This window comes from Polyodon spathula, chromosome 17, assembly GCF_017654505.1.
Source record: "Polyodon spathula isolate WHYD16114869_AA chromosome 17, ASM1765450v1, whole genome shotgun sequence".
Lineage (NCBI taxonomy): Eukaryota > Metazoa > Chordata > Actinopteri > Acipenseriformes > Polyodontidae > Polyodon > Polyodon spathula.
Window position 1 is genome coordinate 36,999,793 of NC_054550.1, and position 71,304 is coordinate 37,071,096.

Consider the following 71,304-nt stretch of genomic DNA (forward strand, 5'->3'; position numbering starts at 1 on the left):
TCAAAAAGTGCTAGGGTTAGGATTAGGGTTATATCATGCAAAAAGATATATATACAGTAATTAGAGACTCTTAATGTAAAGTGGTCCCCAGAATTGTATATGATTCGGAGAACATAAGCATGGGAACCAGACAACAGGAAATGAATGAGCGGTAAAGGTTGGATATCGCTGCCCTCGGGGCCAGTTTCCAGGACTTGGGATTGGCTTAGCTGTTCAACAGCGTGTTGTAAATTATAACAGATACTTTCAGCTGCACAGTTTTCTTCGTTTGAGCCAAGTTTCAACAAATTTATCAAGTTGTATCCATTCAATTTCATTCCCGCAGCTGATAAATGACACAATGTACGTGAATAATAAATATCAAAGCCATCGCATTGCTGTTGAAAAAGATTTCACGGGGGACAAGCACAGCACAGGAAACATTAAGATAAGTAATGTGTTTGTTCTAAACACCGCGCGGCGCTCGGTAACACTTTAACATCAATTTACAGAAGGACGCAAGATTGCAGTTATAAGCTGGTCATAAAAGAAAACATATTTAATATCCTTGTCAGAACTATCCTGTCCCCAGCCAATTTAAGGTTGTCTCTGAAAGCCAAGATTGAAAACATGGCCTGTCACTTCTGGATGAAATCCTGCACTTAACCACGAATGGCTAAATCATAAAAACGGCTTCTAAACTTCTAGAGATTTCTCTATGCCATACAATACTTACTAAGAAGAAAAAATATGGTATAAAATCTCAGCATTATCTTAAGTAATTTTGCTTAGTTGTAGCATTGTCTCCCATAGCTATTACACACTCAGTAGCCTTGAATTTAGAAATCTGTTCAGCCGAAACGTTTGTCATTCTGTTAATTACGAAGGTGTATTGTTTCTGGTTCAGTCCTCTCTTCCTGGTGGAATGCTCCTGCATTTTAAATGAATTGATTGAGTGATTGATTCATTAAACAGTGATATTTCTTTCAGATATTCAAGGGCCTCCAGATCTATTACGAGTCATAATAACAATAAAGTCACGAATCAGGTACAAGATGGAAAAAAAGGGATTGAAAAGAAAAGCAGTCGGGAGAGAAAGCACAGCAGAGTGAAGAGACTAAACAGAACTTGATTCAATTATACAGTCAGATGTGCGTAGTGCACTAACCAAGACCTGTCTATCACTCAGCAGCTATGGAGAAACCAGTCTGGTATTCAAGAGCGGGAAATGCCATAAACAAGTTAATTTCATTATCCACATTCTGATCCATATTATCATCATAGCGCAGGTGTTAACGCCTTCTTATCTTATCCTCAAAGTTACCCTGAGCCTATAATCTTCATATCCCCATTACTCTTGTCAGGTTTGCATTGAGTTTTAGTAGATGCCACTTACACAAAATATCTGTTCTTGTGAAATGGATTTGAAGGGTAGCTGGCATGTTTTAGACATTAGAAATATCATTGTTGGGACTGGATGGAATAAGCAGGTCCCACGTTGGCGGGAGGGGCCAGTTGTATGTGACAGCATTATTTTTAATAAATATTATGTTCATTCATGAAATATCTTGAAATACTTATTTTTACACAGTGAAATGCCATAAAATAAGCCCTTTTTCTACCATGAAATCCAATGAAGACTGACAGGCAGGCTGTTAAAAAAACCAGCAAGTTACTTGAGGAACTCCATTATGTTTCAGCTTCCCGTCTTCCTCTCTGAGAACTTCCTATCAGATATAGAAACAAACGATTATTTAACGTGCCAGCATCACGCACTTCCTTTGAAATACAGCCAGGCTGAGCCAATGGCATCACCCGAAAGACAAAACACTCTGCAGCGCAACGTGTTCAGATTTCAGAAATGACTTGCACAAGGCAGTTAGAATTCTTAATCCTTACGCTAGCTAATCATCACTAGCTAATTACCAACATACACCCGAAATGGCTAGTTGTACTAATTTGCAAGTTTCGCAGGTAAGCAAGCAGTGTGTGGGCGCATTCATTCTTCTACCATAAGATTACAGTTTCTAAATGAAAAGCCCACAGAATGTAATCAGTACTCAGGGGATGATAAATTCACACACTGTATCAAATTAAATAATTAACAGAGGAGGCTGCTGGTTCAGCGTGCTGGCAGTGTGAATAATGAATTGTTCTCTTGTTGGTTTTGTTTAGATTCTACGGTTAAAACCCTCCCCTCTCCTCGCCTCGAAGATCCCAAGGTGACAGGATTAAAAAGGCAAATAGGTTTGAAATACTCAACGGATTGAATAGAGCTACTTAGCATACCTGAACAGTGTGTTAAGTTTACAATGTGTGGTTAGGAAACATAAATACAAATTTAGAAGCGCAATTTAGGACACGCGATTTTTTTTTTTTAAATAGGTTGAATCTGAACAGTAATAAGGAGTTATGCAGATTTTACAAGCACGGTCATAACCCGTCTTTCTGGTACCATGTCACTTCCTGTGGTAAACGTCAATTTCCATGGCATGGTTAAGGTCTGGTGGACCAGGGACATGAGTCTGACACAGGAAGCAATACTCTACCAGGAAGAGCTGAGAGTTTTCTATATTTACGGAGGGAAACTTTGAAAAATAAAAGTACAAAAGTATCTATATTTAGATCTTAGGTTAAAGATCTTAGGTTTATGTGATAAACAGTGGGGAAAGCCAAGAGACTGTTTTCAAGGTCAGGTGTGCAACCTTTAATTACAGAGGTCCATACATCACCTGTCAGGAGCCCCTGCCCTTCCTCTGGCCCCCTGAGACAGCTTGCGGGTTCTAAAAGTAGCACAAAGCAACGAGTAGAGTGGTTACAAGCATTCAAGCAGAATCAGAATGCAATGGGGATTCATTCACAGAACCTTATGGAGACGGAGTTCTCTAAACAGCTTGTCTACCAGTGTACTGGAAATGCATTCCCAGCAATGGCACAAACAGGGAGTGGTCCTGATGCAGCAGACATTCAGTCAGCAAGTTTCAACAGGGTTGTTGACCATAATTGTTTTATGGACTCTTGTGGTGTAACAATGACTGGTTGTATTGCAAGTCCATGCTCTGAAACTCCATGGTTTGGATGTGGTGCCATATACTGTACCAAGCTTATACTGTACTAAGTGTGATCTGGTATAGTTAACTGTAGTTAACAGATGGGAAAACCAGACTGACCATGGTTTATCAGTTTGTACATGAGACAAACATTTCTAGATTGTAAACATAGACAAGGGACTTCAGAAAAAAACCTTTGTTAAACCTTTCAAGTGGAAAGGTAAACATTAATTCCCTTGAGCTGACGGAAAAAACAGGGTGATCTCCCATTCCAGCATCAAGCAAGTCAGAACTGAGGAATTGTAGAAGACACTAAGAGCAGAGGTTCCATTCACTAGGGATCACATTGGCCTGCGCACCTCAGGACTGCAGGTTTCATTCATGCCTAGGGACAATACCAACATTTCTCATCTATCTACAAACAGGGACTTTGAGAAGCTATCCAATTTCTGCCACTTTGCAGAGCTGGCTAGATATCTTTTTTGAAAGTAATCCTGCATGCTGAGAGAGCAATCCCAGTATTAAGTTCTCCAGATGAATAAATGAAGGGCATATCTGAGGAAGAGACTATTAACTATTCAGGGCCACCAAGATATAGTTAGCAAGGGATCTGACTGGGAGACAACAGGCAACAAATGCCCTAGGTTGGAAGTCTCTGAGGTCCCATTACTGTGACAAATTTAGAATAAAACATTTCCGAGAATGTAGCAAATTATCTGAAATGTTGCTATAAGCAATCTCTAGTGTTTATTAGCAGTGATTTCTAATTTAGTGTAATCTAAAAAAAAAAATTATTTAATACATAATTGCCTCATTTTATTAATATTGTCAACTCGGAGGGGGCTCAGGGGTTGGGAATAATGAGCCACAGCCCTTCGCCTCCACACTTTGAAAATTAGGAAAATGATATATTTCAGTGGAACCAATAACCTGATATTTTTGTATTCTCTGGCATTGTGCTGTCCTAGGAAGGCTGTGTTGTCTTGAGAGGCCAGTTTGCAATGGTTTCGTTCTAATCTGCCGTTCTGTGTCTAATCAGATTTTCCCATACTCACATTCTCGACTCGCAGTGCTGCTGATAGGCCTTCTCTCATTATAACGAAGTCCTGTGGAGAATCCCCCTGAGGACCTGGAACACTTACAAGCAAATCTCTCCTGATGTCTTTCCATCACGGCACTTCCAGTAAAACCGCTTTGTCTTGGATTGAAGATGGGGTGGTTAATTTCCCTGGTCATGTGTGTGTCACTTTCCTTTCTTTCTGTGGAAGCTACCTGACATGATCTCGTAGTCCCCGATCTATAACTATAATTCAGCTCCACTGTGCATCACCTCTCGTTACTGGGTCAATTCACAAAGTTTTAGATCACAGCACTTTTGAGGTGCTTTCTCGGATGTTTGTGAAGTGGGTTTGGAGTTTCAGAGCACCCTCTTTGTGGCTGTGCCTCCTGATTTCAGAAAGGTGCAAATTTCCAAAAACTGGTTTATTAGACTCGTGAGAGTTACCCTTTAAACAAGGGTAAAATACTTTCAAGTATACCAATCAAACCACAATATCATTTTCCATAAATCATGTTCTGAGAATGTTTCAACAAATGTTGTTGCATTGACTAGAGAGGTATGTCTAGACCGATATCGACCTTGACCGACAGATATCAACCTTGACCGACAGATATCAACCTTGACAGACAGATATTGACCTTGGTTATAAATCACAGTAGCCCTCTACTGTAAAGTAGTTTGATCATCCTGTTAAGTAATTAGTACCAGTAATTAATTGCTACACTTTAATTTCCATGTCTTGATAATGGCTAGACTGTTAGATAATGTTCTTATTGTCAACATAAAAGGAGGTGGATCAATGTGCGTCAGAGGAATCCATCACTAGATTCTAACCCTAGACTCTAAAGAATAGTGACTTCTTAATCAGTTCAACTAGAAGGAGATCTGATTTGACACCGCAAAAGAAGCACGGCAGAGGACACTGTAATACTGTATCACAGAGACCTGAGGAAATGAAGTAAAACCATTTTTCGGCAGGCAGTTTGTCATCTGTTTGCAACTGTAGCTGCTAAGACTAGTGAAACATACTGGTAGCGCTTTTAATTCGAGTGCACAAATAGACCTGCAATTACATGTAATAACACAGTAATTACCAAGGATTCCTGTTCTATACAGTAACTACTGTGTAATTGCATGGGAATGGCCTATATGATGTAATTACATGCAAACACCATGACTCAGGCCATTCCCAATGTAACTACACCTACAGTATATCCCATTAGTAGTTACCATGCAAGAGCAGGAAACGTTGGTAATTACAAAGTTTAACATGGTAATGTATTCCACAACATCTAAAGTGCTAAAGACATGCTGCAGTATTCCTCAGATCCCTTGGGGATGTGTTCTCCGGAGCAGCATGTTAACAGCAGAGCAAAGTGTAGTAAAGCAGTCTATTAGCACTGGTTAAGCTTTGCCACTATTCTAATTCACACACGCACACACATTGCACATATCATACAGTGATTAGGGAAAGTCCTATGTGCATGTTAAAAATGAACACCTTGACATAATTCAACCCAACAAGGAGATAACAGTTGTTCTCCTGGATACAATCGGATGCAGGGTGGAGGTTTTTTATACCAACAGGCCTCTATTTAGAGCTGTTCTATGTTAAGTGCTTAGCTATTTTCTTCTTTTAAGGGCCTGGATGCCCAATTCATTATGTGAATTTTCTGCTCCAAGTCTGAATTTAACCAGATTCAGTGTGCTGTGCTGTCAATGGGAGCCTCTGTGATGTTCCTCTATAGTATTTTAAATCCTTATCAAAGTCAAGGGTAGAGAGATGCCACATACTGTGATACAGAATGCAAACATAAACTCATCTGTCATTTGAGATACAGCGCTTTTACACAAAAGAAAGTGTGCAGCAAAAAATAGGGATTTTTCTAATCTGTTGTCTGACCCCTGTGTAAACGGGTAATAGAAATCCAAAGCCATATGCTTGAAAACACGTAGCCCAATCCTTCATCATCCTGACAGCCCTTGACATTAAGTGACTCGAGCTCGTTGTTTAAGTCTTCAAATGAATGGATGTTTGTGTTTTAAATTCCCTGCATAATTAAAACATCATGGATGCTATCTATATGTTAAAAAGCACTCACATCAACTCTGCAGCAGGCTAAAGTCTAATACCATATTTAGCCTGCAGAAGTTGTCATTCCCTGTGTGATCCCAACAGCACTGATGCAATCTGTATGTTAAAAAGAACACACAGCAAAGGTAGGCAAAACTGGGATATATACTGTAGGTTAATTGGGAGAGCGACATATTGTAGAGCTGAAGAATCTATTACTAACTGCTACTAATAATAATAATAATAATAATAATAATAATAATAATAATAATAATAATAGCAACATTGGTTATACCTAGCAATCTCAATTATGGTAAAATAAAACTAATACAGAGCAGTAAAATGCATGAGTGCAGCATCAATATCACAAAAGGGGAGATTGAATCCTGGTTAGATTGCTTGTCAAGTTCCAAGGGAGCCACCAACCCAAGCGACGGGCATCCCCTCTGAACATGCTTCTTCTTTCATAGAGAAAGCCTCTGTGCTCTGCTCTTTGAGAATAGTGTGGCTCTTGTCTTCTTGGGGGCTCTATGCTGCTGAGTGAAATGGGAAATCTCAGTGCCAGGAGCAAGCTGACTTTCTTGGGGATGGATACAGTACAGCACATTTTCAACTTGCACAGAGAGAGCTATCATTAATACATTTCTAATAAACTCAGCTGGTGGCTGGATGGCATGATGCAGAGTGCTCATGAATATTAATGATGATGCAGAGTGCTCATGAATATTAATGATGATGCAGCGTGCTCATGAATATTAATACCAAGGCACTTTCTTTATGGCTTTAAAGGAGCAGCTGGGCTTTTGGTCTTCAGTAGCAACAGGCCCTGGTGACCCAGCCCTGTTTGCTAGGTAACCACACTTCCTGGAGCATGTGCTGAAGGGAGGAAATGGAACGATGAAGGCGCAGCTGGTAGTGCCGGCACATGGATCGGGTCAAAGCAACAAAGTGAACCATAAAGCCACGGTGCTGAGGTTTTACTTAACTCCAATAGAAGCTGACCAAGAGTCATTTAACAGTTTTCCATTCTGTCATCATGTTTCCCTTTGCTCCTCTATGATTTTGTCATGGTTTAGTTTGCTGCATTACTATGCTGTTTTATAATTTATGACACTATGCTTTTACCATTGAATATCACATTATTATAGACACTGATCTTGCAATAAGAAGCTCTTATACCAAAAGGGAGAGACTGGGTCGGCTGTACATATTCATTTGTAAATTAGAAACTTGTTCTATCAGTGCTTCACGATTTCTAAGATTCAAGATGGGTGAGATCCACAACAATGTGGTCAGTATGTCTGGATTTGAGCTTGAAAGAACTCGAATATTGTCTGGAGGCAAATGGGAACATCAAAAACAAGTCCTTTCAAAACCTTCACTCGCCATCACAGTTTCTGATGAGAAACCTTTGAAAGCTTTTTACTGTTCCAAATGTCAACAGGAAATCAGTTGTAGATTGTCATATGTTTACAGACCTGCATTACACATTGATTTGATTTGCACACATGGTTGATTTGCAGTCAAACTCTGACAAGATGAGTCCTCTGATACCTTCATACTGAACAGAACAGAAAAAAAACTTTAAAAAAAAACAACAGTGCAAATGATGCGCTTCCTAGTAAGTGGCTAGTATAATTATAACATGTTTTCCAGCAATGGGGTCAATTAAGTTTTGTCTGCCAGGTCTCGTTATCTGGGTTGCATGTCCTACCATATCATATATCATTTTGATGCCAGATCGCTGCCATTGGATATTGGCATTCAGCTTTGTGGGTGTTTATAAGTGATTACTGTGTGGATTATTTATTGAGCTCCATGTTGTAATTCAGATATTTACAGGAGAGCCTTCTGTGTAAGACCTGCAAACACAACCTCTCTAGAGTGCTAGTCATCTGTACTGTATCATGTCTGCAATTAAACATAGTTTTTAAATCTCAAGTGTGGTCCTGACTGAGAAAGTAAAATAAATAAATAAATAAGCTCTCTTGCTAGCTAGCAGCCTGCTCATTGCTAGTGTATCGGTGCTTTGTGAAACTGACCCCTGGAGTTCAACTCACCCTACCGATTAAACAGTACCTGCTGCATAGTTCATCCCCCTGTGCTGCATAGTTCATCCCCTGTGCTGCATAGTTCATCCCCCTGTGCTGCATAGGTCATCCCCCTGTGCTGCATAGTTCATCCCCCTGTGCTGCATAGTTCATCCCCCCGTGCTGCACTTCATCCCCCTGTGCTGCATCATCCCCCTGTGCTGCATAGTTCATCCCCCTGTGCTGCATAGTTCATCCCCCTGTGCTGCATAGTTCATCCCCCTGTGCTGCATAGTTCATCCCCCTGTGCTGCATAGTTCATCCCCCGTGCTGCATAGTTCATCCCCCTGTGCTGCATAGTTCATTCCCCTGTGCTGCATAGTTTGCACCCCTGTGCTGCATAGTTCATTCCCCTGTGCTGCATAGTTCATCCCCCTGTGCTGCCTAGTTCATCCCCCTGTGCTGCATAGTTCATCCCCCTTGCTGCATAGTTCATCCCCCTGTGCTGCATAGTTCATCCCCCTGTGCTGCATAGTTCATCCCCTGTGTACTTTGCTCCATTCATTTTCCCTTCTATTGCATAGTGCCCCCCTGTGCTGCATAGTTCATTCCCCCTGTGCTGCATAGTTCATCCCCCTGTGCTTCATAGTTCATCCCCCTGTGCTGCATAGTTCATCCCCCTGTGCTGCATAGTTCATCCCCCTTGCTGCATAGTTCATCCCCCTGTGCTGCATAGTTCATTCCCCTGTGCTGCATAGTTCATCCCCCTGTGCTGCATAGTTCATCCCCCTGTGCTGCATAGTTCATCCCCCTGTGCTGCATAGTTCATCCCCCTGTGCTGCATAGTTCATTCCCCTGTGCTGCATAGTTCATCCCCCTGTGCTGCATAGTTCATCCCCCTGTGCTGCATAGTTCATCCCCCTGTGCTGCATAGTGCCATCCCCCTCGTGCTGCATAGTTCATCCCCCGTGCTGCATAGTTCATGCCCCCTGTGCTGCATAGTTCATTCCCCTGTGCTGCATAGTTCATCCCCCTGTGCTGCATAGTTCATCCCCCTGTGCTGCATAGTTCATCCCCCTGTGCTGCATAGTTCATCCCCCCTGTGCTGCATAGTTCATCCCCCTGTGCTGCATAGTTCATCCCCCTGTGCTGCATAGTTCATCCCCCTTGCTGCATAGTTCATCCCCCCTGTGCTGCATAGTTCATCCCCCTGTGCTGCATAGTTCAGTGCTGCATAGTTCATCCCCCTCTGCTGCATAGTTCATACCCCCTGTGCTGCATAGTTCATCCCCCTGTGCTGCATAGTTCATCCCCCTGTGCTGCATAGTCCATTCCCCTGTGCTGCATAGTTCATCCCCCTGTGCTGCATAGTTCATCCCCCTGTGCTGCATAGTTCATCCCCTGTGCTGCATAGTTCATTCCCCTGTGCTGCATAGTTCATCCCCCTGTGCTGCATAGTTCATTCCCCTGTGCTGCAGATATTTACATTCTTCCCTGTGCTGCAAACACATTCTCCTGTGCTGCATAGTATCATTCCCCTGTGCTGCATAGTTCATCCCCCTGTGCTGCATAGTTCATCCCCCTGTGCTGCATAGTTCATTCCCCTGTGCTGCATAGTTCATCCCCCTGTGCTGCATAGTTCATCCCCCTGTGCTGCATAGTTCATCCCCCTGTGCTGCATAGTTCATCCCCCTGTGCTGCATAGTTCATCCCCCTGTGCTGCATAGTTCATCCCCCTGTGCTGCATAGTTCATCCCCCTGTGCTGCATAGTTCATCCCCCTTGCTGCATAGTTCATCCCCCTGTGCTGCATAGTTCATCCCCCTGTGCTGCATAGTTCATCCCCCTGTGCTGCATAGTTCATCCCCCTGTGCTGCATAGTTCATCCCCCTGTGCTGCATAGTTCATCCCCCTGTGCTGCATAGTTCATTCCCCTGTGCTGCATAGTTCATTCCCCTGTGCTGCATAGTTCATTCCCCTGTGCTGCATAGTTCATTCCCCTGTGCTGCATAGTTCATTCCCCTGTGCTGCATAGTTCATCCCCCTGTGCTGCATAGTTCATCCCCCTGTGCTGCATAGTTCATTCCCCTGTGCTGCATAGTTCATTCCCCTGTGCTGCATAGTTCATTCCCCTGTGCTGCATAGTTCATTCCCCTGTGCTGCATAGTTCATTCCCCTGTGCTGCATAGTTCATCCCCCTTGCTGCATAGTTCATCCCCCTGTGCTGCATAGTTCATCCCCCTGTGCTGCATAGTTCATCCCCCTGTGCTGCATAGTTCATCCCCCTGTGCTGCATAGTTCATTCCCCTGTGCTGCATAGTTCATCCCCCTGTGCTGCATAGTTCATCCCCCTGTGCTGCATAGTTCATCCCCCTGTGCTGCATAGTTCATTCCCCTTTGCTGCATAGTTCATCCCCCTGTGCTGCATAGTTCATCCCCCTGTGCTGCATAGTTCATCCCCCTTGCTGCATAGTTCATCCCCCTGTGCTGCATAGTTCATCCCCCTTGCTGCATAGTTCATCCCCCTGTGCTGCATAGTTCATCCCCCTTGCTGCATAGTTCATCCCCCTGTGCTGCATAGTTCATCCCCCTTGCTGCATAGTTCATCCCCCTGTGCTGCATAGTTCATCCCCCTGTGCTGCATAGTTCATCCCCCTGTGCTGCATAGTTCATCCCCCTGTGCTGCATAGTTCATCCCCCTGTGCTGCATAGTTCATCCCCCTGTGCTGCATAGTTCATCCCCCTGTGCTGCATAGTTCATCCCCCTGTGCTGCATAGTTCATTCCCCTGTGCTGCATAGTTCATCCCCCTGTGCTGCATAGTTCATCCCCCTGTGCTGCATAGTTCATCCCCCTTGCTGCATAGTTCATCCCCCTGTGCTGCATAGTTCATCCCCCTGTACTGCATAGTTCATCCCCTGTTTTAGTTCTTACATGCATTTCCCTGCAATATGATTACTAAAGTATAACTTTGTATAAACAGGAAGCTTTCAAATGCTTTCTGTGCCATTGATGACACGGCTGATGCTTCGGGTCACAACCGTTAATGTCCCTCCGAAGGTCTGGGTGACCACGGACATCTTAATATAACTGAGGTTCATGTGGAGCCATTTACATGTACATGAGGCAGATAATCTACTATTTAGATTCCAATTGCAGCTTTAAAATCCACGAGACAAAGCTCTTCTCTTCACATATGATGCATAGGATCTCACCTGGAAGAAATGGCTTACCCAGCAAGGGGCAAGTATTTAAAAATGTATTCAAAAGAGTTCTAAGGACAATATGCCTTCTTTCATTGATAAGTGCCCTGAAAACCTTACATAAAAGAACACAAGAAGGAGACCCATCTGAGCTCATTCGGTTCCTAGAAGCTGACTGACTGAAACTTTGTCAAGTCGGGTCTTAAGGGATCCGAGTGATTCTTACTCAACTAGACTAGTTGTGCTGTAATGATCTTATGTAATTTCATGAGGACAGCAGACAATGCTACAGAATAATCACACTTTTAGTAATTACACAGTCTCCTAGTTTTATTTTACTGGGATATTTAACTTAAATGAGGGTCATTTTTCAGCACAGCTTAATAAAAGGATGTGGAAATAAATTCAGTCCAATATGCTGTAAAATAATTTTTACTGTTGCATTTGGAATATATGATTGTGCCTAGATAAGCTTCATACAGTTTTTTTTTCTTTTTTTTTTACAAACACGTTTATCCGTGGAAAACACAATGTGATATTCTAAGGAGCAACAAAAAACAGGACCCCAAGCAGCTGTATAATTTAATTAACACAAGTATTGTACAGTACAGTGTGTTCTATATTTACAACCACACAGAGATTAAACAAAATGCAGTTTAATGAATTTTAATGAGCACAGACATCTGACTTTCAAAGTATTCAGACTGGTATCTGATTTTACAGAGGAGGAAAGTTTGTTCCAGCAGCTATGACCTTGGTATCCTAATACAGCTTAGTGCTAAACTAAATACTACCAGAGCTGTATCTCAGCAAAATGCATTTTCAACAGGTACAGAGATGGAGCATTGCCAGAAAAACACTTCAAATAAAAATATTGACAGAAGAAATTAACATTAGCAGCATGGGTGAAGTCGTACTTAAGTGGGTGAAGTATCTTGGCCTGTGCTTTCTGCATTGAAGAACAATACAAGTGCACTCAAGGATTTCTGACAAGAACAAAGATACTATACTGTGTCACCAGCTCAAAGATACTATACTGTGTCACCAGCTCAAAGATACTATACTGTGTCACCAGCTCAAAGATACTATACTGTGTCACCAGCTCAAAGATACTATACTGTGTCACCAGCTCAAAGATACTCTTCTGTGTCACCAGCTCAAAGATACTATACTGTGTCACCAGCTCAAAGATACTATACTGTGTCACCAGCTCAAAGATACTATACTGTGTCACCAGCTCAAAGATACTCTTCTGTGTCAAAGTTCAAAGATACTATACTGTGTCACCAGCTCAAAGATACTCTTCTGTGTCACCAGCTCTAAGATACTCTTCTGTGTCACCAGCTCAAAGGCTCACATTTAACTAAAAATTTAAGTTACTGTACACCTATTTCAAAATGTTTCTTTTTCAGTCACACTTCAGTTTTAAGGATATGCTTATAAAAATCTATGTATATGACATGTTTTAATGATCATTAACAAGTGATAGGTTCATGATAATACTTTACATTGTGTCTCTAATTACTGTGTACAATCATAATAGTTACTTAGTAAATACATGTGTACTTACACATCATTACAATGTTACTATGCATAGTTATAATGCATTTAATGTGTACATCTTTTTGCATGATATATGTAAGTTCACAATTGTGTCAGAAAAAGGGTTTAGGGTTACATCGTGCAAAAAAATTTACACATTAAATACATTGTAACGATGTATAATAGCAAACTAAATAAATTCAGTGACCTGCCAATAAAAACATGCAAAATGGAATTGCTTGGAATGCCCGAGTACCTGTGCAGCATTAGCTTTAACCACAACAGAAAAGTCTGAACACAGAGCCCCAGTTCAGCTCACGTTTCAGAAGAGGGGAAGGGACTCTCCTTGGAAACTTTACACAGTTATAGAAAGACGGGAGCAGAGCATTACTATCAGTGTTGAAAAAACATTCAATATGATTCATCACACAGGCGGCAGCACGCCAGAGTGAAAGAAGCAAACACAACATTTGACGAGACCACTGAACAGGATAATTAAGAGTGCCCCATTACACAGAGGGAAGGAGCTTTGGATGTTGAAAGATAGAGATGGATTTAAAAAGGTTACAAAAAAGGTCAATTCATCCGCATTAAAGGATGTTAAAAAACACTTTTTTGGGCAACTGGTTGACTTTTATTCCTTTGTAAATTAACTATATTTTGCCTGCAGTGGGTTGAGGTCTGCCCCCATATTTGATATGAAATAAGATTCAAGAGGTAGGAAGTGTAGCATATAATGTTTCCAGCAGAGCAGAAGCACCTATTGAGAACAAACCTACACGTTTAACAGCCCTATATAACACAAGGATTGAAGAATCCCACGGAAGTGTCCATTAGAGAGTATTGAGGGTTATTACACGCTCATTGTGTGGCGCCTCGCTCTTGGAAGGTCAGTTTGGTAACACATTACAATGAAATGTCTCAAACTGCATTAATTACATGTGTGCTTAAACAGTAACAGCATTGTAAGCACACACCACGTGTGCAAATACAGTGAAACCACGAGGTGCAACTACTGTGGAGCTCAGTGATCTCCATAAGTAACGTGACCAAACAAGTGGAGTCTGTACCATTCAGTTATAGAAACACTTTGATCCAAACGCATTGCAGACATAGAGAAAGAAGTGTTTGTTATTGAATTTAATGCACTTCTTTTTAGTATTTTCTACATTTTTGGAGATTTAAACTTTCTAACAAACACGATTCAAGCTGATTGGAATGCCAGTCAACCCTCCCTGGAGTCTACCAAGCTCCTTCCTCGAACTCATTAAAGCCACACTGACCTTTCGCTGTTGTTTATTTTCTTCTATTTACCGCAATGATAGCCAGCCAGCCAGTGGCAGTGTCCATAAATCTTGCCAGAATGAATGCAAATGTAAAGCGCAGTCATTGAAGTCCCCGCGCTCCACTGAAGAATGGCTGGCCACAGTGTTATCACAGAGTGGCAATTTATCCTGATTGCCTGAAAAGACGAAGCGTCTGGAAAGTGAGTAATAATAAGCAACAGCAGAGGAGATGCATTGTGTTGACGCAGCCCACACGACTGCTGCTGGCTGTGTGACTGGCAGGCCCAGATTCAGTCACTGCTGCAGAAAGGGGAAAAAAAGGTTCATTTGCTTTTTGATTCAGATCACGGATTTTCAAACAGCCAAGGAACCCTAGAGAGCCGGGGAACTGATTACTCACACGTTGTAATTTCCGATGTTCACGCAGCGCTCCTGTGCACTTCAGGCGTGACAGTAAGAATGAAATCGTATTGCTTATCTTGTAACTGCCGTGCCGGTACAGTTAGTATCTTAATGTGCATCTGTTGATACGTGTATCTATCATATGTTATGTTTGTCATTTTATAACAACCTGTTTTTGGATACCAGTATTTGTTGTTACAGAAAACAATCTATAAAATCTGTTTCGCAAGAGAGTCCAAACAATAATGGTTGGGTAAAGAAGTGACAAAACGTGTTTTTTTAAGTATATTCTTGAAATTATGCGAAATGTAACAAGGACTCAGCAGCACTTGAACCCTGAGCCGTTCCCTCAAGACGCTCCTGCTTCCTGCTCCTCCACTGCTCATTTATACATTAGCCTCGTGATTTATGAACACTTTCCACATTTGCTTCTGACACACACAACTTTTTTTTCTGAAATAAAGGGCTCTTGACTTCTGTTTCTGAAAAATAATAATAATCTTTATTTTTATGGAGCGCCTTTCATCGTGGACCACCATCACAAAGTGCTTTACAAGATACAAGACTAGGGTGTGTGAACTACAGCTGTAGATCACTGCAGTGGGATTGGTTACAAGTACAGCTCCTTATGGTCCAACAGAGCCAGGACTCACTGCTAGGATGCCAATAATCAGAATGAGGGAATGGGTTTGGTTTGGGTTCAGATTAGGGCTAGGGTTATGCAGTGCCCAGCATTGTCAATAAAGCTATCCCAGATTGCAGTGAACCCTGCTGAGGTGCCACCAGAGATATAAATCACAAATGACAGGTTTAATGTTTTGTTGCGGCTGCTGTCCTCAGCAAAATCACTGATGACAGCAAAAAAATTAAGAAAAAAAGAATAATAATAATTTAAAATGATTAAAAAAACACGTACACACACACTCACACACACACACACACACAATTTATTTGGTCATAATATCAAGCAAATTCTCAAAAAAAATTTCTACCTTTTTTTTTTTGTCTCTGTGTTTTGTTCTGACAATGTAATGATATCCCTTGAGCTGCTCCTAACACTATCAGTACAGGTCTAGGAAAGAGAACTCAACTCAAACAACTAGCCTAGACATTGCAGAGTAACTCAACTCAAACAACTAGCCTAGACATTGCAGAGTAACTCAACTCAAACAACTAGGCTAGGCATTGCAGAGTAACTCAACTCAAACAACTAGCCTAGACATTGCAGAGTAACTCAACTCAAACAACTAGCCTAGACATTGCAGAGTAACTCAACTCAAAACAACTAGCCTAGACATTGCAGAGTAACTCCACTCAAACAACTAGCCTAGACATTGCAGAGTAACTCAACTCAAAACAACTAGCCTAGACATTGCAGAGTAACTCAACTCAAACAACTAGGCTAGGCATTGCAGAGTAACTCAACTCAAACAACTAGCCTAGACATTGCAGAGTAACTCAACTCAAACAACTAGCCTAGACATTGCAGAGTAACTCAACTCAAACAACTAGGCTAGGCATTGCAGAGTAACTCAACTCAAACAACTAGCCTAGACATTGCAGAGTAACTCAACTCAAACAACTAGCCTAGACATTGCAGAGTAACTCAACTCAAACAACTAGCCTAGACATTGTAGAGTAACTCCACTCGAAACAACACACCACTAAGCTAATCTAATAATTTAAAATGCATATCAATGCCTGTTTATGGTTACTTTTCAGTATGAACCTATTTAATTAGTTATCCTTGGGCAGTCGTTATGTAAAGTTACTTGGGGGATGAGTTGATAACCCCTGCAATCCACCAGGATGAGTCACGGCTAGAGCATATTACAGCACTGGGGAATCACCCTCGACCAGCCACCTAACAGGTTATCTGGGATCACTGCTAAAAATAAATCCACAGCGATTCCCCAGTGCTGTAAAATGCTCTTAAAAAGCAGTTGTGGCTCCTCCCGGAGGGCTGTGGGGTCATCAAATCAACACCTTTTATTTATGAAGGTATAAAGAAATTAACTCGGCAAGTTATTCCTTTTTCATACCAGAGTCAAGGAGAGTGTGTGAGCTTCCCGGCACTGGTGAGTCTCTGCGGACCCCAGAACCTGCTTTCATTTCTTCTAAAGTCATTTCTTTATATGCAGCATACAAAGACGTGACAGATATATCATAAGACAGCTGTGTGTGTGCATCTGTGTGTCACAATGTGACCCCCAGGCTACTCCTTTAATTGGGGTACAAGCCATTCTCGCCTGGCTATTACTGTTGTTAGATTTGTGGTTATAACTCTTTAACTATAAAGGTCACAGGTACATGTTATACATGAAATGCATGTGCACACACTGGGCTTCCATAAGCAAATGGTCTGAAACTCACCCTGTTCAATACAGATAGCAAAAACTACAGAAAAAGAGGCACGCTTTTTAGAACAAAACATGATTTATTGTTTGTAAAAATATATCTGTCAGCATGCCAGCTCAGATCTGACACAATGAAACTTCAACATGCAGGGAACTTTTCTTTTTCTTTTTCTTTTTTTTTTTTTTAACAAATTGGATAAAAAATAAATAAAGGCATTATGGCTTGAATGGCCAGCAAGGTGGCGACCAGGGCAACACAACACAACAGGGGTGTGCAATCCTGGAGGGCCGCTGTCCTCCTGGGGTTTGTTCTAACTGCCCTAAATTAATTAATTGGACCAATTAAGCTTCAAATAAGCACTTAATTGGTCCAAGTAATTTAGGGTACAGTTGGAACAAAAACCAGGAGGGACCCCAAAAATAGGTACTTGTCGCCATTTGTCTTAATTTGTAAAGAGTTTGTGTGAAAATGTTTGTTTACTGCACCGAGGTAGATCTTCAACCCAGCAGCAACTTTCCAAAACCGTCGCATTCAAGGCGATCTCCTAATACAGCACGCAAGCAGGGCTGTCCCTCACAGTGCCCGAGTAAAAAGATTTAAAGGGCCAGGTCGCTGGCAGGCTGTTTAACATTGGGCGGACCCTAAAAAGTTAAAGTAAAATAAGAATTCTAAACTATAATACTACTGTGAATAACAAGATCCTGTACTGTCACCATTATTTGAGGTACTATTACTTGAGGACTGAAAGAGCTCAGAGCTTAACAATCCTACCTAAATAGCGACACTATTGGATCAGTACCGGATAGTGGGTGTGTGCGCTCAGTCCACTACAGATCAGTCAACACTAATACATTCTATTGCAAGGTGGTGTATTCAGTACCTGTGCATGTAGTCCCTGTTGACCACACTGACAGTAATAACACACGGTATTCTACACGGTTTCATTGTTATATGAATATGTGTGATGTATTCTTTCAAAGCCACTCTGGAGTCCTGATCCTTCGGCTCCTAAACCCTTTTGAAAAGCGGTATTTAGGGTGGAGACGGACGTTGAGTAAAGCACTGGTTCCCAGCCACGGGAGATTAATCTTCACCTGAGCCCGTTGTCACGGCTTGCTTAAACGTCTCGTCTTTACCGATCTGTCCCGGACTGGGGAACATTGCATCTCATTAAACACAGAAGCTGTCTGCTTTTAGGGAAGAGTAATGGTACCGACAGTTTGTAATTACATAAACTCTAAAAAAAAAAAAAAAAAAAAAAAAAAAAAAAAAAAAAAAAAACAAACCTGACCATAAAAAACCTGACTATCCCTGCTTCCCATTAAATGCATTACGAGGCATGTTATACTGCAACCATAAATGAAATGTGTAACAGAAACATACAGTGAACTCGAAGTAGCGTTAACAAAAATATTCCTCTTCTGCTTATGAAGGTCTGCTGTTAACTCTTCAGTGTGTTGTATAAATGGGCTTTTCTTTTTTTTAAAGGAGTTAATTAAAACTCTTTTGAAGCTGTGTTCCGAAGCCCCTTCGTGTCTCGCTTCTGCATTAGCAGTATACAATGAAGGTGCAGTAAAGGTGATCAGGTCTGGGTATGAAACATCACAGGCATCTTATCGCATGTATTCTCGCTGTTGATCAGACTCCTGGGTTCTGACATCACATCCTGGTGACCTTTCTTTGTAAGTTCAATAGAGCTCTGAATAATGGCTAACTTGTCAATGCATCAGAAACACCAGAGTGCAGCTATGACCCTGTCCACCCTGGCAGCACTGCCCCCTAGTGGACATAATAAACACCTCCCATGCTCTAGACTTAGACACAGAGCATTACAGACCCTGGCCATGCACTGGCACACCGCTTTGAGTTTCACAGCACCTACCTGCAATTCCTCTCGCAGTATGCTCATGCACAATGCAGTCAATTGTTAGTGTTTTGTGTTTTTTTCTCAGATGGGAAAAATAAGTAGATCTCTTTTTTCTTTTACAAACTTCGAAGAGCCAGAGTAAGGTATCTCTGTATCTATACTGCCTGCTGTGCTCTGCAGGGGATTGTGGTTTGGTGCTTTCACGCGCTGCTTGTTTTTCATTACAGTAATGTGAGAGACAGTGTTCAACGCTTCAGCTGCCTTCTGTTTCAAAGAATGTTTAATTAGAAGGAAACATCTGTCATCCTGTTTGTCTTTTTTTAATTTCTCTGTTTAATTTTCTTTTTTCTTTCTTTCTTTCTTTCTTGAGTTCAAACTCCAGAGCCTTACACACACACACACACTAACACACTCTCTCACATTCACACACTCTCACACTCACATATACACACACATACACACTCACACACTCACACATACACATACACACTCACACTCACACACATCCTCTCTCTCTCTCTTTCTCACACACACACACACACACACACACACACACACACACACACACACACACACACACACACACACACACACACACACACACACACACACACACACACACACACACACACACACACACACACACACAGATATGAGGAGCCCTTCTTTGGAACGTTGATATGTAGCCAGTAATTAATTCATTGTTAGATGGATGATTGGTGGCGTTGGTGGTGACTGATGGAGTTCAGATATTGTTTTGTTTTACCTGGTGTTGATTCCCAAGTGCCAGGCAGGGATCTGTAGCGAGTGCATCCTCGGAATTCAAATGAAACTCAATATGACTGAATGACTGAGTACAGCAGCTGCATGCAGGGTGTATGACTAATGAAAAAGTCCAGACTGTCACTTCAGGATGTATCCTATAATACTGTGGTATTCAATGGTAAAAGCACAGTAAAAGCAGGAGGAAAGCGGGAGGAGAACATGGCGTTGGACTCAATATGTTACCCAGTCAGCTTGTAAATCCCAGGAAACGTCAGAGAGCTGATGAAAAGCACTTCTCTGGATTTCTTACTGGGGGTCTGCAGCTGGAACCTGAGCACAGATAACACTCAACTCATTCAATTTCAGGCTAAATGTTTTTTGATTTTTTTCTTGAGCTAGTATAAGCAGTTCCGGTCTCTTCGCTGCTGTGGTTTTACCTCTTGTTTGAGGTACTGCTGTCTGTAGGGCTGTCACCTTTTCCACAGTCCAAACCCGGACACATTGCTCAGTCAGCCGAGGTCTATCAAAAACTGTGCAGTATACTGCAATACAGTTTCACACAATACCACCAGATCTGGGTACAAATCAATAATCATGCAGCATATACAGTATTGTGCTCTTGATCTCTCTAGCAATCGAACTTGCAACCCATAGTGGATACAGTAAAGTAACACATGCCCGCGCAATTCACCAGTTCATTATCATGTCAATTTACAGAGGAACACCACACAACCACAGTCGCTATATCGTGGTACGTTAGAGTCTAATCTTACCTGAGTAGCTGTGGTGAGGAGTAATGCCGTGAAAAGGCAATGCAATTGCTGAAGCAACAATGCTGTCTACCTCAAAAATTATTTCATAAAGAATTTTTCCAGACAGTCACTGGATTTCTAAGCCTGAAAAGCCTGTTTATGACAGTGAGAATTTTTACAGCCATTATGTCATGGCAAGTTTTGCCCCCCACCCCCCCTATATTAATAAGCATGTCGGTAAAAATGAGACAAAATGAGTCAAAATGTACTCAGATTTGGTTCGGGTTTTTCAATGTTACAAATAACTGAGCTATGCAAAATATGTAAAGCATACTATACATACACACACACACGCATATATATATGGTTTAATTACCATTATATGTGGTAATTAAATCATGTTCAATGTATTTTTGTATTTACTGTAAAGGCTATGTGTCTAGTCACACAGATCAAAGTAATGTAAATCATCCAGAGATGAGAAATAACAAAACCAATAAAAAATGCAAAAATCGGTGTTGGGTTTTGTTCTGTTGACTCTTAATCCTGAATTGTTCACGTTACTCGTTTATGACTACAGTGCGGGGAGGAAAGTGGCACCACCATATTCACTTGGGTTTTCAAGTTCAGGGTGAAGGATCCACCTGCGTAGCTTTGACTCTCACAGCAGCTCAGCACTGAATCGCACTGCTCACATCGCGTGCATAGGGCTGTTATAGAATGTACAGATCAGTACTAAACAGTACATTTCTAATAGTGGAAATCCTTCAAGCAGCTAATGTTCTCATGTCAAAGAAAATATTAAAGGAAGGTTGGTGTTTCTTATGCATTTCACTTAGACTCGGACATTAGGGCATCCAGGCTTGTTAATTCCTGCTACCTGGAGAGATGCCACTTATCGTATTGTCTGGGTCAAACCCGAGCAGGTGGCAACCCCAGGTGTCTGGCTTTCTCAGAATATTAGAGGATACACTGTAGGAAATGAAGTGGAGACAAACTCAAGACAGAAGCTAGGAGAAACTTCTTCACAAAAATAAAGGTGAGGGGATGGGATTGGTTACCTAACCACTAGGAAGCAGATGAGCATTGGAGGGCCACGTGGTCTCATTTGCACACTTTCACACTTCCTTATGTTCTTTTGTTCTTATGAATCTTCGTGCAGACACTGGACATACACATGGAACATGGAGACCTTGGTTCATTTAATACATTGAAGGGGTTTCTTATCATTGTTATTGAAAGTACCCTCAGTAACGATCCATTATTGATTTCAGCATGCTTTATATCATGTGTAGAGATCTTTTGAACCATCAATGTGAGATTAAAGGTAGGAAAGTGAGACTAACTTGATTATTACTCTCACCTTTCACACCTGTGGAAAACAAAAACATCAGGCTAATTGCATCTAGTTACAGCAGGAATGAACTCAACCTGTCCATCACAAAACAATTAGCAGGTAAGCGCACACAGATAAATGCCACCAAATACTTGTGCATATAGATATTAGAATCTGCCTTTTCCTTTAACTAAGGATGAGGAATATCATTAACACTTGTTAATAAATATTACAAAAAATCTAAATATGCAGTAGCTGTGGACTCTCTAAATATGGAAATTGTAGAATATTAGAGTGTGCTGCAACAAGATAGAAACAGCAGCCTTCTTGAAGCTCCCTTTCGATACATATTAAAATAACATCTTTCATTGTCATAACATTTTATTTATTTATTCTTTGAGTTAAAAACTGCTGTAGGCTGCTACTTTTGGAGCGTACTTTAATATAGTATAAATTAATGTGTGTTTTTTATTTATTTTTTGCTTGTAAAATCCAATAATGCATTTTATTACAAAACCAAAAAAAAAAAAATAATAAAAAAAACTGTACTGAAGGAAGGGAGTTTTGTAGTTTCCCAAGTGGAATAGAAGTCTCCTGATACTCAAAATCAATCATAAACATCAGACTATAATTCTGTGTTGTGAGGCACAGTGTGCTTGCCATGATCTTGCTCCTGAGCTTTGCAGGAGCGTTTCAGTACACTGCTCACATCATGATCTTGCTCCTGAGCTTTGCGGGAGCGTTTCAGTACACTGCTCACATCATGATCTTGCTCCTGAGCTTTGCAGGAGCATTTCAGTGCACCGCACACATCATGATCTTGCTCCTGAGCTTTGCAGGAGCGTTTCAGTACAGTCTCACATCGTGATCTTGCTCATGAGCTTTGCGGGAGCGTTTCAGTGCACCGCACACATCATGATCTTGCTCCTGAGCTTTGCAGGAGCATTTCAGTACACCGCACACATCATGATCTTGCTCCTGAGCTTTGCAGGAGCGTTTCAGTACACTGCTCACATCATGATCTTGCTCCTGAGCTTTGCGGGAGCGTTTCAGTACACTGCTCACATCATGATCTTGCTCCTGAGCTTCGCGGGAGCGTTTCAGTGCACCGCACACATCATGATCTTGCTCCTGAGCTTTGCAGGAGCGTTTCAGTACACCTCTCACATCGTGATCTTGCTCATGAGCTTTGCGGGAGCGTTTCAGTGCACCGCACACATCATGATCTTGCTCCTGAGCTTTGCAGGAGCGTTTCAGTACACCGCACACGTCATGATCTTGCTCCTGAGCGGAGCTTTGCAGGAGCGTTTCAGTACACCGCACACGTCATGATCTTGCTCCTGAGCGGAGCTTTGCAGGAGCGTTTCAGTACACCGCACACATCATATCAGAGAAACTGTGGGTTTGACCACAAGCCAGATGGGCTATCTCTGTGTGACTAGCAGTGTGCATTCAGAACGGGCTGTCTGTGTGAGTGATTGGCAGTGTGCATTCAGACCAGACTGTCTCTGTATGAGTGATTGGCAGTGTGCATTCAGGGTAGACTGTCTCTGTATGAGTGATTGGCAGTGTGCATTCAGGGTAGACTGTCTCTGTATGAGTGATTGGCAATGTACAGTCAGACCAGGCTGTCTCTGTGTGAGTGACTGGCAGTGTGCATTCAGACCGGGCTGTCTCTGTGTGACTGGCAGTGTGCATTCAGACCGGGCTGTCTCTGTGTGACTGTTGGCAGTGTGCATTCAGACCAGGCTGTCTCTGTGTGACTGTTGGCAGTGTGCATTCAGGGCAGGATTGAGGTGCTCTCCTGGTTCCTATAGGAATACAGGCTGACTGTACTGTAGCGACATTGTCCTCTCCTTTCATAAGCACTTCATTAAGTCATTTATTGTACCAAACACGGTAAAAATGTAAAATAAAAAGAAGTACATGACGGGGACTGCAGTGACCCCCCCCCCCCCATGTTTTCATTTTATTATGCATTCATTACACTTTGTCTGTTTAATATATTTCTTTATTATTACAGTCATGTAGTTCACCTTGATGACCTTTGCCTTGTCTGTGATTTCTCAACTTTACTCTGCTTCACCTTTTTGTGCTCTGCTGTGCTTCGCAACATTAGGACAGTGCCAGAGAAGAGACTAAAAGCCAGCGTCAGAAAATAGACACTTAAACTACTGTGGCGCTGTGGAAATATTGTGATGAGGTGTATTTGAACAGTGCATTCGTTTCTGTTTTTTTTATTTTTAGTAATGGAATTGTTAGAAATCTGCATTTCTCTGTTTCAAGATTCCCCAGACCACATCCTCAGGATAAACATGCAATGAATTAGTCTTAATTAGATCCCCTACACATCATTAAGATCACAACAGAGACAGATCAGGAGGGCAAGTTTGGGAAGGGAGTCTGAAGACTAGCTAGAAGCATCTGCTTTGTATTTTAATGATCCCAGATGCAGTTCTGTACTTCTTAAAATAATTTTAAAATAGATCAGAGGAAACGGGAAGCAAAAGGTATAGGATAATCTTAATTCCTTTTGCAATACCTTTAGTGGCAGCATTAGAATAATTGAAAGGAGAAGGCACAGTATTCAGCACAGCCTTGGGTCCTTTGCCTATGCAAGTAGAGCTCAATACACTTGGATGTGTCGCCCTATCGAGTAGTTAGGAGGAGTCTCCCGTCCCGTGTCAGTGTGAAGGAGTCTCCCGTCCCGTGTCAGTGTGAAGGAGTCTCCCGTCCCATGTCAGTGTGAAGGAGTCTCCCGTCCCGTGTCAGTGTGAAGGAGTCTCCCGTCCCGTGTCAGTGTGAAGGAGTCTCCCGTCCCGTGTCAGTGTGAAGGAGTCTCCCGTCCCGTGTCAGTGTGAAGGAGTCTCCCGTCCCGTGTCAGTGTGAAGGGGTCTCCCGTCCCGTGTCAGTGTGAAGGAGTCTCCCGTCCCGTGTCAGTGTGAAGGAGTCTCCCGTCCCGTGTCAGTGTGAAGGAGTCTCCCGTCCCGTGTCAGTGTGAAGGAGTCTCCCGTCCCGTGTCAGTGTGAAGGAGTCTCCCGTCCCGTGTCAGTGTGAAGGAGTCTCCCGTCCCGTGTCAGTGTGAAGGAGTCTCCCGTCCCGTGTCAGTGTGAAGGAGTCTCCCGTCCCGTGTCAGTGTGAAGGAGTCTCCCGTCCCGTGTCAGTGTGAAGGAGTCTCCCGTCCCGTGTCAGTGTGAAGGAGTCTCCCGTCCCGTGTCAGTGTGAAGGAGTCTCCCGTCCCGTGTCAGTGTGAAGGAGTCTCCCGTCCCGTGTCAGTGTGAAGGAGTCTCCCGTCCCGTGTCAGTGTGAGTGGAGTCTCCCGTCCCGTGTCAGTGTGAAGGAGTCTCCCGTCCCGTGTCAGTGTGAAGGAGTCTCCCGTCCCGTGTCAGTGTGAAGGAGTCTCCCGTCCCGTGTCAGTGTGAAGGAGTCTCCTGTCCCGTGTCAGTGTGAAGGAGTCTGCTGTTCTGAACGGGGAATGCTGGAGTGATTGTAATTAATACAATACAAGGCGATTACCCGGTGCAATGCTGAATTCTGCTGGTGTTTTCCCCCAGAGGTTATTAATTATATTTGTAATATATTCATAAATACAAGACAAAATGCACCAGAGGTCCATGTGCAGCAACTTAATGATGCATGTATTTAATATTTAGGACAAGTTCAGATCAATAAAACAGACCCACCTGTGATGATGTTTTAGAACATTTTCCAGCACGATGGTTATAAGTGGTTGATGTGAATTCCATGGATCTGTAAAATCCTCTTAATAAAATCCAGCTGTGGCTTATCCAGGCGGGTGGATCAAATCAGCCTACATTTATCAGCCTACTACATCTGAGCCTGCTTATCGTTTCCTTTCCATCTGAGCCTGCTTATCGTTTCCTTTCCATCTGAATCTGCTTATCGTTTCCTTTCCATCTGAATCTGCTTATCGTTTCCTTTCCATCTGAATCTGCTTATCGTTTCCTTTCTGTCTGAGCCTGCTTATCGTTTCCTTTCCATCTGAACCTGCTTATCGTTTCCTTTCCATCTGAATCTGCTTATCGTTTCCTTTCTGTCTGAGCCTGCTTATCGTTTCCTTTCTGTCTGAGCCTGCTTATCGTTTCCTTTCCATCTGAATCTGCTTATCGTTTCCTTTCCATCTGAGCCTGCTTATCGTTTCCTTTCCATCTGAGCCTGCTTATCGTTTCCTTTCCATCTGAGCCTGCTTATCGTTTCCTTTCCATCTGAATCTGCTTATCGTTTCCTTTCTGTTTGAGCCTGCTTATCGTTTCCTTTCTGTCTGAGCCTGCTTATCGTTTCCTTTCTGTCTGAGCCTGCTTATCGTTTCCTTTCTGTCTGAGCCTGCTTATCGTTTCCTTTCCATTTGAATCTGCTTATCGTTTCCTTTCTGTTTGAGCCTGCTTATCGTTTCCTTTCCGTCTGAGCCTGCTTATCGTTTCCTTTCTGTCTGAGCCTGCTTATCGTTTCCTTTCCATTTGAATCTGCTTATCGTTTCCTTTCTGTCTGAGCCTGCTTATCGTTTCCTTTCCATTTGAATCTGCTTATCGTTTCCTTTCCATCTGAATCTGCTTATCGTTTCCTTTCTGTTTGAGCCTGCTTATCGTTTCCTTTCCATTTGAATCTGCTTATCGTTTCCTTTCTGTTTGAGCCTGCTTATCGTTTCCTTTCTGTCTGAGCCTGCTTATCGTTTCTTTTCCATTTGAATCTGCTTATCGTTTCCTTTCTGTCTGAGCCTGCTTATCGTTTCCTTTCCATTTGAAGCTTTTCCATGAGTGTCACGATTTGTGCATAGTGGCCTATTTACAAACAGATTGCCTGTAATAAATATCCTAAAGAGATTGTATTAGCATGGTTTGATGCTTTGGACTGATCCTGCATAAACTGAAATGGTAAAAAAGTGGAAGTGATGCACCAATGCTTTGAGTTTTCCTCCCTTTTTTGTTCTTGCTTGCTCCCTCGCTTCTTAGCAATAATCCTAACAAACAACCTTTGTCTGAAGAAGACGGGCTTCTGTGGTTTAGATGCGATACAAAAACCTGCCAAGCATTTGATGCTAATGGGCGAGGACTAACAGGTCAGTGCGGAGAGCAGGAATATGACATTGTTTCTGCTGGATGTCTGCTGCCGAAGTCGAGGACATAAATCAGTAATTGCCAATGTCACTCCACGAGATTAAAATATTCTCCTTTCATGAGCCAATGGCATTTCATTTACTGTTCTGCTCCGCTGGGTATAATCGGCTCTAGATATGTGGCAGAGGATTTTGTAACCCTCTTGACAAGAAGCAGGCAGTGATTATGATTGCATTGTTATTATTTTGTTTCTTTAAGATACATTATCATATTTCATACCTCTAATACCAGGAATTTATTTTCTGTCAGCAGAAAATATTCTTATCAGAGTGTCCAGTTGTTGATTTTTTTTGTATATATATATATATGTGATACGTTTTAAAGATGAAAAGCTCACAGTGCTGAGGAACACTTTAGACACAATGAAACCTACTCGAAGCTTTCTGTCTAACAAGAGACCACAGGGGATTGCAGGAGGCTGAGAAGGATATCAGGTCTGAAAGGCCACTTTGAAAGCCAGCCTCAGTGCCGTTTCATGTGTGCTGTGTTAGAATGCCCTGATCCCCAGGCTTTCAGGAAACACAATGAGAGGCTTTGAGGCGGCAGTGTGGCTCAGAACTCCAGATCCGGTTTCAGCACTGGGGCTGCAGAGTGACCCATACAACAAGCCTGGGTCACACTTTACATCAAGTGTCTCTAACTGCTGTGTATTTACATAGCTTAGTAACAAGTTACTTAGCAAATACGTGTGCACTTACACATCATTACAGTTCTAGTGTGCACAGTTACAATGCACTTCATGTGTAAATCTTTTTGCACAATTGTATGGGGTTAGGGGTATGTCAAAATGGTCACATGCATCCAGTAAGACATGCTGGATTGTCAAAACTATTTACTCCAAATTGTCAGTTGTGCATTTTTGGTCAAAAAGGACACTATTTGCATTTCTAAAGTGAATAACAAACAGCTTTAGACGACTCCCAAGCCTTCAGATTAAATGCCTGAGTTGTTTATTTCTGATAACTTTACTGGGTGCATTTTTGCTACCTGAAACAAGCACACACATCACTCACGGTGATTTGGAGGAAATACCTCTGAGAATGCAGCCCTCTCTCCTGTATTTATCACACCAGTGAAACCTGACCAGCACAGAACGTCTGACCTTGAGCTGCTTCCACTGACAAAGAGCTCGCTCGCGGATGTAGCCAAGTGTAAACTTGGAGTTACTCAAGGAAAGAAGAGCCTTTAGGGGCTTGCAGATCTGTATAGCTGGAATCCAGATTAGCTGTCTCAATCTATTAGGAAGTCTGGATAAAAACCCACAGCATCTCTAATAATGCATTCTAGGGGTTGGATTGTCAAAGCTAATTACTTCAAACCAGCACTAGCATAAGAATAAGAAACAAACATTACACTTCATTCTAAGCCCTGTAATTAAAAAAACACCTCCTACCTGGGGAAGCACCAGAAAGCAAGAAGTTTAAATGTTGAGCTCAGTTTTTGAATTCTCTCGTCTTTCTGCACCTATGCCTACACATCCCAGTGTACCTGTATGGGCTGCCCATACCACAGTGTATACATACACTCTAATAAGTCCTCCAGAGTGTGTGTGTGCTGTGTACTGTACAGGGGTCTGGACACAACAATAGAGGAACGCCTGTTACAAGGGCAATGGGCTGCCAGCGACAGCACTGACTGCTCATGACAAATCTTTAAGGAGTTGAGTTTCTCTGGAGGGATGTGTAACCAATCCTCAATGATTACCACCTCACACCCATGCAGGAAAATGGGGGAGGAAATCAACAGCAACTGCTCCAGAGGTTTCCACAGTGCAAAGTCCTGATCTCTGAAAGCAGCAGCCCTCTGTCTTTGAGACTGTCCACCTCTGCAGCAGAGACATGCACATTCTCTATACCTTTCAGGGCTCCCCTTTGCATTAATCCTGTTATTATAGTCAGTGCATATTAGGGGAGGTTTACACTTCTTTGTCCAGCCCCTGTATTTCTGGCTATTGCTGCTAGCTTTCAGGGAACACAACGAATGCCGTCATACGCCAACGACGTATCATCAGCACACAGGTATCAAGAGGGCTCCAGTACTGCGGGGCAAGGCTTACTAGTTCCAAAGGGATCACAGTTATTATCATGTTAAGGGTGTTATTATAATGTTAAGGCAACTAAAACCTTATAAGTTATGCAGACACAGCACCTGCGAGCGCCCAGGAGTGACTCTGCACTAAACAGACTGCGGGGAACCTTAAGGATTACGTCAAATCCCATCCAGAAGTGCACCCCATCACAACTTTGGCACTTCAGCTAATCTTAGCCTCAACAGAGATGCTCCGGCAAATTGTTCTCTCAGCCCAGGGCTCGGCCGTGCCAATGAAAAGGAGAGTCGACCTGCCCTTTCCATTAGAGTGGCTTAGATGAGATGAAATTGGAAAAATGTTTCTCCGGCAAGGAGGTAAAGTGGTCCTGTCTCCTTTCCTCGTCAGCACCTGTGCGTAATGAGTGATTAGTATGAGGCAGAAACTGGAAATGCAGCAGGTCCTCTTGTCAAAGCCCTTCTCGTTGACCCAAAGTCTTTTCAGATTTATTTGTCACATTGATCCTTCTTTACGTGTAATTCTTCTCAATGTCATTCCTAAAGGCTTCTGGGACACTGACAAGAGCAGACACTGCTTTGTATTTACACACACACACACACACACACACACACACACACACATATATATATATATATATATATAATATATATATATATATATATATATATATATATATATTATATATATATATATATATATATATATATACACACACACACCCAGCTGTGACCAGACAGCAGACACCGCTTCGTATCCACAATCACACGGCAAAACCCCTAATACTGAAACAGTGCTGCAGCACTGCAATGCATTCCCGATTTGCATTGGTTCATACTGTTGTGATACTGTTGGCAAGGCAGCTTATGAACTTCCTGCTACAGTGTCTGCCCTTGTGCTATCATTGCCCTTAGGGAAACTGCACTGCTGTTGAAGACAAGGTGAATGCCAGCCATTCCTGCGCTCTGAAGGCCCGAGGCGTGACAGCCCATCTGCTGTGAACTGGGAAACATCTCAGAAGTTATGTCTGTCAGGAATGGAGAAGAGGTTGCTCTCTGTAGAATCCCCATCCAGCTGCACACACGGTACCAGCATGGACTGCTTTTTGAGTGTCTCGCCTTGTGCTGTTCACTAAGCAATCACCAGACGCCTGTGCATTTTCTTACATTTCAAAACGGGTTCTGATTTATTCTGTATCTCATTTCAGCCGATTATGAATACAATGCTAAAAGCCAAGCGCAACCTCAAGTTGAAAGAGTCTCAGTAGTAGAAATGGTTACTCAGCTCACCAAAGCCCCTGGCCTCCCAAACCACTTTGAGCTCTGCCAAGTGTGCAGCTCTTCACTGCTGGAGTGACATGCCCATATGTCACACACTTTACTTAGCATTGTTTTAACATTTCCCATGAAGCTGAGCGTCTTATGAGAAAGGGAGAAAGCACAGGAATCTGAAATATTTGAATTATTGCCCTGACGTGCTCTGGTAGCTCCAGATGGCACAGAAGGGCTCTTACTGGTTCAGTATCATTACTCATGAGGCTTCCTTTACCAAAGGGTGCGTGCTGGAGCATTGAGAAACAGAGGTCATTGGGTTCGTTTCGGGGTTTGTTTCTTTTTTTGATAGTTTCTTCAGTGTTTTTTGTTACTGGCGTAGAATCTTATTCTATTGAGCTCTAGTAAAATCTTCACTGCCCGGGAACATGCAGATGTTTCTAAGACAACGCTACGGTAAAGATGAAAACCTGCTGCTTTCTGATACAAAAGCACTTCAACTGGGGATGTTCAATCTGTCTGATAGTCAAGCTTGAAGATCTAAAAGACTCTGAGCCCAACAGAACAGGGGGCCAGTTACGATATTAATAACCAGGTCTGAAAGGGTAAGTTTTTTTAAAGCTTTCGTTCTTGATTCCTCTCCTGCAATAGACTGGCACCCCCATCCTCTCCTGCAATAGAGTGCCACCCCCCTGTCCTCCCCTGCAATAGAGTGCCACCCCCCTGTCCTCCCCTGCAATAGACTGGTACCCCCATCCTCTCCTGCAATAGACTGGCACCCCCCTGTCCTCTCCTGCAATAGACTGCCACCCCCCTGTCCTCTCCTGCAATAGACTGGCACCCCCCATCCTCTCCTGCAATAGACTGGCACCCCCCTGTCCTCTCCTGCAATAGACTGGTACCCCCCTGTCCTCTCCTGCAATAGACTGCCACCCCCCTGTCCTCTCCTGCAATAGACTGGTACCCCCCTGTCCTCTCCTGCAATAGACTGCCACCCCCCTGTCCTCTCCTGCAATAGACTGGCACCCCCCTGTCCTCTCCTGCAATAGACTGGCACCCCCCTGTCCTCTCCTGCAATAGACTGCCACCCCCCTGTCCTCTCCTGCAATAGACTGCCACCCCCCTGTCCTCTCCTGCAATAGACTGGCACCCCCCTGTCCTCTCCTGCAATAGACTGGCACCCCCCTGTCCTCTCCTGCAATAGACTGGCACCCCCCCGTCCTCTCCTGCAATAGACTGGCACCCCCCTGTCCTCTCCTGCAATAGACTGCCACCCCCCTGTCCTCTCCTGCAATAGACTGCCACCCCCCTGTCCTCCCCTGCAATAGACTGCCACCCCCCTGTCCTCTCCTGCAATAGACTGCCACCCCCCTGTCCTCTCCTGCAATAGACTGGCACCCCCCTGTCCTCTCCTGCAATAGACTGGCACCCCCCTGTCCTCTCCTGCAATAGACTGGCACCCCCCTGTCCTCTCCTGCAATAGACTGGCACCCTCCTGTCCTCTCCTGCAATAGACTGGCACCCCCCTGTCCTCCCCTGCAATAGACTGGCACCCCCCTGTCCTCTCCTGCAATAGACTGGCACCCCCCTGTCCTCTCCTGCAATAGACTGGCACCCCCCTGTCCTCTCCTGCAATAGACTGGCACCCCCCTGTCCTCTCCTGCAATAGACTGGCACCCCCCTGTCCTCTCCTGCAATAGACTGGCACCCCCATCCTCTCCTGCAATAGACTGCCACCCCCCTGTCCTCTCCTGCAATAGACTGGCACCCCCCTGTCCTCTCCTGCAATAGACTGGCACCCCCCTGTCCTCTCCTGCAATAGACTGGCACCCCCCTGTCCTCTCCTGCAATAGACTGGCACCCCCCTGTCCTCTCCTGCAATAGACTGGCACCCCCCTGTCCTCTCCTGCAATAGACTGGCACCCCCCTGTCCTCTCCTGCAATAGACTGCCACCCCCCTGTCCTCTCCTGCAATAGACTGGCACCCCCCTGTCCTCTCCTGCAATAGACTGGCACCCCCATCCTCTCCTGCAATAGACTGGCACCCCCCTGTCCTCTCCTGCAATAGACTGGCACCCCCCTGTCCTCTCCTGCAATAGACTGGCACCCCCCTGTCCTCTCCTGCAATAGACTGGCACCCCCCTGTCCTCTCCTGCAATAGACTGGCACCCCCCTGTCCTCTCCTGCAATAGACTGGCACCCCCATCCTCTCCTGCAATAGACTGGCACCCCCCTGTCCTCTCCTGCAATAGACTGCCACCCCCCCGTCCTCTCCTGCAATAGACTGGCACCCCCCTGTCCTCTCCTGCAATAGACTGGCACCCCCCTGTCCTCTCCTGCAATAGACTGCCACCCCCCTGTCCTCTCCTGCAATAGACTGGCACCCTCCTGTCCTCTCCTGCAATAGACTGGCACCCCCCTGTCCTCTCCTGCAATAGACTGGCACCCCCCTGTCCTCTCCTGCAATAGACTGGCACCCCCCTGTCCTCTCCTGCAATAGACTGGCACCCCCCTGTCCTCTCCTGCAATAGACTGGCACCCCCCTGTCCTCTCCTGCAATAGACTGCCACCCCCCTGTCCTCTCCTGCAATAGACTGGCACCCCCCTGTCCTCTCCTGCAATAGACTGGCACCCCCCTGTCCTCTCCTGCAATAGACTGCCACCCCCCTGTCCTCTCCTGCAATAGACTGGTACCCCCCTGTCCTCTCCTGCAATAGACTGGCACCCCCCTGTCCTCTCCTGCAATAGACTGCCACCCCCCTGTCCTCTCCTGCAATAGACTGGCACCCCCCTGTCCTCTCCTGCAATAGACTGGCACCCCCCTGTCCTCTCCTGCAATAGACTGGCACCCCCCTGTCCTCTCCTGCAATAGACTGGTACCCCCCTGTCCTCTCCTGCAATAGACTGATACCCCCCTGTCCTCTCCTGCAATAGACTGCCACCCCCCTGTCCTCTCCTGCAATAGACTGCCACCCCCCTGTCCTCTCCTGCAATAGACTGCCACCCCCCTGTCCTCCCCTGCAATAGACTGGCACCCCCCTGTCCTCTCCTGCAATAGACTGCCACCCCCCTGTCCTCTCCTGCAATAGACTGGCACCCCCCTGTCCTCTCCTGCAATAGACTGGCACCCCCCTGTCCTCTCCTGCAATAGACTGGCACCCCCTGTCCTCTCCTGCAATAGACTGGCACCCCCCTGTCCTCTCCTGCAATAGACTGGCACCCTCCTGTCCTCTCCTGCAATAGACTGGCACCCTCCTGTCCTCTCCTGCAATAGACTGGCACCCTCCTGTCCTCTCCTGCAATAGACTGGCACCCTCCTGTCCTCTCCTGCAATAGACTGGCACCCCCCTGTCCTCTCCTGCAATAGACTGGCACCCCCCATCCTCTCCTGCAATAGAGTGCCACCCCCCTGTCCTCTCCTGCAATAGACTGGCACCCCCCTGTCCTCTCCTGCAATAGACTGCCACCCCCCTGTCCTCCCCTGCAATAGACTGGCACCCCCCTGTCCTCCCCTGCAATAGACTGGCACCCCCCTGTCCTCTCCTGCAATAGACTGGCACCCCCCTGTCCTCTCCTGCAATAGACTGGCACCCCCCTGTCCTCTCCTGCAATAGACTGCCACCCCCCTGTCCTCCCCTGCAATAGACTGGCACCCCCCTGTCCTCTCCTGCAATAGACTGGCACCCCCTGTCCTCTCCTGCAATAGACTGGCACCCCCCTGTCCTCTCCTGCAATAGACTGGCACCCCCCTGTCCTCTCCTGCAATAGACTGGCACCCCCCTGTCCTCTCCTGCAATAGACTGGCACCCCCCCGTCCTCTCCTGCAATAGACTGGCACCCCCCTGTCCTCTCCTGCAATAGACTGGCACCCCCCTGTCCTCTCCTGCAATAGACTGGCACCCCCCTGTCCTCTCCTGCAATAGACTGGCACCCTCCTGTCCTCTCCTGCAATAGACTGGCACCCTCCTGTCCTCTCCTGCAATAGACTGGCACCCTCCTGTCCTCTCCTGCAATAGACTGGCACCCCCCTGTCCTCTCCTGCAATAGACTGGCACCCCCCTGTCCTCTCCTGCAATAGACTGGCACCCCCCTGTCCTCTCCTGCAATAGACTGGCACCCCCCTGTCCTCTCCTGCAATAGACTGGCACACCCCTGTCCTCTCCTGCAATAGACTGGCACCCCCATCCTCTCCTGCAATAGACTGGCACCCCCCTCCTCTCCTGCAATAGACTGGCACCCCCCCGTCCTCTCCTGCAATAGACTGGCACCCTCCTGTCCTCTCCTGCAATAGACTGGCACCCCCATCCTCTCCTGCAATAGACTGGCACCCCCCCGTCCTCCCCTGCAATAGACTGGTACCCCCATCCTCTCCTGCAATAGACTGGCACCCTCCTGTCCTCTCCTGGAACAGACTTGCACCCCCGTCGTCTCCTGCAACAGACCGCTTTGATTCTGTCGCAAGCTAAACCAATCTTAGCGTTTTATTGAACAGCACATTAAGCAAGTGGAGAGAAGTGCTGCTGATTCATTTCCCTGTGCACTCACGAGTTCTGCGGGGTGCCGTTTGCAGCCCCTGCTGTTGTTTACAGCTCTGCTGAAACCACAGCACTTGCTATAGCTGGGCTCTAAATTGCAGAATCTTTTAAAGGGCGATTTCTGAAAATTGTAAAAGTAATGAAGTTCTGCTTTGGAAGGATTTCTTCTTTTTAAACCTTGACTGCCAGCATTGGGAAAGTGGTAATTTTGCTGGCAGTGATTTGCTGTGCTGTTTCCATACACAGGGAATGTGTTTGCTGTGCGGTTTCCATACACGGGGAATGTGTTCGTCCGCGTGCTTTGAACTCTGAGATCAGACTTTTTTAAAGTGGGTTCAGTCATGTGTTCACACACCATGGGCCGTATTTTCAAAGCTATCCCTCCACTCTTTTGATTAACTCCTATTTTTTCAAAGGCCAAAAAATCATGTTAACATTACAATATGAAAAACAAACCACATTGAGAGTGCTCAAGAGGACTTGAAATCTGTAAGTTGGTTGTTTGGTTCTACTTTAGTAAATTAACAGGAGTTATTTAAAGACTGGAGCAAATGACTTCAAAACATGTCCCTGTGTATCCAAAAGTGAAACAGCTGCATCCTGGTACCTTGTCTCTTCCTGTTCTGCAGGTCACATGGTCTTAGTGAAAATGACCTAAAGCACAAGAAGTGATTAGTTACCAAAAAAGCAAAAGTAACTTTTAATCAACTGCTGTATTCAAAATATCTGCCAGAAGCAAATACAAAGGCTGCTGGGAAATGTAGTTAATTGGAACTACATCTCCCAACAACCTTTGCAAGCAAAACGTCTATGGAATTGCCCATGACTCCAACTACCAGGAAATCAATCAATCACAGTAAAGAGTATCTACTGCATCGCTGCGGAGGAGTGAAGGGGTAATGGTGAGCGTTTAATCTAGTCCAGTATCGTGTTTATATTAATGAGAGCCTTCAGTTAAGCTTCACCTTTTTCATTTAGCTTTACATTTCATGAATTAATGTTGCAACAATATATTTAAATATAAAAATGAGATTTATAATAAAACCTGCCTGTTGCTTCCCTGCTTCTTACAGTAAATACACTTTGTGGGTCTGAGCTGATCTGTTCCTGGTGTCCTGGCTCTACTCACTGCATTTACACAGCAATACTGCAGCCCCCTCCCTGCGTTTACACAGCAATACTGCAGCCCCCTCCCTGCATTTACACAGCAATACTGCAGCCCCCTCCCTGCGTTTACACAGCAATACTGCAGCCCCCTCCCTGCGTTTACACAGCAATACTGCAGCCCCCTCCCTGCGTTTACACAGCAATACTGCAGCCCCCTCCCTGCGTTTACACAGCAATACTGCAGCCCCCTCCCTGCGTTTACACAGCAATACTGCAGCCCCCTCCCTGCGTTTACACAGCAATACTGCAGCCCCCTCCCTGCGTTTACACAGCAATACTGCAGCCCCCTCCCTGCGTTTACACAGCAATACTGCAGCCCCCTCCCTGCGTTTACACAGCAATACTGCAGCCCCCTCCCTGCGTTTACACAGCAATACTGCAGCCCCCTCCCTGCGTTTACACAGTAATACTGCAGCCCCCTCCCTGCGTTTACACAGTAATACTGCAGCCCCCTCCCTGCATTTACACAGTAATACTGCAGCCCCCTCCCTGCATTTACACAGCAATACTGCAGCCCCCTCCCTGCATTTACACAGCAATACTGCAGCCCCCTCCCTGCATTTACACAGCAATACTGCAGCCCCCTCCCTGCATTTACACAGCAATACTGCAGCCCCCTCCCTGCATTTACACAGCAATACTGCAGCCCCCTCCCTGCGTTTACACAGCAATACTGCAGCCCCCTCCCTGCATTTACACAGCAATACTGCAGCCCCCTCCCTGCATTTACACAGTAATACTGCAGCCCCCTCCCTGCGTTTACACAGCAATACTGCAGCCCCCTCCCTGCGTTTACACAGCAATACTGCAGCCCCCTCCCTGCGTTTACACAGCAATACTGCAGCCCCCTCCCTGCATTTACACAGCAATACTGCAGCCCCCTCCCTGCATTTACACAGCAATACTGCAGCCCCCTCCCTGCATTTACACAGCAATACTGCAGCCCCCTCCCTGCGTTTACACGGTAACACCGCAGTCCCCTATGGTTCCTGTCCATGGTTATACTATATATTTACCAGTTTACCATGGCTTTCCATGTTTTCTATTTTGCTTGCCAGTCTCTCTATGGGCTATGCTTTTCCATGCTTTCAGTGTATTTTAAATCGGACGCTCACCTCATCATTGAGCCCCACCGCCCCCTGCTGGTCAGGTGCCCCTCCCAGTGCCAGGTTGTGCCAGCCTGTTCCTCACAGTTCAGCAGCTTGGTTACAATGAAGCATTTGGCATGACAGCGGGAACGGAGGTCGTTCGTTGATCTTTAAGCAAGTTGCAGCGTTGAGGTCCCATATTTCAGAACAAGCTCAATACAATCTCACAGCAATCCAGGGCTCTTTGTTGGTTGTCTACATACTGTATACGAGTGCAGCTTAGCACACAACAATGGCAGTACAGCAATCAGAGCACCAGTTCCTGTAACACTGATGCTATTATTAACCTGCATTTGCTCGGGACAAAGGAACAGTAGCTAAGCAGTAAAGCAGTGGCTTTACAATACTAGACCGTGTTGTGCAGTGTGCATTGCATTTCATTCAAGCATCTACTTCAAAGTGCTGAGCTATGCCTCTGTGCTTTACTGGCACCAAGTGGCTGTTGACCTGCATTTACAGCCTTGCTCTACCCAGCCAGCAAAACTCTGAGCAGGTTCCCTTTATCAACATTCATCAAACGGGAGAGAACCCGTGAACAGGGATTCAACGCTCTCTTTAAATTGACAAATTTAATCCTGTGTAGATTACGATTGCTGAAGGGAACAGTATTGCATTTCGACAGATCAGTCCAGAAGAAACTACTGTTCAAACTTTAAAAAGCTGTGCTAATCATCAAGGCCTGCAGTCTAATCAGATGGTTTCAAGAAAACTCACACGCATAATACACAGCAAAAAAAAAAAAAAAAAAAAAGGTGTTTAAATATGCATGGCTCTCTTAAGTATATATACTGTAGAACAGAAACTGATTTTAATTAAAAGCGTAGAGAACATGTTTAAATATTTATGAATGGAAATGTTTACATCAATGTATACATTTACAGTACAAACAGGAATTGCATACAGCAGTATTCTTAATCTGGCAGAATATTTCTGCAGCTTCCTGTGCAGTAACAAAGATTAAAGATATTAACACCCTGCTGCTGGGTCTCTCAGTAACAATGCAGGCTTGTAACACTGGTGAAGTACATCAACATCGGACAAGCAAGAGGCTTCTACAACCACAAAAACCTTGCCATTGGTCTGATGATAAACTACCAGTGTAAGAGAGGCACCGCTTGCGATTAGAAACCTCAGAACTTTCATAAACCAATCAGGATGCTCCCCCTTCAGCCTCAGCTACCTTTGGAAAATCCCAACAAACTCCCTGAACCGCTCTGCGTATTGATACAGTGAAGTACGCTGAACCCTACACTCAACCTTGCACTGAACCCTGCAACACACTGGAAAGTCGCGGTCATTACTAATCAGATTTCACATCACTGCAGCATGGTTTGATCCCTTTTTCACTCGATAAGCCCCAGCAACCTTAGTTAAGAGTTATGCCATAACAACTCTGGGGTCAACGTGATGAACCTGTACCCCACCAGGACGACCCCATCCTGGATTGTATAAGAGCAGTTTACAGTATCGGGGTATCCCCTGGATTTTGTCAACCAGCTGTTTTTAGGGAGGGTCCCAGGATAATCAGGGATAGGAGGTGGATACAATCCAGGGGATCGTGCTGCAGAACGATCCCATTAAGATCCAGCTGTGGCTCATCTCAGTGGGTTTATCATCCCCTTTGCTGCAGGTATTACACACACATCCATGGCCAGGTGAGATGTCAAGAAGCAGGTCCCCTAGTGTGTGCTGCAGTCACAGGCGACTCTCTCCGGTAGCTCTGGCTGCTGCACTATCTGGACCCTGTTGTCCATCGTGATCCGAAAGCCACGGATCAACTCCTCCAGCTGCTGTCTAGTGATGGAGGGGACGCTGCCAACATCGACAATATCCAGCTTCTCCAGATACCTGAGCTTAGCCAAATGCACGAATTCATCTCTCTTCATATGGAAGTGTCTGAAACGAGAGGTCACTTTTCAGAAGCCACTATACTGTCCAGTAAGCATTTGTCGATAAGGACGTTTGCTGGGGCTGCCTAAAGCATTGCATCAGTGTTAAGGATAATGACAGCCTTTCTTTGCTTTGCTTGCAGAATGCATTACAGATACTGCAGACAGAAAGCCCCTGTGAAACACACAGGGAGGTTACAAAATTAAGTTTGTGTTCACTGTAATGAAACTCAGCAGGTAGAGAAACACATTGTTGGGCAACAAATTCTACAGCTACCACCAGAGGGTGCTGTAGAATATTCAGTACCTCTAAGTGTTGCTGCACAACTGCCTACCCTTATAAAAGAGAATTATGGTAAATGTCCAGTCATTTTGCAGTTTTCCCTCATGTTATTCCTATGCATTTACCAGAGTTTATCACAGTTTTCCATGGGTGTTTTTTTGTTGTTGTTTGTTTACAGGCTTTACTATGATTTCAATATGCTGTATTACACTTTGCTATGCTTTTACTATGGGAAACGTTTATCTCGATAGTTTTCATCTTTGAGATTAAAGCAGCATGCTGTTTGTTCATTTAAAAGACACACGCTGAACACTAGGAATCCTGGGGGGGGGGGGAGGTTGCACCACATCAAGCAACAACAGGTCATACCGGATACTAAGAGTCTTCAGGTGTGGGAACAGCTGTGGGAAGTCCTCGAGGCCCTCGACACAGTACGTGCAGTGGTCAAGCCGGAGGTGTTTGAGTTCTGCCGATGCCAATCTCTTCAAACCCGCAGGATTAATGAACACGCTGTTCAAACTCAGGCTTTCCAGGCGGGCTGGCAGGGAATTGCAGATGAGCCTACCCCCTGGAAAGCACAGGGAAAGGGTTAGGAATGAAGGGAAACACTGAATCAATGGCTTTGTTACGCCGAGATGAGGCCATGTTTCAAATATTAACAGCTTCCATTTACGATCCAAATATCAACTATTCCATTCTACACTGAACGTTACTGTTTTGATACAATGCACACCCCTAGCACTGACAGAGACACATCAATGGAGGAATTAAAAACGCTTTTCTGTCTTTGTATGCTGCCATGCCTTATTATAGTGGGCTAAGGGCATATGTAACTAGTCTGTTTTATTATCTCGCTAATTAGCAAGAGAATTTAGCCCTTTGGCTGTTACTTCGTTCAAGTATAAACGACCACTAACCAGTCTCTTTTACCGCAGTTAATGGTTTACCATTTTTCACATGCCTTATACCTTAGCAACTCTACTTATGCCAAAGCCACCTGCAGCAAACTGGTTTAACATGACCAATACATTTTACTCTTGTATCAAAGAAAATGTATTGGTAATGATATGAGAGTAAAATGTATTGGTAATCATATGACATTTCCATCCTAAAACAGGAAAGACAAGAAAAGGTTGCAGCAGGCACTGTTCACGAAGACCTTTTAATGAACTGAAATCAAGTTGAGAGAGTCTTTGCTCTCATTTTGAAATGCACTGTTAACTAAAGACAAACACTAGAGAGGTTTGTGATCAGGGTCCATCTGTATTAATAACTTCTTGCTGTACGCGTCCCCAGAGATGATCTCCTTCAGTAACCTCCGTTATTTAAAAAAAAAAAAAAAGAAAGACACTGCTCATGCTGTGCCTTATGAATACCTGAATTACTGGCACTCAGCTTTGTCAGTTCGGGGGGCAGGTTTTCACATGATACTTACTTTTCTGCCGCAGCTCTGTCAGGTGTGTTAGCTTTCTGAACACAGAATCCAGACCAATCGAGAAGTGCCTCGCTCTCTCGCCACAGGTGAAGTGAACGAAGAGGCAGCGCAGGGATGACAGCTGATTCAAGGACTCTTCACACAGGACCACATCCTCACAGTCGAGAAGTTCCAGCTTTTCCAACTGAAGCTGTGACACGCAGGGGTGTGGAAGGCCTGAGGACAAACGAACACGACATTTTAGAAGTAGGAAAAACACAACGACAAAGTAACCAATCTTTATTTTATATAGTGCCTTTCATAGAGGAACACCATCACAAATCGCTTTAAAAAAAAATGTGTTTTTTACTGTGCACCAGAGTGAATTTTGAGTCTGGTTTCCTGTGTAATAAACAGCACTAAAACAAGCAGTCTCAGGTGTGAAAATACTTGAACACCAAGGCACCCAAACCCCTCTACCAATCCTGATCATCTGTGGCTGAAACTGGCTTGAACTGACATCACAGTTTAAGGGAGATCAGTCTTTTGGATTTTTATGTTGCTCTGGATAAGGTTATTTGACATACATTGCAATGACAATGAAAAGCACACAGTCGGTAGTGCGTTATCTTGGTTTGAAAAGCCATCTCACCAAATCGGTCACATTGATCCCCGGTCAGTGGAGAAAAGCTATCTGGGGTCAGCTTCATGTAAAAGGGGTTCCCTTTGACAGAGAGCTCCTTGAGACTGGGCAAGTGGAATAAAGCAAAGCGGAACAGTTTGATAGCAGGGTCCCCCCAGTCACAGTGAAGGCTCAGTGAGCGCAGGCTCTTGAGCGCAGACACCCCAAGCAGCAGCTGGTATTCTCTGCAATGTCTCTTCAGGTCACACACAGTGAGGTGAGTGAGATGCTTCAGGTCGTGGACTACTAACAGCTTGGAAGGAGCATTCAAATCCACTTTCAAAACCAGCTTCTCCACATTCCTGAACTCTGTCAACAAGTCAAGAACTCCCACGTCGGAGATGGGATCTATAGCTAGGGCTCTGAGACTGGGCAGCGACCCAAGCAGCTTCCTCAAGTGATTCGCTTTCGCCTTGCGGACCACAACGGAGCACGTCCTTCTCTTCTTCAGCATCTCCCAAAACCCTGGGCTGTATGCGGCGATTCCTTTCAGAATAACCGTGGTGTCCCGCCAGCAGGCAGGCTGGTCTATCAGCTGCTTGAAGAGCCGGCACGTGGCGCGCACGCTCCCCTTCTCTTCAGGTGTGAGGCACCGGAATATCTGCAGGTACATCTCCGGAGGCAACGGGGGACCACTCCAGCTGCGCACGGCCATGGCCAGCCACAGTCCTGCAACAAAGCATGCTCTCATTAGCAGCGTATCATCCTGGGTACACATGCAGGGAGCAGTCACTGTCTCTTTCATAGGAAACTGGACCGCACCTTTCACAGATTTCAGTTAGGGATGGTACTACTTTAAACATTTCCAAGTGCCAGACGTTTCCAATTTTTCTTAAGCCTTTATCCTTGCAGTGCCTGATAAGAGTAACTGCAATTTAACTGAGTCTTTGTTTTTTTGTTGTATATGTTAAAGTTTAATGTGTTAATAATGAAGCTTCAATGTTTATGAAACAGAACTGACCATCCCTAGCACAGTTAAACTCTATAGCTATATGATACTATTTGTGAGGCATTCATGACAATAACTGGACATTTGGAGGATATTTTACTTCAGTTTTTTTTATTTTTGTATTCTACGTCAAGAACACCTTCACGTGTAAACACACACATATGTATTCTGAAGAAAACGAGTAGGGACACCATTTAACCCTTTTAACTGGGGAAGGAGGCGCAGAGTTTAATGCGAGTATTCCTTCAAACGACTACTACCCTGCTGTATAATAAAGATACAGTTGCAAATGATAAATAATGTATCCATTCCCAAATCAGTCAGCCTGGTCAGCTTTACTCGCCACGGCTCAGCGCGCGCCTGGGTTTACCGCGGAACTGCCTCGCGCTCTCCTCTGTTCACACACGCGTCTTCATCTGTCGCTGTGGGTGACGCCATCAACCCGCGCCCAGCCAATCGGAAGTGATGCACTTTCCTCCCCGTCCAATCAGTTCGCTATCCTGCGAAATTCAAACCAATGTGTTTTGCGGCGCCAATGTAATGGTGAGTACTGGTGAGAAACTGTACAGTATTACTCGTATTTAACCCTGCTGTTATTAACAAGTGATTAGAAAATATGCATGTCGAAACTATAAATACCAGACATGGAATAATGCAAAAATCAGCGTGTGCTGCGTAACATAATAATTACTCTACATACCAACACAGCTATCCGACTCTCCTGCTGTAAATATCAATCGAGAGCTAGTTAACTCAGACAGTGTGTGTGTGTGTGTGTGTTTAGATAGATAGATAGATAGATAGATAGATATGTTTTACATTTACCAATAAGAACCCAACGCTGAGCGCACATGGTTTCCCGGTAGCACACTTGACTGTGATCGTAGGTGGGCTCTTTCGTTCTTGAGAGCCGAGCTTGTTCATGGGTACGGTGGTTGAACTTCCCTGCTAGTCGTAGTAGCTCTCCCACAAAAAATAAAACAAATAACTAAATAATCCTGTTTTAGAAAAAACGTAGGTTTTTATATATATATATATATATATATATATATATATATATATATAATAGTTGCACTACCGGTTCAGAGTGCGGTTCAGAGTCCTCTGTTCTACTGTGAAATTCTCGCTGACAGCGAGCCACTTCGTTTTGGGAATGTTTATTAAAAATACTGTAGCTCGGATAATATATAATATTACTAAATACAAATATTATTCGCTAATCTTTGCTGACAGTTCTGCCCGTGTGTACTTGAATGATACCTGTCAAGTGTGATGACAACCTGTAATGTCTATGTGGCTGACTGTAATAAACTGTTCAAAGGAAGAAATGCTTTCATTTGATTTGTGTCCATACTTTCTGCATCTCAGTTTGGCACACTATTTTAGATTTAAAATTGATCATTGCTTATTTTTTTTTAAATGAAAAGAAAGTTGTAATTGTCCAACTACAATGAAGGCTGAAACTTACAATAGCCCTGTGCCCAGTCATTGTGTCTTTCATCAGAACCCTTCAATTATATATATATATATATATATATATATATATATATATATATATATATATATAAACATAAACATTTAAATGATCAGGGCCCCGGAGTTTGATGTTATATAAATTGTTCCTCTCTTACAGCTGTATGAACCACTAGCAAACAATAGGCTCTGGTGTGAAACATTCATGCAGTGATGGGAAGTGTCATCAATTCAGAGCAAATTTACCATGGGCCTGATTGTTCAAACTCTTGGCACATGGTCATTTCAATAATACATCTGAACAAGGGAAGTTCTCAAACCCAGGACTGGATGCAATGCACGTGTATCTTTAAGCCCAATTAATTGTGTAAATTTTGAAAAAAAACAAAAACGTAATATCTTCTTTACTTCTTTTTCAGCCACAGAGTATGAAGAAATGTTTTTGTTTTTAATGACGGATGCTTGATCAGAAATACAAATGTAATCATATATCAACCAGCAACTCATTTATAAATTCCAACATGTTGATCACGCCTTCAAAGATCAATCAAAGGGCAGCAGCACTGCCCTATAAATCCATCCCATTAAGTAAAATCCCTCCAGGTGCTGGGACCCCTGTCAAAGAACTGTTGAGGATGGTAGTAAGAGAAGAAGAAAAAGCAAGTCCTGGGAAATTTTGGAAGCCAAATTGGGCTTTTCGGAAAGCACCTCCGAATGGCGGCGTAAAACACAAGTTGCATTCCACTGTGCTGGATGGCTCTCTCAGCTCCAAGGACTGTGGCATATCATCTCCCGAGCTGAGCAGCATTGGAGTCGAGGACAACTTGACACTGTTGCATGGGAATAACTACGGCACAAACCACCCGAACATTATAGGACAAAAAAACAAAGTCTTAAGCGTGGTGGGCTCCTCCAGACCTCACGACTCTCCTGCCAAAGTGTTTGAGAGGCTAAAGAGGCAAATGGAAGAGCGGGCTAAAGGCGTCCATTCAACGCCAGGCAAAGCCGAACAGCAGGGCCCCCAGTGGACCCCACGGAAGCAGGGAGGCCCCCAGGAGTCTCCTGGGAAACCAGGTGTCTATCACACACCAGGGAAGGTGGGCCGACCAGGTCAGCCACCTGCCACGACTGTGGACATCAGGAGTTACCCGAAGGACATGCTGCAGACTTCTGTCTTGCGCTCCTTACCCAACTCCAACAGGAACGGCACAGGGGCATGTAGAGACGATGGCATTTTTGCAGGTAAGTTTTGTGCGGTCATTTTGTAAATTCACACACTAGGGTAGAACCGCCTTGAGACAGGCCATCTCTTTTCAAGGGGGTCCCCAGGGGCAGCAGGCTGTACGAGTCAAACATTGAGGTGGGGATGCTTCACCACTGTGTCTCTTCTCCAAGTGACTTTCTCTCTTGCTACTATGTGAGCATTTGTATCAGTTTTTAATAACTCAGGTGCTCGTTGTCTTTCTTTTATTGTCACTACTGAAGGTTTTAGAGTTCCTACCCTTAATTGGTTTCTTTTCATTCTTACAGTACCAGCAGTGCCAGCTAAGAAACCAGCATATCCTAGCACCGTCACAGCAGGCCAGCCGAGGGAATCTCCAGCAAAGATTTTTGCACGCTTGAAACAAAAGGCTGAAATAAAACGACAGCAGCAGCAGCAGCTACAACAAGCCAGCGATCCAGTTAGCAGCACAGTGGATATTAGGCCAGAAGGTCTGTTTCTCATTTATTACATAACAGCTTCTATACTTACTTAAGCTATATACTCCTGGGAGAAAACATCATCATAGTTGAAACATGAAACTATAATTCAGACTTATAAAAATGATCCGTCAGAGTTGTTGTTTAGTTTTGTAACATTACCAGTTTTATTTTGCCAGATGGTGCCAATTAAGTTGGGCCCTGGTGGTGGTAGAAACCCATCTGAGATGCATCATCTTCTCTGTTCAGAATTTACCAAGCTTGTGTTATGCTTACTTTGTATACAGGCTACTAAGAATATCAAAACCGGTTCTGTTTCGTTTGAATAAAAGTTTTGTTTCACTGTTGACCAGGATATGTGCTTCAGGGCCCAGGGACTGCACCAGTGCCAATGAGTGGAGACGAGGGGGATGATGAAATCTCCCAGGATACAGTTCAGAGCCTGGCAGAAACCACTGAGAGCGATGCAACAGACACCAGTCTTACTCCCCTTGTTGGTTTGGGGCTTGGTAAAAGTAAACCAGATTCAGCCGCTTTGGACCTTAACAGATTGCCCTACCCTAATCTTCCCCCAAATCAGGAATGGCGTGATATCTTACTGAAGTCCCCAAGAATTTCCATTCCGAGAAAGCAGATTACCATATCACAGCCAAGGAACGAGCCGGAGAGAGAGAAGACTGGCAGCCAGCCGAAGGACTCGGATACATCGGTCAGTGAAGCACTGTCCCCCGGCGCTAGTTTAAATGTGCATCACAGCACTGCAGCAAGCAGACAGGTGTTTGTGCTAGTGCCATTACACTGATGAAGGAACTTGACCAAATATTTGTCTGCTTTATTCAGCTTAATCAGCACATCACATCAAAATCATATAGGGTTAAATCAATTTTAAAATTGGGAATTGATTTTAAAAAAGGAAGTGAAATTGGAATTGAAAAACAGGAATTGACCCCGACGTTGGTTGAGGTGGTAGTAGCAGTACCAAGTCTGTGTAACACTCCATTTCAATTTGTTTGTTTTGTTTTGTGCAAATTTTAGTACATTTTTCCTGTCTATATTTGCAGGCAGGGCAGATACACCTCCATCAGTGGTTTATCAAGAAACTTCACAAAACAGACGTGTGTGTTGAGGGAAGGAGACAGTAAGTATCTTGCTCAATTCCAGGCGCCTCCGTTCTCTTGCTCTGTAATAACTGCAGTTGCACAGGCTTCAGTACACAAACGCTTTGAAAACAGTGCAAATGTTTCTCACTAGAAAGTGGAGCCCAAACATAGCTCCCAGCTTTCCAGGGTCTCAGAAATGAATGTTGCCTCTTTTAATGTGCTACGGTTTATTGTTGATATTTGTGATGCATATAATACAGTCTAAAGCGTCAAGACAGGGAGATCTCAAGGAATAAGAGAACAGTGTGTTGACCTGTAGACCCAACAGCAGCAATACTCATGTTGTAAATGTATATCATTTAACTAGGCATAGAAAGGGTTAACTGTTGTACTTGCCCGTTGCATTGCTTGGCATTGTAATTGAAGCTTGTGTTCTTTCTGCATTTAACAGGGATTTAAATGGACAGTACTGGCACAGCAATGTGATTGCAGAACGGTTAAAATGCAACACACTGAAGACCATTACCGGCAGCATCTACGTCTTGCATGGGAAGATGAATATGAACGCCACTAGTAAAGGTGAGAAAGCGCAGTTAAGGACCTCAGTTTGATAGATTTTCTGTTCTACAGTACCATTTCAAAAAGTATGTCCAGAATAAAAAAAAAAAAAAAAAAGTTTTTCATGTTTTTTTATTTTTTTTATTTTGCAGTGTTTGCAAGATCGTTCTTGAAAAAGTTTCAGTTTGGCTTTCCAGAAAAGTGGAAGGATTATCTTCAGAACTACTTGGAAGAGCTTAAAGGGTATGTTCCCAAACGTCAATGTAGCTCTTCCAGGTTAAAGTCTACATTTACCTACGAGGGTGACGATGGTGTGCTGTGCCTGCTTTTACATCGCCATCTGGTGACGAACGGAGAATGAAACATGACAAAATCTTACAGGATAAAAGGGAACGTAGATTACCAGAGTCTGTGTTTCCTTGACCAAACAGTTACATTTGCAGAATGTGGTCCAGAATCTCTATTATTATTATTATTATTATTATTATTATTGGTATTATTTGTAGGGGGTGTATTCAGCTTGTAGGTCTTGGTTGTCTATGTGATTAGGACAGTGATGTAAATGTAAAATAAATATGGATTTAAGTCTAAATTTTTCACACAGCTGACCCTTCTGCACGCTATACTTCCTCAATGTGGGGTAATGCCCTTGCCTGTGCTTTTAAGGAACCTGAACCCTTTCATGTTTTAATTATGGCTTCTGTTTCACAGACATAGAGCACAGCCAGAAAAAACGACTGAACAGGATCATAAACCAACACGCATTGTGCCTGCATCTGAGGTTGAACCAGTGAAGAACAAAAAGCAAACTAAAGTCACATATCCAGCAAGGTCTTCACACAAATGTAAGTTGTGTTATTCTTATTGTTTTCCTTTCAACCCTGGAGAGACCGCTACACTCACCTGGTTAGTGTAATGGGTTAGCCTTGGATAGCTGTTTCTAAACTTGCATTCACTTATTCTAGCAGTGCAACAGACCCCAAAAAGGACAGAGCTACCGAATAGCTTTCAAGTTACCCGCAGCGGGAGGCACGTCTTGCCACCAATGGAATACTGGAGAGGACAAAGATACATAATCGATCCGGACCTGAATGTGACAGTAGATGAAGGCCGCACCAATTACTTGGATGAGAGTATGCGTTATATTGTAAGTTTGTATTTAAACGTTTGTATTATTTCTGTTGGCAAGTGCAAGCCGCCTTCATTTTAAAAAGGAACCAGCTGAGGGTGGATGTTGGACCCTGTGAAGATTCACACCCTGCTCACCATGTGCTTGTTTCTTTTCAGATGAGCCACTCAAGGACCCTACAGTGCTGTCACATTTCTATGAGTTACTGCAACATAGAAGTGTGTACAGCTGCAATTTATGTGTATCTACAAAAGACAAACATTTAACCTAAAAATACCACTGTATAAACACCAAGGCTAACAGGAATATTTTAAGTGCATATTTTTGACAGTGGTTAAAGGTCCAAGAGAATTAGACATTTGAACATTTTGGCAAATGTTTGAAATTTGAACACCCCTAAAGAGAAGTGATTTTGTTTTGCTTTCCCTAGGCCAAAAGAGGTGATAAAAGGAAATGCAGCACTAAACACAAGACAAAGACAGACGCTGGTAAGTTATGAACTCCACACCCATAAAGGAAAGACTTCATCAGGGGAAATGAGGGTGAAAAAAGTAGAAACATGTTGTTGAAACAAGGTGATTCTTAAAAAACATTTTATTTGACTTTATAGCTTTATTTTGAAATGGTTAAATATAAAAGCAGATTAGTCCAAACTTTATTGTAAGTTACTTTCTTTTTTTTGGGTTTTTGCAATCTCCAAAGAGGTGGCCAGTAATGAGAGAAAGGACCCGCCTAAAAATAAATGCACAGCTGTGCCCGAGACGGACGAGAGCTGTGAGAATGATGAAGAGAATGAAGGCAAGCTTGGCTATGCCACTTCTTTCAAGCCTTACTCAGTGATATTGACACCCATCAGAACAGTCTCCCAGTTAAAAGACAGATGCTTAAACCACAACCTTAGATACGCGAACACCAGCGAGCCTGACAGTGCAGCCGCAGTTAAAACCTTGTCCGGGCGTCAGGTCGATAAGCAGTCAGACAGCCATACCGATGTGTCTTTTACAGCTGTGGAGCCAGGACCGTCCAGTGACGATGATGAGCAGATCATTCAGAGGAAGACCAAGCACCGACTCAGGGCAGGTGGGAGAGGGGCAGCGGAGAGGGGCAAGCCGCTTCAGAAAGACACCACTGCCAGCCACAGCCGCACAGCTACGGGCTCTGCCTCTCTTTTTAAGTCTCCTACACCTACCACCGGCAAGTTGAAGGATACAGATTCTAAGAAACAAATAAAAAAGGCCAGAGTGAGCTGTGAAGTGCCGCTGAGATCGCAGAGCGAAATGAGCGACTGTGGCACAGAGCGTACCTTGCGCTCAACATCAAAGAACAGGCAGGAAATGATCGCTAAGGAATTTAAGACTGAAAAGCAAAACTCTGAGCCACACTGTTCACTGAGCACCAAGCCAGCTCAACAGAGCAGCAGGGGTTCAAAGGACCTTGGTTCTCAAATAAATATTCCCAAAAAGTCTCAGAATGTCGTGCAGGATTGTGAGGCTGAAATACCCACAGACTGCTTTGTGAGCTCCACGTCAGCTCCACATAGCAGGAAGAAATCAAAGGATACTGAGTGTCCACTGCACCTCAAGAGAAACTCGAGGAAGACCTTGCAGGAATCAGAGACGGAAATGAGTGCATCTGGGACGGAACGAAACAGCAGAGCTTTAAAGAACAATCCGACACAGCTAATTAGAAAAAAACAGAGGTCAAAGGTTCTTCAGGACTCGCAGAGTGAAGTGAGTGACTCTGGCACAGAGCGTGCCTTGCAGCTTAGGTCTGCATCTCGAAACAGCAGAGCTTCCAATAGTGGTAATTCTTTAATGCAGCTAAAGAAAGCAAAGCAGATTTCTAAAGTTGTGCAGGAAACTGAGTCGGAGTCTGAAATGAATGGTTTTGTCCAACGCCGTGTTGCTCCACTTAGCAGGAAGAAATCAAAGAGAAATGCAAAGAGTTCACAAGATCTGGAGACCGAAATGAGTGACTCGGAAACAGAGCCCTCCTTGCAGACCAAGTCTTCCTCTCGCAACCGTAGGGGCCCAAAGGACAGTGGTCATCCTGTTCGGCTTGTTAGGACAAAAAATAATTCAAAGGTCCTGCCAGAGTCTGAATCCGTGAACTCTAGCCCAGACTGTGCTGTTCACGCCACGTCAGCCTCACTTAAGAGCAGGGATCCACAGAGTACCAAAAGGACTCTGAATGTCCCGCAGGGATCCGAGGTTAGTGAATCTAGCGAAGGCGATGACGATGCTGCAGGCTCCAAGTCTGCTCCACATAGCAGTAAAAGTGTAAAAGATGCAGAGCTGAAGAGTAAGAAACAGAGTGACGGGAAACCCAAGTCCCGTGAACAGAGCTCTGAAAAAAGCAACAAAAACAGGGACAGTAAAGCAGCGTCCCCTGCAGGGCTGAGAAAGGGACAGCATGGAGCCACAGAAGGGAAGAGCTCCCAGCCTGTTGAGGCTAGAGATAAGAGAGGGGGGGGAGATGATGAAGACCAATTCAGCGAGGATGCCTGGACCAAGAAAGAACTTGAAAAGCTGTACAAGTGAGTTCTAGTAGATTGTGTTGTCTTGTGTTGTGTTGCATTGTATTGTATTGTATTGTGTGTTTGTTTGTTGAAACCAAGCTCTGAGACAGACATGTAATTGAAAGGGAATTGCCCAGGGTCTGTGAATCCAGCTAAATACCTCTTTTAAGTCCAGTCTGGACTCCTCAATCCAAAAAATAATAATAGAGAAAAACAGATTTTTTATATATAAATAATGTATTCTACATATTTTAAAAAGTTAAAAAAAAAAAAAAAAAAAAAAAAAAAAAACAACCTTTTCTTTTTTTAATAACATTAAAAAATTGCCCCTTTCCTCTACAGTTAGGTGAATTTGTAAGAAATCGGTTATCTTGGAAGTCAATCAGGTTTCACTGTGAAGTATAAGCCCCGCTCCCCTCCTGTACCTGCAGCTCTGTTGCAGCTCTTCCGAAGCATCGGAGCGGACTCTGGCTGGGTGTTTCCATGGCCGTCGGGACGCGATCGGCCGAGGAATGCCAAAGGAAATACACAGAGGGACATCACTTGAACAAGAAGAAAGCTAACAGCAAAAAGAAGGACACCGGCAGCAAGAAGGAAGAGCCAGGTAAACCCAGGAGCTGCTTCTGTGTCTAGAACTGCTGCGGTTCACACCTGCTGGGTAGCAGTGTGCCGAGTGTGACGATACAATGGGTGTGGTGATATGCAGTTATCGGTTATTTTTTATTTCTGTTATGACTCAAGGGTTTTCAGCATGTTCACATCATTTACTTCAACTGCAACACATCAGCTTTGTTACTTAACAGCATGAATTTATTATGCATTAGTTGAAACTAGATGGGAACAGGAGCAGAACCTTGGTTTTTAGGGCTCTCCTGGGTGTGAAAGAGATTTGTACGCATGAAGTACAGTTGCCTGTAAATGCATTTTCAGGTTAACTCTGGCTGTGCGTTGCACTTAGCGTTCACCTTCCTGTTGCTCTTAATTGTCATCCAGGGAAGGATCCTGTCAAGATAACTGCACGTGCTGGAACATTGAAACGCAAGAAACAGCTGCGGCTCTTCCTCGACCAGCTGCCGAAAGACGACCACGATGACGTTTTCAGCGCCTCTCCTTTACAGAGCAAGAGAGTAAAGGTGGGTGACTGTGGAGCTGGGGTCCCCTGCGTGGAAATGATAGTCGTATTTAAGCTGGAGCGGTCGATCAAGTGAGCTTCTGTTTGTAGTTCTGTAATCCACAAAAGCTTGCTTGCTATTTTTTTTTTTTCTTTCCTCAGCCCCCACTGTTCTGAAGGACTGGCTTGTCTGTTCCTGTTCCACATTTTTATTTGTTCATGTATGTAGAGAATTGCATATCCAAGTGTGAACTTGGTTAGAAGTGAATGGTGGTGCTGGGGATTGAAAGAGCTGTCTGTCTGTCTGTCTGTACATCGTACACATGCCCCACTTGCATTAGTACATACGGTGATCTGCTTTCTCATGATGCTAAAAGCTCTTGTTTTGTATTAACAGCCCTGGCCAGGGATACAGTGCGTTTGTTACTGAGCTTCACTTGAATTGGTTAGAAGTAAAAATAAAAGACCTGTTGTCTGTTATACTTGTGGATCAGTCACAGTCTGAGCTTTAGAGGGAGAGGCATTTGCAGATAAATGCAATGTTTGCTACAGTGTATGGGAATCTGAGCACTGCCTTTCATGTGCGCTGCTCGGAAAGCTACACTTGTAGAACCTTGTTGGAAATAAACCCTGCACAGTATTTTGGGTGTCTTACAAACCTGTTCCCTTGAAAATCCCTTTTGAATTGCAGTTACCCTCCCTCTGTGGGGGGCAGGAAGATGATGTCTTTCAGCTGACGGAGATCAACCCTCAAACCCCTTCCTCCACCTGCTTTCCCTTGGTGAAAACCCCGCAGTGCCTGCACATCAGCCCTGGCATGCTGGGCTCTGTCAACAGGTACGGCTGTCCTGTTGAGCACCACGAGATATTGAAGACAATGATGCACAGCTGTCAGTAAGCTGGCACAGCCGCACACCCTTAACACAGATTTACTGATCCGAAAACATTCATTTTATTATTATTTTTATTTTGCACTCTCTTATTTATAGGAACGATAATGACAGGTATGTTTTCAACCTGCAAAAGAAAGAGAAGAGGGGCAAATTGAAGACCTGGGCCAATGTTAGAATGCAAGCGGTAAGTTTTGTGGTGCTGTATTTTGTAGTTTTCATTTTGATGTATTTGCGGTTAGTGCTGTTGAGCCAGTATATAAATTACTGGACCTCGCCTTCCCAATGAAATATATAGAACAAAGGTAATAATCAATAACCGGGCATATAAGTACAGAAGCAACTGTTACAGGAACTCAGCAGGGGAGTTAATCGAGTGAGTTTACTGCTGGTCCCATGATGACTTCACACTATTTACTTTTGCGTGATCAATCGTGAAGCCGAGGTGCAGCTATTTAATTATCAGTCCATTCTACGACATGCAGCTATGATAGAAAGAGTTGCAATGAAATCAGACATCCCAGCCTGCATTCAGTCTCCCTGTTAGAAGCACTCTGGTCTGTGTGTGTGTGTGTTTATTTGACCTGCCGTTCAAAGCCAGGTAGATTCCGTGGTGCGTCTTCTGTGACTGCTGCCTTGGTGACAGTGATTCGGAAAGACTTGTTTTAGTTTAGCAGAGACACAGACAACTCCGCTCTGAGCATTCAGAAATGATACTTGCAAAAATAAAATACATGTTTACACAAATGCATAAAGATATGACGAGGTATTCTGTATTATTCTTAATCAAGCGAGTTTGTTTTCCAAGGTCAGTGTTGTGCATCAGGTAACACAAGTGGTATAACGAAGGTGGGAGAAAGCAGCACATGCTCCAGTTTATTTCTGTTAGGTTCGTGGATTGATTGTTGACTTGGTATTTCATTTATTGTAGGGTTCTAACAGCTTTGCAACTCCATCTAGAAGAAGGGGAACAGTGCTGAGTTCTGCAGGTAGGTGTAAGAGTAGGTACGGGGCACACGAAAGGTCCCTTTGTATCGGTTCACCTACAGTGCTAACGCATTAAGATGCTGCATGTAATGCTAACGCATTAAGATGCTGAAGCTGCCTTTGCATGAAATGTGCTTATTGTGTAAATGCAGTGTTTTTTTAAAGATGATTGTTTTTTGAAGCACAAAAATAGTCCATCTGTTCTTTTGTTTTCTTAGTTTTGTTTTTTTTTTAACTGGAAGCTATATACAGTAGACACACAGATTATTTTAACACTGGAATTATAAAATCTCAATGTAGAAGCACATGCTGAGTCTTCATTGACATTATGAGATCAACGATGCCCTCCAGACCAGCAGCCACAGAGAGGTGTGTGTAAATGTATGAACCAGAATGTTTCTGTTCCAGATGAAAATGAGAGGTCCATTGTGGGAAAACTCTTGAGTAAAGAAGACCCAAAACTATCAGATGAAAGCGAGGATGATTATTATTTTGTACTGGAAGATTGAGTTGTGAATTGAGGAAGTTCGGAAACCCAGGACTGGGGAGGGCTGGTGTGAGTTTCTAACCCTGGATAATCAATTAAAGAATTGGGGACCTGGTTAGAAGAAGCCACTGGATTGGAATGGAATGAAACACACATACATTTTCCATACAAAAAAACAAATTGAGTATATATTTTATTTATGTACATATTGCAAATAAATGTCTGCCTGTGGTGCGCAGTGTATGAAATGTAGTAAAGTAGAATGAGAAGAACAATGCGGGCCCTCCTCAGCGTGTCCTGTTACTTGGTAAAATAATATAAGTTTTGTATTTTTTATTTCTGTTTGCCCTTTAAGCTTTTCCAGTCTTTTCCATGGTGTAATCCAGTAAACCTTTACAAGTGAAGTGCAGGGGGGGGATCGGCTTCCTTTTCAGGAGAAGAACTTGCAGATCTATTGTTTATAGATATTTTTAATTAATCTGTTTTAATTATTGTGTTAAAACAATTGTTCCTTTCTGTAAATAAAACTAAATTGCATTTTTTTATTGTTCATTTTTTGTTATTATTTGTTGCCACTGTTTGTCTTATAAGTTTACCTTACATCGCGTATGAGGAAATGTTAGAGCAGACCATAATTCCGGAGAGAGACGAGCACATTCATTTAATTTCTTAACAGCACAGGTAAATGTGAAATACTTAGCAACTATTTGCTTTGACTTGCGAAAGACGATTTGACCTTCTCAATATGGCTGCCCAGACTGGTACGCAGTCATAACTGACAATGTCTGTCGTAGCACACTGCCAGTCTCCAGCTACCAACATTAATTCACATTGCATCTAACAACAAGGCTTGAAATAGGACGTATTTAATCTACCAATACCAACCCAATCTTTCTCTTTCTGTGTGCATTCACAGAGATCATTCACGGAGATCATTCACAGAGATCATTCACGGAGATCATTCACGGAGATCATTCACATAGATCATTCACGGAGATCATTCACGGAGATCATTCACATAGATCATTCACGGAGATCATTCACAGATCATTCACAGAAGATCATTGTCTAAACCGGTCAGAATCTGTGCAGCATGAGTGTTAGCCTGGATCCCGCTTGCACATTATCAGATCTCATTCACCCCCCGTGTTAGCCTGGATCCCGCTTGCACATTATCAGATCTCCGTGAATTCACCCCCAGTGTTAGCCTGGATCCCGCTTGCACATTATCAGATCTCCGTGAATTCACCCCCAGTGTTAGCCTGGATCCCGCTTGCACATTATCAGATCTCTGTGAATTCACCCTCAGTGTTAGCCTGGATCCCGCTTGCACATTATCAGATCTCTGTGAATTCACCCTCAGTGTTAGCCTGGATCCCGCTTGCACATTATCAGATCTCCGTGAATTCACCCCCAGTGTTAGCCTGGATCCCGCTTGCACATTATCAGATCTCTGTGAATTCACCCTCAGTGTTAGCCTGGATCCCGCTTGCACATTATCAGATCTCTGTGAATTCACCCCCAGTGTTAGCCTGGATCCCGCTTGCACATTATCAGATCTCCGTGAATTGTGTTAGCCTGGATCCCGCTTGCACATTATCAGATCTCTGTGAATTCACCCTCAGTGTTAGCCTGGATCCCGCTTGCACATTATCAGATCTCTGTGAATTCACCCCCAGTGTTAGCCTGGATCCCGCTTGCACATTATCAGATCTCTGTGAATTCACCCTCAGTGTTAGCCTGGATCCCGCTTGCACATTATCAGATCTCTGTGAATTCACCCTCAGTGTTAGCCTGGATCCCGCTTGCACATTATCAGATCTCTGTGAATTCACCCCCAGTGTTAGCCTGGATCCCGCTTGCACATTATCAGATCTCCATGAATTCACCCCCAGTGTTAGCCTGGATCCCGCTTGCACATTATCAGATCTCTGTGAATTCACCCCCAGTGTTAGCCTGGATCCCGCTTGCACATTATCAGATCTCTGTGAATTCACCCCCAGTGTTAGCCTGGATCCCGCTTGCACATTATCAGATCTCTGTGAATTCACCCCCAGTGTTAGCCTGGATCCCGCTTGCACATTATCAGATCTCTGGATCCCGCTTGCACATTATCATCTCTGTGAATTCACCCTCAGTGTTAGCCTGGATCCCGCTTGCACATTATCAGATCTCTGTGAATTCACCCCCCGTGTTAGCCTGGATCCCGCTTGCACATTATCAGATCTCTGTGAATTCACCCCCAGTGTTAGCCTGGATCCCGCTTGCACATTATCAGATCTCTGTGAATTCACCCTCAGTGTTAGCCTGGATCCCGCTTGCACATTATCAGATCTCTGTGAATTCACCCCCAGTGTTAGCCTGGATCCCGCTTGCACATTATCAGATCTCTGTGAATTCACCCCCAGTGTTAGCCTGGATCCCGCTTGCACATTATCAGATCTCTGTGAATTCACCCCCAGTGTTAGCCTGGATCCCGCTTGCACATTATCAGATCTCTGTGAATTCACCCCCAGTGTTAGCCTGGATCCCGCTTGCACATTATCAGATCTCTGTGAATTCACCCTCAGTGTTAGCCTGGATCCCGCTTGCACATTATCAGATCTCTGTGAATTCACCCCCAGTGTTAGCCTGGATCCCGCTTGCACATTATCAGATCTCTGTGAATTCACCCTCAGTGTTAGCCTGGATCCCGCTTGCACATTATCAGATCTCTGTGAATTCACCCCCAGTGTTAGCCTGGATCCCGCTTGCACATTATCAGATCTCTGTGAATTCACCCCCAGTGTTAGCCTGGATCCCGCTTGCACATTATCAGCTGACAACCGTCACATGACAAGACGGAGCGTTCACAAGACAAAAGGCAAAGCAGGTTTAAGGAAGGACATTGCAAAGCGGTCGTCTGTTCACTAGGACAGCGCCCACAATGAGGAGTCTGTGAGTATCAGGCTTTTATTATTTTCCAAGAAGAATATTTAGCATGATGTCTTTTCCATGTGTACTGTAGAGCTCATTTTAATAAGTGCAATATTAATATACGCGCATTTAAATCAATGTCCGCATCACGCCGGTGACAGTGTCACTATACTTACAAAACATCAACGCAAGAGGCATGAATTAAATCGAGGCATTTTATTAACGACCGTTCGCGCGAGTCATTTGTAGTCTTTTTAATTAAATTAGCCCAGTATGCGTTCTACCTGTATAATCCCCACTGTGTTGTTGCTTGTTGTTAAGCGACTCTACAGTATTGTAGTGTTTGCACTCGCTTCGTTGTTTGTTGAATGGTGAGCATTGCACTAATGACGGCCCGGTTAGTCCTGAATTTTCTCTGAATAACTATTTTGTTTTCATTGCTTTATATTACGCACCGAAGCATAAATAATGTAATTGTAAAGATAAGGCTGGACTCGGTAACTTGGTCATAGGCCATTGCGTTCATTGCCTAAATTCCCAACGATAGATATCTTTGTTTGTTTTTACACAATTGCCTGTTGTTTTGTGGTGGAGGCATTTAAAAACAAAACAGACCTGTCCTGTTGAGCTAGCAGCTTTTCTGAAAAGGTTAAAAGTTGCACAGCTCATAGACTCCCGTAATATTACAGTGTGTCTAATAATAGAGCACTCCTCATCCACACCCTTCCCTGATACAGCGTGTCCAAAAACTGAGCTCCCCTCACACCCACACCCACACCCTTCCCTGATGCACCAGGTCCAAAAGCTGAGCTCCCCTCACACCCACACCCACACCCTTCCCTGATACAGCGTGTCCAAAAACTGAGCTCCCCTCACACCCACACCCACACCCTTCCCTGATACAGCGTGTCCAAAAACTGAGCTCCCCTCACACCCACACCTACACCCTTCCCTGATACACCAGGTCCAAAAACTGAGCTCCCCTCACACCCACACCCACACCCTTCCCTGATACAGCGTGTCCAAAAACTGAACTCCCCTCACACCCACACCCACACCCTTCCCTGATACAGCGTGTCCAAAAACTGAGCTCCCCTCACACCCACACCCACACCCTTCTCTGATACAGCGTGTCCAAAAACTGAGCTCCCCTCACACCCACACCCACACCCTTCCCTGATACAGCGTGTCCAAAAACTGAGCTCCCCTCACACCCACACCCACACCCTTCCCTGATACAGCGTGTCCAAAAACTGAGCTCCCCTCACACCCACACCCACACCCTTCCCTGATACAGCGTGTCCAAAAACTGAGCTCCCCTCACACCCACACCCACACCCTTCCCTGATACAGCGTGTCCAAAAACTGAGCTCCCCTCACACCCACACCCACACCCTTCCCTGATACAGCGTGTCCAAAAACTGAGCTCCCCTCACACCCACACCCACACCCTTCCCTGATACAGCGTGTCCAAAAACTGAGCTCCCCTCACACCCACACCCACACCCTTCCCTGATACAGCGTGTCCAAAAGCTGAGCTCGCCTCACACCCACACCCTTCCCTGATGTGTTCAGATTGGAGCTTGCTTCTATGCCGGGTCTCACTGTGGTTTCTGTTTCATGTTTTCCTGTAAAGGCTTCCAGCCCTGCTGTTTCTCTTGAGCTGCCCTGTCAGATGCATATACCTGGAGTCTGACCAGAACACCTCGTGAGTAGATTATTCTGGGTATTATCAGGCTCTTCCATTGCTCAGCTTCCCATTCTTCTAGCGTGATTACATTCACTTTAACTCAGTTACACCCACCACACACCTGTTGTACTGAATGTAACTTATTTGAGGGTAGCAGAAAAAACCCTGAAATGGCTGAAACAGAATGGGATTCTCCAGGTATTCCCTTGATTGTTATTGTGCCACATTTCCACCCGCTGCTTGGACTGCTTTTAAAAGTGATAACATGTTGTTCGTTTGCTTTTCTGCACAGACACCCTTTTACCATTGTGTAGACTGACCTGCAGACAGCAGTACATCTCATCCCATTTACGTGTGTGCAGTCTGCATTGAACCTGCCTCTCGTAATCTCTCCCTGTGTTAGCATCCCTGAGGGCTGGAGCAATGCTGGGCGTGTGGCAGCCTCTGATCAGGTTCAGCTGACCTTCGCACTTAAACAGCGGAATGTGAGAGAGCTGAGAGAGCTGCTGGGCCGGGTATCGGACCCGGATTCCTCTCAGTACGGTGAGTCTGCCGTGTGATCCGGTCAGATACCCCCCCGCCCGTTTCAGTACCAGACAACAATGCCGTCTAACCAGGGTTCGGTAGCTTAAATACTTCCCCAGGTCCTAATGTCTTCCTGCACATAAACACCACTGGCTAGATGAGGTCTAATAAGCCCCTTCTGCTCACTGAATGAGTCTGTAAGCAGTGTTTCTGTTTAGCAGTGGAGCTGTGCAGTGATAGTGTGCAGTGAAGCTTCTCTTCCTGTAGAGCAGCTGTCCACAGGTTTGACACTTACTGGAAGCGCCGGTTTCACAGTACTTACTAAGCATGTGATGTTTCCTTGCACACGCTTCAGGGGTGTGGATTGCGTACTGAGGACAACAGGCCCTGTTTTCAGGTGCAAAGGTAAAGGAAATCTGTAAAAAAAAAAAAATACAAATGCAACCATATCACACTGCCAAGTAAATGCCAGTCTTATTCTGTCCAGATGATTACGTCCATCTCTGAAAGCTTGCCCTTGCTTTTGCACATGATTAAAAACAACCGCTGACTAGCTATTTATACCCTGGGCAGGGGATAGGCTTGTGCTATACCTCTTGTTTTTATTTATATTACTGAATTAATGATCCAAGCACAGACTGTCCCTCTCTCTCATGCACCAGAGGTGATTGTACAATGAGCAGGATATTGCTAGCAGTTTTGGTTTCCTTTTGCAGCGCTAGCTGCAGGTTTGACCTTTTTCTCGGGGGTTTCACACTAAGCATGCAGTTTGTCTCTTCACATAGATCAATAATGCTGATCATGGCGCAAAGTCTGCTAGAAGTGCTTTGCAGGGGAGTTGTTTGTTGCTTAATTTTTAGTTTCAGATCCTCTAAGTATTTCACTCGTGTTGATAGGAGGTCGCACCCCGCTGAGTACAAGCTGTCTGAGTGCATTGTTTTCATTGTGCGCAGATGAGATTGCATCCAGTGCAATGAATATCCTCCTCCTTCAGCAACAAGGCAGCTGCGTCTGAAACTGCTGTGCAAAACGTCCTGCATCGGACAAATACTGTTCTACAAGAAATCTTCTTAAGCTGCGCTAAGTAGCTCTTAACAGTGTTTTAATTCACTTCATTTAATTGATTACTCCTTTGTTTTAAATACTGTTTAGTTAAAGCATTAAAATGTGACGTGCTTCAAACAGTGTTCCAAGTATAGGAATCACATTTACCCTTCTGTAGGTGTTGAAGGAGCAGATGCTGACCAGATAAGACAAAAGGAAGCCGTCCTGGAACAGCAGATTAACACAGTGAACGCCACACACATTCCACTACACGCCCGACCAACACCGTACACCCCACGTGCACGGTACTGTCATTGTTGTTGTACGCCCACACACGCATTCACCCGCACGCACGCCCAACGCCTTGCCCCCACTTTCACACACGCCTCTGCCTCACCCGTCATAGGCAACCTCCCGCAACGCAACGTACGCATGCCCGCACGCCACACACGTACCCACCCACACCCACCCGTCCACCCTCCACGCACGTACGCACCGCACTCCGCCACTCAACACACCTGTCACGCCGAACACCCGTCGTCACACCCCGAGCGTCTCACGTACGCTTCCCCTCAACGCCCGCACGCAGGTCCGTGTGGCCACCCGTCCACCCCACGCACGTAACGTGCACACTTCATCGCAATCACACACGCCCGCCAGCGACACTCCACCCGCAAGTGCCGCACGCCAGGCCAAGTGCCCGACACGCACAGGCGCCGCCTGCACACCCCGTCCACCCCACACGCACGTACGCATGCCCACGACTCAACGCAGTTGCCCTTGGACACCCACCGTCACACACCTGCCGCCACCTACGCATGCCGCCTGCACGTACGTCAGCCCGTCACGCACGTAATACCCACGCTTATGCCCGCAGCTACGCCATGCGTACGGGGTGCACCCCGCGGGTGCGCCCGCACGTGCACGTACGCACGCGGGCTATGTGCGTGCGTGCGTGCGGGCGTGCGTGGTGTTTCAGCTCGGTGATTCTCTTCCCCGGTGCTCTTTTGGAATGACTTGCATGTGTTCTGTCGCTGCTATCCCCAGGTAAGTACCTGTCCCTGGAGCAGCTCTCCGCCCTGGTCCAGCCCTCGGAACTGACCCAGAAGGTGGTGTGGAGGTGGCTGGAGAGCCATGGAGTGCAGGACTGCCACAGCGTGGAGACCCAGGACTTCTTGCAGTGTGCCATGCCAGCCCGGTAAGGACAGGGGCTCCTGCACAAGCCCTGCAGCCAGCCTGGTAGACAGGAGGGGGTTAATCTTGACATTAATCACACCTGCTGTGATATGAAATTGCATTGAAAGACAATTCCAAGTAATCCAAAGTATTAACATAACACTATTTATGTTTCATAATGCTAGCTAATGTTTAGTGTACATACATTTACTTGCATGTAATGACAGTTTGAAAATATTTGCTTACGTGTAATTGGAAGTTTGCCATTTTAAAATAACAACTTAGTTTTGAATTGCTGTTTTTGCTATATTGTAAGCTTTCACGTTTCAGACTAACAAAGGTAACTTACTGAGCTATATTATTAGGTTATCAGAAGGGAAATGTCTTTTGTCGAGTACTTCTTGTAATTGTCACTGGTAGATGACATTGTGAATGTTTTGTTGAGACGCTACGGCAGCCGTCTGCAGCATGTTGGGGTTACGATGGAGTCCAGCCTTTTCAGATGCAGTAAGTTATGTGCTGTCGGCCAAGGACTGTGTTCCAAGCGTGGTCTAGTAACCTTGATAAAGTAACCTTGATAAAGTAGCTTTTCTCCACACAGAAATACAATCTAGGGAGCAGCTCAGGCAATATGATCCAGCTCCCGCAGTGAATCCTGTTTTTGTTTGCTTTGTCTCCAGCGTGGCGGAGAAGCTGCTGCCCGGCTGTGAGTTCAGCCGCTATGTGAAGGGGCATCAGTCACTGGTGAGGTCGCCAGTCCCATACGGGCTGCCTGACGAGCTGTCTGAACACCTGGACTTAGGTAACTAATCACACCAGATAGGGACTCCCAAGGGAAGGAGGCAAACGCACAGAACCTTTTAGTTATGTGTCTGGCCAAAAGTGTATTATTATTATTATTATTATTTTATTTTTATTTTTTTACTTGCAGCTGGTCCTGAGTTATTTTTAATGTAACACCACAGTGTTTTAAATTTGAAAATGGATCCTGTAAGGAAGGTGTTGATTACACCATTCTTTATGATCTTACATGAACAGCACCCTGAGGAGCAAGCCCTTCTGTAGATAAATGGATTGTTGTGTCATTGCGTGTAAATCCATGCATTGCCTGATCTTTTTAAACAAGCCTGGCAGTGCATTTCCCCTGGGTGTCTGTGTACTGTATGAGCTTCCTCTGTCTGCTCACAGTGGGAGGAGTCCACCGATTCCCAGACTCGAAGATGGCCCTGAGGCGTACTTGGGCCAATGGGAAGAAGCAGAAGGCAGAGTTTCACCTGGGGGTGTCACCCTCCATCCTCAGGCAGCGCTACAACCTGACAGCCAGCGACGTGGGCTCCTCCCAGAACAACAGCCAGGCCGTCGCTCAGGTGGGTCGACCCGGCCGCAAGAACCTTAAACCGGTTCAGTAATAATGGAGCGAACGCCAGGACTGCTGCGGACTTCAAGGACTGGCATTCTGCACCCTTGTCATCAGACCAATCATCTAACAGCCTGCATCTGGGACTTGTATCTGAGCCCCTTCTCCTCTCCTCTCTGCAGTTCCTGGAGCAGTACTTCCACCCTGCAGACCTGGCAGAGTTCATGAAGTTGTTTGGGAGAGGATTCAAGAACCTGCCCGAAGTGGAGAGGGTCGTGGGCAAGCAAAGGTGCAGGAAGGCAGGGCTCGAGGCGAGCCTGGACGTGGAGTACATCATGAGCACTGGCGCCAACATCCCCACCTGGGTCTTCACCAATCCAGGTAGGAGGGCTTCGCTGTGCAGCATCACACTTGTGCCACTTCCAGTATAAAGAAGCCTCTTAAGTACCAGTCAGGCATTAAGTCTGTCCTTGTCCCAGACTCTGATTGCAGCCTCTTGTGCGCGTGTCCTTGTGCTGTGTTTTAAAAGCTTTAGTCTTCTTGTCTCAGACAAGGCTTTTGACCAGGTGGATACAGTGCAGTACGTGTAGAACAGTGTGTTTTTGATTTCTTCTTGTTCCCCCACCCCGCTGTACCTCCAGTGTTTGTGTTGTCCTCCTGTGTTCCCAGGCAGGCATGAGTCCCAGGAGCCGTTCCTGCAGTGGCTGCTGTTGCTTAGCAACATGTCTGCGGTGCCCTGGGTGCACACCATCAGCTACGGGGATGACGAGGACAGCCTGTCCCAGGCCTACATGCAGAGGATCAACGTGGAGTTCATGAAAGCCGGCGTGCGCGGGGTCACCCTGCTCTTCGCTTCAGGTACAGCCCGACTCGCACACCACCACTAGCTCTCTCCTGCTCGCCTCTTTCATGCCTTTTAACTGTTTTTTCTTTCTCTCCCTTCTTTCTGTTTTCCTCTTTTCTTTTGTTATTTATTCCTGCTCGTACACTCGTGTGCTGTGTCGTAATCCTATGTCTCTCCCCTGACAGTGGACAGTGGTGCTGTAGTAATCCCATGTCTCTCCCCTGTCAGGTGACAGTGGTGCTGTGTAGTAATCCCATGTCTCTCCCCTGTCAGGTGACAGTGGTGCTGTGTAGTAATCCCATGTCTCTCCCCTGTCAGGTGACAGTGGTGCTGTGTAGTAATCCCATGTCTCTCCCATGTCTCTCCCCTGTCAGGTGACAGTGGTGCTGTGTAGTAATCCCATGTCTCTCCCCTGTCAGGTGACAGTGGTGCTGTGTAGTAATCCCATGTCTCTCCCCTGTCAGGTGACAGTGGTGCTGTGTAGTAATCCCATGTCTCTCCCCTGTCAGGTGACAGTGGTGCTGGCTGCATGAAAGACAGTAAAGGGGGTAACACTTTCAGACCCAGTTTTCCAGCCTCCAGGTAAAGCAATAGTCTGATTGATTCATCTGGAACGGGGGGTTCACAGGGGAAGTCTTAAATGTATACTTTTTTTGGATTTTGAGCATTGTGCAGATATTTCAGTAATTTAGTAAAAAAAAAAAAAAAAAAAATTAAAATGTATAAAAACACAAACTGCAGAAAATGTCAATCCAGGGCTCCTGCCAAGCCTGTGAAATAGGATGCATTGCTGCTGTAATGGATCAGCTCCGTGCATCCCTCTGTATTTATATGCCATTCTCTATTAAAGCTGCATGTTTACCATTGATTGCCAAGACCTGGCATCGTTTACATATTGTGTTTTTTGCGGAAGAGATCAGAGCTCCCCTGCTCTGTAGTGTGACAGTTCTTATCTTCTCACAGTGGAACCCGTGCCATCGTTTCCAATCATTTTACTGTCTGTGCTGTACTGTAACCCAGAGCACGTGTTAGTGCTGCTGGTACTGGTGACCCTTTTTGTATGCACCATTACTAAAAAGAATTGTATAAATTGTGCATCGTTCAGCCTGATCTCCTTGAGAGGTTCCTGTGGGCAGTGTTCTTCCTGTCTTTTTGAGTAGCTCTGTATATGTGGTTTAACAATCACTCCTTATTCCCTTTCCAGTCCCTACGTGACCACAGTGGGTGGGACATCTTTCAAGAACCCCTTCCAGGTCACTTACGAGGTGACGGACTACATCAGTGGCGGCGGGTTCAGCAACGTGTTTGAGATGCCCGACTACCAGGTGGGGGGGCCAGAGTAGGACAGCAGGGTTCCAGACTCGCAGCAGGGCAGGAGTGGGACAGCAGGGTTCCAGACTCGCAGCAGGGCAGGAGTGGGACAGCAGGGTTCCAGACTTGCAGCAGGGCAGGAGTGGGACAGCAGGGTTCCAGACTCGCAGCAGCCTCACACTTCACACACCTCTGGGAAATGGCCAATGGAAATGACACACTCCCCTGGAAATGGCCAGCCCCCTGCTGAATCTTTTCTGAAATGATAGCTCTTACCATCACAGCTGGGGAAAAACAACCATGTGAATGTAACAGGTTCCTGATTGCTCAAACCCCTGGCTCCTGATCATTCAACGTTCTTGTTTTTTTTTCTATTGTTTTGTTCACTTTATACAGTACGTTGATGCTGCCGTCCCTTTTGTTGTTGCCAGTGCAGGAGTTGTCCTAACCTCACTGGTGCTGTGCTCGCTTTTTGCAGGTAAATGCTGTGAACTCGTACCTCAAAGTAATGAAGGCTCTTCCTCCCAAGACCTACTTCAACAGCAGCGGGCGAGCTTATCCAGACGTGGCAGCTTTGTCTGATAACTACTGGGTGGTCACCAACAGAATCCCCATCCCGTTTGTGTCTGGCACTTCGGTGAGCGTCCTTGAAGATCTCAAAGAACCTCTCTTCTGGCAACTGTTGAATGCAACGTGCACTGCAGACGTTTCACCAAGCTTCAAGTCAAAAGTGATGTGACGGTGTTGCTAGAACTGTTCACAGGGAGCGAGGGGAATGTCCCCTGCAACTAGTTTGAATTTACTAAGTTTATTTCTAAAAGCAAATAATCTACATTTCAACTCGCATTGAGCAAGACTTTTAATTTGAAATGTTTGTCATTCAATTCACAAAGTTTCTCTTGGTGTTTTATAAATGTACCACTACCGTGTTTTTTATAGTTTTGGATGTACTGGTTTGCTTGAAAATCCAGTATGTAGCTGTGTAGAGTTTGTGGGCTAAAGCTTCCAAGCCATGGCCTGGTTCGTTGGGACACCAGTGCAACGACTTGTTTTGTTTGTTGGTTCCAGGCCTCGACTCCGGTGTTCGGAGGGATCCTGTCCTTGATTAACGATCACCGTTTCCTCAAATCTCTTCCGGCTCTGGGGTTTCTGAACCCGCGCCTCTACAAGCTGCAGGGAAGCGCCAGCAGTGCCCTCTTCGATGTAAGTGGAGCCAGGGGACTACTTTTAAATTCAGTGGAGAGAAATCTGGGGCTAAGAGATATGAATACAAAATCCCTGTGCCTGCCGTGCTGCCGCGGCTGGGTTTAGATGCACCTGGAGGAGCTGCTGCAGTGTATTTAACAACAAATAAAACCACACCCAACCTTGCTGCTACATACTAAACCTGGAATTCTGTTTTGCAGATATATAAAAGAACAGCAAGGCTGAGGTTTTTAGTCAAAGAGAAGCCCAGCAGATTATGTATTTAACAGTAGTTTGTAATGCAGTCTTGAATACTGATAGAGGCCTTAGATGAAACGCATGTTGCATGTTAACAAAATAGCTATGGATTCTGACAGATACATATCTTATTTATTTATTTTTTTACTGTGTAAAATTTTCAAATAAAACATGCCACCAGGTGGCAGTAAAGAGTAGGAAATAAGCCACGTTGTGCTGTCACGGTGCTGCGTTCTACCGAGTTTTGCAGAAAGCCTGGAAGTGATTAATGGAATCACAGAGGGCTGTAAATAAACATATATGAATATATTTATTAAATATTGCATATGCTTTTACTGGCAATGCAAGTCCGACAGACATACATTTGAGGGTAACCCTGATAGAACCCGGCTTGCACTGAAGTGACACTAGTAGAACATTCTCTCTTGAGGAAGGCCTCTGGTTAACAGGACCCTTTCTGTAACTGCATCAGGGATTTTAACTGAAGCAGGAGCACGACCCTAATTGTTCTGCATTTTCCCTGCAGGTGACAGAAGGATGCCACCTGGCTTGCCTGGACGAGCAGGTCCAAGGACAGGGGTTCTGCGCCGCTCCGTCCTGGGACCCCGTCACGGGCTGGGGGACCCCAAACTACCCCCACCTCCTGACCGCTCTCGGGGACTGAGAACAAGCTGCCTTGCAAATCAGGAGTCAACTGCAGAGTGTCTTGGGGGCTGGAAACCATGCTTTGAAAGAGAGCTTGCTTGTTTTCTTCTTCTTCTTCTTAATAATAATAATCATGTGATTGTTTTTTTTTATATGTTGACCAGACTTCATGGGGCGTGGGATGTGTGTATTTGTTTGGAAATCTCTTCAGTTAAAATCGTACCTGAGTTCAAACACAGAATAAACAGAAATGGTGATGGTATTAGAGGGGGAGGGGGGGAGGAATGATGAGATGTGCAGAAGCGGCAGTACAAGGCAATGGAGCAGGTTCTTCAATGAGGAGTAAGCGATGCAGAAAGAGGAAGGCATGGACAGGGTTTTCTGTGTGTGGTGGGGGTTTTTTCCAGTTTGTTTTCTGTTAGCCAAGCTTAATTAAGGATGGGAGAAATCTGATGGCTTTGTGCCCAAGGATATCATTTTGCAGTTAATCGGAGGAGACTGCTTCGAACTTTTGTGAAGATTTGTGATTTGATTTCCAGCTAAGTCTGCTACCGTCATTGTCATTTTCAGTAATAGAAATCAGGCCCCATTAACTTTAAAAGGATTAGAAATGTCAAAATGTACCTTTTTATGTAGGGCAGATTATCCTGCCCATCTAAAAAAATAAATAAAATAGCAACTCAAAGTTAATGCTGCACAATCAAATTGGTGCTTTGAAGAGTGAATCTTTTCCTGCTGAAGGCTGTGATCCCCCCTGAGAATTGTTATCTTGCTCCTGCGTGGGTACAGGTTCAAATTAGAAAAGGAGTTTGTGTTCAAATATAACTGCACTGACTGATCGGAACTCAGTATTTTTATTTTTTTTAAGCTTGATGAACAAGGTATTTTTTTTTCAGAATGATATTCTGTGGCTTAAATAATAAAATCACTTTTTTTTTTTTTTGGCAGTCTAAACAGGACACACGTTGCACTTTCTCATCATGAACACTTTAAGAACTGGAGAACTGAATCCCTGGCTGAGAAGACAGGGTTAGACACATTTGCATTGCAAACAACAATCAAAGTTTAAAGACAAGAGCATTTAATAATCATGAAACTTCTCAATCTCTCTCATAAAAAAAAAAAAAACATAACTTTAAAAAATATATATATTACACATATAAATGAAACAGTGAAATGCTACTGTGGTCTCTTGCGCTCAGCCAGGGTCTCGTTCTCAGGTGCCTCGTTTCCTTGGTCGTATTTTTGGGCAGATGGAATGCAAGTTATTGCAATGGTAGAAAAACAAGCTTCGTTTTGTCAAAATTATTTTCTAAGACTTCTGTACAACTGAATATTTTGTGAAAATTTTAAATTTATACTCCGAGCCAAAAAAACTAATAAAGTGCATTTTGAAAAAAAAAAAAAAAAAAAAAAAAACGTAATGACTGTCATTAACGTTTTTGCAACCTCATGGCATTCTTGAATTTACCAAAAAACTATAAACTATGGGGGGGGGGGGCGGGTGAAAATCTTTAAAATGATCCCTGCATAGTTTCAAGCCATTTAACATTTACACTTTATATAAAATAAAAATGCATACATTACCCTATCCAGCAGTCCTAAGAATAAGAAACACACCATCCTGTTGGAAGTTTCCATAATTGTCAACTTGAACTATAAAAAAGCAGTACCAAAGAATACCAACAAAGGGTTAATTAATGTGCCTGGACTTACCTGATCGGACTCTCAACAGTCTCAAGATGAAAGAGGCAGTATCTAGCGAACAGCTCACTGTGAGGCCTCTGATACCCCTTTATCCAGCCACAGCATGACCTCTGTGAAGAACCGCTAGTGGACCACTTCATTTTCCCCTCCAGGCTGTCACCAGGTCTACTCCTACATCAGCAGGCACAACCCCATCCCCACCTCGCAGCAGCCCAGAGACTTCTTCCCTCTGGGAGGCAGCGGCACTGGCTGGTCCGCTGGTTCCAGGACCCCGGCCTGTTTCAGCCGCGCGTGTCTCCTCGTGCGGTACTGCTTCCTCCTGCCAACGTACGAGTCCTCCTGGAGCAGCTCCACTCCCCCCACCTCCTCTTCATCCCTCAGACCAGAACTCCTCCTCCTCCTCCTCCTCCTCCTCTCCCTTGTGCACAACGAAGCTGTCATCCATGTACTTCTCATCCTGCTCCGGAATCTGAGTGGGGAGAGATGAGAATCACTGCCCTGCACCACTTCTCATTCTGCACTGCCCTGCATGCACTTCTCATTCTGCACTGCCCTGCATGCACTTCTCATTCTGCACTGCCCTGCATGCACTTCTCATTCTGCAATGCCCTGCATGCACTTCTCATTCTGCACTGTTCAAGCCCCCTGTTTCAGAGGTGAGGTTAGAGACCACTTTGAAATACAGGAAGAAACTCACAACCCTATAAAACAGTGGAGAAAGGTCCATGGTAACCGGCGTTGACGAGTTCCTGCCAAACAGATCAATAAGAGACCTGGACGACACAGCAGCTAGGAAGCTGGTGCCATCCGACAGAACCACTTCTGAAGCTCTGTCAACAGTAGGGGTCTCGCTGGTGTCCTCTAGTTTCACAGTTCCGTTTCCATGGTCCTGGATGCCACAATCGGAGTCTTCAAGTGAGAACCCCGTATCAAAGTTAACAGAGAAGAGCTCGCCCGAGCAATCAAACATCCCTTCATCTTCTGGAGACTTGTGCTGGTCGACATGGGGAGCCTCTCTGTGTGTGCCTGGCACTTCAGGGCCATGCTGTGCCTCACCATGGCTAGCGTCATCCTGGTGAAGCAGAAGATTCTTCTGCGTGGCATCTGGCTGCAGCTCTGGTCCTGCAGGAAACTGCTTGCTGGTGTCAAGAGCCGGACACGGAATACTAACCTCAAGAAAGAGGTCGTCGTCTTCAAATAAGTTTATGCTGTCATTGTGCCCAGCGGGGACCCTACTGCGTGCGTGACTCTGCTGGTCTTCCTCATCTAGAATTAAGCTAGTTCTACACTCCAGTTCTATAGTTTGAGGTTGGTGCAAGGTTTCACGATTCTCAAATTTTTTGGGATCTTGTCCACCATTGTCCAAAGCTTCCTCATGGACACTGCATTCATCAAAGACATCATCCCAGCTTGGGCTCCCTGCTTTACTGATGGACTCTTGGGCCAGGCTGCCATCAAGCGTTGGTGCTTTCCAGTCCTCTGCTTTATCTGCATCTAGCAGTTCATTTTCTACACCATTAACCACAATGGAGTCTTCCTCTTCACAATCGTTTTCCAAAACATCCACCAAGGAGAAGTTTAAATGAAAAGGATTTAACTCGGACTGGATCTCAGGATCAGTGTGAGACTCCGGAGGAAAATCAATGCCAAGTGTACGAGGAGGAGACTGTCAGGAAGTTTCTTACATTTTCCAAAACATCTTTCACATTGTCCGGGACATCTTTCACTCCACATGATTCTAAAGGGCCATTCAGTTCAGGCAAATAAAACACATTGTCTAAATCTAACTGGGTTGCATCCACTAAACTACTACACCCAGTATCTGAGCTGGCTCTCTGGCTTAATTTAACACTTTGTTCAGTAGCTTCTTCGGTTTCCAAAGAATCTCGTACAAGACCGGTGTGTGCCGGTGCACGGTTTGTCTCGTCTGCTGCTGCAGTTTTAACCACCTGATCCAGATTCTTATTGATAACAGCGCATTCTGTATTGAAATCACAATCCACATTCATTTCCAAAATAGGTCTTTGTTTTGAAAAGCTTGGCAAGCTTCAATTGGTTCGTGCTTTCTTTGGACCTGTCCTTGATTGCATGGTCCTCTCCTGGGAATGGAACCTCTGCATTGACCCCTCTGGTGTCTGATGACCCTGAGTTAACCCTTGAAATGCTCCTCTTTGATGAAACCCCTTGAAACTCCAGAAGGTTTTTAACTGCCTCTTTAGGTCTGGCAGCCCAGAGGGAGTTTCTGCTTTGAGCCGACAGCTTTCCGATGAGCCCCAATGCTCTTTGGGCCCTTGGGGTCTGTTTGATCTTGGAGATCTTCTGCACGAACAGAACCACCCTTTACACTGACTGCGCTCCCAACAACGTCTTCCATGTGAAGGTACGGCATCAGCGCCGAAGCGTAACTGCAGTCTCCCTACCCAGAAAAAAACACATATAAATTTAAAAACAAGTCAAAATCAAGTCTATTGAT

The 71,304-nt window shown here is 44.8% G+C and overlaps 3 protein-coding genes across 6 annotated transcripts; 2 read left to right on the plus strand and 1 right to left on the minus strand.

Moving 5' to 3' along the window:
- Positions 1-37,830: 37,830 nt before the first annotated feature.
- im:7136021 lies at positions 37,831-42,648 on the minus strand. Of its 2 annotated transcripts, XM_041276621.1 has the most exons (5): positions 42,590-42,648; positions 41,241-41,939; positions 40,610-40,825; positions 39,544-39,742; positions 37,831-38,898 (listed from the first exon to the last, which is right to left on the minus strand). In XM_041276621.1, exons 2-5 carry the CDS (start codon positions 41,923-41,925, stop codon positions 38,682-38,684), a joined length of 1,317 nt encoding a protein of 438 aa, XP_041132555.1. In that variant the 5' UTR covers positions 41,926-41,939; positions 42,590-42,648; the 3' UTR covers positions 37,831-38,681. The 2 variants fall into 2 exon arrangements, with proteins under 2 accessions (XP_041132555.1, XP_041132554.1); XM_041276620.1 differs by lacking the exon at positions 42,590-42,648 and having other exon boundaries at positions 41,241-42,026.
- Positions 42,649-44,116: 1,468 nt separating this feature from the next.
- Positions 44,117-54,654, plus strand: mis18bp1 (MIS18 binding protein 1). Of its 3 annotated transcripts, none has more exons than XM_041275244.1 (16): positions 44,117-44,934; positions 45,223-45,405; positions 45,747-46,102; positions 46,455-46,531; positions 46,945-47,072; positions 47,204-47,294; positions 47,763-47,896; positions 48,017-48,198; positions 48,611-48,668; positions 48,883-50,716; positions 51,130-51,302; positions 51,692-51,831; positions 52,501-52,646; positions 52,799-52,886; positions 53,631-53,688; positions 54,095-54,654. In XM_041275244.1, exons 1-16 carry the CDS (start codon positions 44,151-44,153, stop codon positions 54,193-54,195), a joined length of 4,533 nt encoding a protein of 1,510 aa, XP_041131178.1. In that variant the 5' UTR covers positions 44,117-44,150; the 3' UTR covers positions 54,196-54,654. The 3 variants fall into 3 exon arrangements, with proteins under 3 accessions (XP_041131178.1, XP_041131179.1, XP_041131180.1); XM_041275245.1 differs by having other exon boundaries at positions 48,020-48,198; XM_041275246.1 differs by having other exon boundaries at positions 49,186-50,716; positions 54,095-54,653.
- Positions 54,655-57,005: 2,351 nt separating this feature from the next.
- Positions 57,006-68,032, plus strand: LOC121330018 (tripeptidyl-peptidase 1-like). The gene is made up of 13 exons (XM_041276218.1): positions 57,006-57,110; positions 58,726-58,797; positions 59,183-59,322; positions 61,396-61,546; positions 62,205-62,326; positions 62,713-62,891; positions 63,064-63,262; positions 63,551-63,739; positions 64,235-64,307; positions 64,930-65,050; positions 65,515-65,673; positions 66,105-66,239; positions 67,006-68,032. Exons 1-13 carry the CDS (start codon positions 57,100-57,102, stop codon positions 67,141-67,143), a joined length of 1,689 nt encoding a protein of 562 aa, XP_041132152.1. The 5' UTR covers positions 57,006-57,099; the 3' UTR covers positions 67,144-68,032.
- The last annotated feature ends 3,272 nt before the right edge of the window (positions 68,033-71,304 follow it).

Excerpts from the sequence above, each read along its gene's own strand:
- im:7136021 (XM_041276620.1), bottom strand. The coding sequence starts at position 42,015 with ATGAAAGAGACAGTGACTGCTCCCTGCATGTGTACCCAGGATGATACG. Across the intron at positions 40,826-41,240 it reads GGATCAATGTGACCGATTTG|GCCTTCCACACCCCTGCGTG; the intron begins GTGAGATGGCTT and ends GTTTGTCCTCAG. Across the intron at positions 39,743-40,609 it reads GACAGAGCTGCGGCAGAAAA|GGGGTAGGCTCATCTGCAAT; the intron begins GTAAGTATCATG and ends TGTGCTTTCCAG.
- mis18bp1 (XM_041275244.1), top strand. The coding sequence starts at position 44,151 with ATGCTTGATCAGAAATACAAATGTAATCATATATCAACCAGCAACTCA. Across the intron at positions 51,832-52,500 it reads TACAGAGCAAGAGAGTAAAG|TTACCCTCCCTCTGTGGGGG; the intron begins GTGGGTGACTGT and ends TTTGAATTGCAG. Across the intron at positions 52,647-52,798 it reads ATGCTGGGCTCTGTCAACAG|GAACGATAATGACAGGTATG; the intron begins GTACGGCTGTCC and ends TCTTATTTATAG.
- LOC121330018 (XM_041276218.1), top strand. Across the intron at positions 62,892-63,063 it reads ACAGCCAGGCCGTCGCTCAG|TTCCTGGAGCAGTACTTCCA; the intron begins GTGGGTCGACCC and ends TCCTCTCTGCAG. Across the intron at positions 63,263-63,550 it reads CTGGGTCTTCACCAATCCAG|GCAGGCATGAGTCCCAGGAG; the intron begins GTAGGAGGGCTT and ends CTGTGTTCCCAG.